At 54.2% G+C, this 62,695-nt stretch overlaps 3 protein-coding genes across 3 annotated transcripts; 2 read left to right on the top strand and 1 right to left on the bottom strand.

Annotated features, from left to right (window-relative positions):
• The first annotated feature begins 2,615 nt into the window (after window positions 1–2,615).
• On the top strand, window positions 2,616–19,195 carry MMD2 (monocyte to macrophage differentiation associated 2). Its single transcript, XM_056503007.1, has 7 exons — window positions 2,616–2,844; window positions 14,208–14,289; window positions 14,939–15,099; window positions 15,185–15,259; window positions 15,495–15,596; window positions 15,863–15,932; window positions 16,347–19,195. The coding sequence occupies exons 1-7, from the start codon at window positions 2,798–2,800 to the stop codon at window positions 16,548–16,550; spliced, it is 741 nt and encodes a 246-aa protein (XP_056358982.1). The 5' UTR covers window positions 2,616–2,797; the 3' UTR covers window positions 16,551–19,195.
• An 8,913-nt stretch (window positions 19,196–28,108) lies between these two features.
• Window positions 28,109–46,591, top strand: RADIL (Rap associating with DIL domain). Its single transcript, XM_056503373.1, has 14 exons — window positions 28,109–28,640; window positions 34,648–34,961; window positions 35,959–36,615; window positions 36,777–36,814; window positions 37,827–37,987; window positions 38,592–38,704; window positions 39,494–39,731; window positions 40,198–40,370; window positions 40,632–40,782; window positions 41,084–41,274; window positions 42,072–42,444; window positions 42,527–42,666; window positions 43,365–43,504; window positions 44,028–46,591. Exons 1-14 carry the CDS (start codon window positions 28,115–28,117, stop codon window positions 44,131–44,133), a joined length of 3,321 nt encoding a protein of 1,106 aa, XP_056359348.1. The 5' UTR covers window positions 28,109–28,114; the 3' UTR covers window positions 44,134–46,591.
• A 93-nt stretch (window positions 46,592–46,684) lies between these two features.
• AP5Z1 (adaptor related protein complex 5 subunit zeta 1) lies at window positions 46,685–56,625 on the bottom strand. The gene is made up of 17 exons (XM_056503374.1): window positions 56,506–56,625; window positions 56,151–56,288; window positions 55,039–55,225; window positions 53,942–54,083; window positions 52,940–53,052; window positions 52,286–52,454; window positions 51,455–51,595; window positions 51,043–51,080; window positions 50,801–50,963; window positions 50,364–50,542; window positions 49,722–49,864; window positions 48,901–49,050; window positions 48,584–48,695; window positions 48,067–48,164; window positions 47,712–47,844; window positions 47,370–47,584; window positions 46,685–47,109 (listed from the first exon to the last, which is right to left on the bottom strand). The coding sequence occupies exons 1-17, from the start codon at window positions 56,544–56,546 to the stop codon at window positions 46,845–46,847; spliced, it is 2,427 nt and encodes an 808-aa protein (XP_056359349.1). The 5' UTR covers window positions 56,547–56,625; the 3' UTR covers window positions 46,685–46,844.
• Window positions 56,626–62,695: the final 6,070 nt, after the last annotated feature.

Genomic DNA, 62,695 nt, shown 5'->3' with positions numbered 1-62,695 from the left:
CTTTCTACCCATCCAAAACTTCTTTTTTCCCGGGGAGCCTTTTCCTGCTGATGGCAGATCTTAATCTCCAATTGTCTCTTTTTATACCTTTCATGCCCAGGAAATCGTCCCTCCCTGGGGAGATGGGATCACAGTGTGTGCTGCCAGGAGAGCCCAACGCTGCCATCACTGCAAGGGTGTGGATGCTCACACTGTTCACTGCTGGGATCCCCCAGAGCCCTTCACAGAGGTGTCCCCAGCTGTGGGAATCCTGCAGAGTCACAGAATATCCACAGAGATGGGGCACACACACAAGGATCAGTCCAACTCCTGGCTGTGCACAGACACCCCAACAATCCCACCCTGTGCCTGGGAGCACTGTCCAAACACTCCCGGAGCTCCCTGGGGCTGTGACCTTTCCATGGGGAGCCTGGGCAGTGCCCCACCACCCTCTGGGGGAAGAATTTTTCCTAGTATCCAAACAAAACTTCCCCAGACAGCTCCAGCTGTTCCATCAGATCCTGTCACCAGTAAGAAGAGATCAGAATGAAGGAAGAAAACATCCCTAGGCTCATGAGCCATTCCTCATCTAAAGGAAAACTCTGCAACCCCCACCTGTTTTGGTGACATTAAAAAAACCTGTCTGTAGTCAGGGTACCTCAGAATATTGGAATTTCTCCTTAACACCCTCAAAATTACTCAGATCATTGCGAGGTGGGGAGTGCACCAGGGATGGGAGAGGAAAGAAAAACAAGCTGGGCTCGTGGGCAGAGTGCATGAGGAGAGCTGCTGTGCAGGGAGGGGCACATCCCAGTGGGATACAGGTGGTGTGAGCGTGGACATCTCCACACCCCACCTTGGAGCAGCCCTGGCTGCCTGTGATTCTCTGTCTGCCAGGTTTGGAGATATTGCTGGGGCTGGAGCCATTCCCCAGCACGATACTCGAGGCTTTGGTTGCCATAACAACTGGATTCAGGCTTCAAAAATAGTAACTTATTTTTCATTCAATTTGCCTTTTGCCCTCTGAGACGTATCTATTTTGGGATGGATGGTTTGCTTCAGGTGTCCCTTGCCAGCACCCTCAGCTCTGGGCTGGGGGCTTGGGGGATGGGGGTTATTTTGTTAAATGTGATTTAATATCCTTTCTTCTTCCTCTCCTCTTCAGCCCCAGGGAACAGGTACAGCAGGGCACGGGAATCTTGACATAGGCTCTGCCAGATCTCATCATCTGGGGAAGGAATTTGAAAAAATATCTTCCCGGCTAAGTGGCAGAGCGTGGGAGAGGTTTTCAAAGATGATCTCACTCCATCTCAGCTTGGACCTGCCACTCTCAGCCAGGGCTTGGCTGTCCCAGATATCCTACTGAAGATGGGGTTTATTTTGTTGCCCCTGCACCTCCTGGACCCTGCTGCCACCAGCCTGGTCCCCACTGTCTTCCATCCACAATGGGAAGGCTGAACCTGCTGCTGGCTCCTGGGGTGCTTCTTGTGTGCCTTGGGGACACCCCACCTGCAGCGTCTCCTGAGGGATTGAGCTGCTTTTGGAAAGGGTTGCAGAGGGTGCCAGGATTAATCCATGCCTTGAATTAAGGGACTCCTTCCTTTTTGTCTGCTTTGACTCTTGGAAGGCCTGTGTGTGCCTGATTTCCCATGGAAATGGCCACAGGAGCACAACCCTTAGGAGCACAACCCTTCTCGTCACGACGTCCTCAGCTTTTCCACCCTCAGCATTACCACGATTTCAGCAAGGAGAGGGGGTGTTGGGGTCACCAAGACTCTGCTCCTCTGTTGTTGCTGACCTCTCCTTTCTTGTCGCTTAGCTGCTGGCCCGGGGTGCCTGCAGTCCCTGGCACAGCGAGGGCAAGGGTGACACCCCGACAAGCCCCATCAGCTTTTGTGTCCCCTCTCTGAGCTGCCCAACCTCAGATGTCCCTCGGGATGTCACCTCCTGTGGGATCCTGCTCCGTGATGAAGAGGAGGGAGGGGTGAAGGCTTTAGGATGGAGATGGGTGGGTTTTGGGGTACTTTACCCTTTTGCTGTTGTGCTGCTTTACCCCCTTCTCCCAAGCAGGGAGGGATAGTGGGGTGCTGGATTTGTGCCCCCACCCCCAGGGGCACCATGCAGCGATGGGGCTGAGGGACAGCCTCCTACCCCAGCTGGGGCCTCTGGAAAATAATGGGAAAAAAAAATTCAAACCAAATAAATAAAAGCAAAGCCAAACAAGCCAGCTCCTTGGGGAGCCCTCGGGGGGACCCGGCCGTGGGCAGCGGGGCCGGGGGGGGCAGGTTTGCTGACACCCGGCACTCTCCCCCTCCCCGATGCTTTAATCACATTTTCAATTCAAATCTGCTGCTATTTGATCCCCCGGGGGTGGCAGCGGGGAGGGTGGGGGATATTTTTAGCTGTGCTTAAAGCTGCCGGGGGGCGGAGGGAGATCGCGCAGGTTGCTGTGGCCGGGAAGAGTTGGAAGGGATTCCCCCCATACTCCCCCTTTCTTTTTTTCCTCCTCCTCCTCCTCCTCTTCCTCCTCCTCCTCGTTGCACATCTGAGGGCGGCAGCGGGGCTGGCTCTCCCCTCCCGGAGGTCGCCTTTGTTTTCCCCGTGTCGCTTCTGCCGAGCAGCCGAGGGGGCGGGAGGGGGCCGGGGCCGGGCTGGGCTGTGCCGGGCTGGGCTGTGCCGAGCTGGGCTGGGCTGGGCTGGGCTGGACCGGCCGCCCCTTCTCGATCTCGCCGAGTTGGTGCTGCTCCCCCGGCGGCACTTTCCCCCAGGCCGGGGCTGAGCCGCCGCCGCCCCCCGGGACCCCCATGGCACCGCCGCGATGTTCGTGTCCCGGCTCCTGGATTTCCAGAAGACGCGCTACGCCAGGTAAATCCCTCGGTGCGGCGACCCCCGACCCCGGACAGCCCCAACCCCTCGCCGGGCTCGGCTCCGCTGGGATGGAGCCCGAAAGGATCTCCGAAAGCTGCCCAGCGCCTCAGAGCACAGGGCAAGTGCGGGCTGGCTTTGGGCTACCTGCTTTTCTGCATCCCTGAAGGATTCTCAGCATCCTTCGCTGCCTTTCGCTGGGTCTAACTTCACCGCGGCTCTCATCCCGCTGCGGGGAAGCAGGATCCTGCCTTCCCGAGGGAACAGACCCTAGCGCCGGCTCCGAGCCCCCCATGGAGGGGCCAGCGTGGTCCAGAGTCCCTCTACACCCAGGTGAAACCCCCTCGGGGTGGCTCTCCCAGCCTGGACCCGCAGGCTCAACAGGGTTCCTGTGGGATGCACCGGCGGTGGATCCTTCTCTCCCTCCATGAAACCCCCAGGGAGGTTTAACAGCAGCGGCCGGGACTTGTTTTAGAAGCTCAGGTGATGCAGGAAACCTCACGGTGTTACCTGTGCAGGGGGAAACCTGAGGATTGCCGAGCGCAGGTCAGGGGGCGCTTGGCCACGCACGCTGCGGGATCAGATGTGGCCTTTAGAAAGGAGCTGGCGGGTGACACGGGGACAGCGCCAGCCCCCTGCCCCCCGGGAGGAGTCGGATGGCACCGGGTGCTGCACAGATGGGGACCGGGGGGCTGCTGGGGGTGCTCAGCTTTGCACCGAGGGCAGGCTTTGCTCCCGGCTCCCTGGGACTGTGGTGCGGGTGTTTTTCTGCCTGTGTGGGGTCCCACGGGCTGGCACAGCTCCTGGGGGCTCTGAGCTCTGTGCTGCCGCTTCCAGACGCCCCGTGCTCCGGTTAGGGGCAGAGATCAGAGAAAAACTTGTGTGAATAGAAGTGGTGATGGTGTTTCTCGCCTGCTCCGGGCAGGATGATCCCTGGGGGATGTTTGTCTGGGCTGGGTAAGGACAGGAGACCACCCTCCGACCCCCTCCAGCCATCAGCTCCTTTCCTTCCAGGTGTCCCATGGGGAAAATCCATACTTGCACCTCCAAAACCTGCCTGAAACGTGGCTGCTTTTTCAAAGACCGTTTTGATGCTGTACTTTCTCCCAATAACCTTTGCTTGGGGGAGAGGCAGGAGGCACCCAGCAGGTCTGCACCATGTGCCTGGCACAAAACCTTGTGGAAATGGAGAGTTCAAGACTTTCCTCCCAGCCCCCCTCAGCTGGCATGCAAAGGACAGAGCTGGGGAAATGGAGCTGAGCAAAGCTCTCTACCCCCCAGAGCAGGAGGCAAGCCAGACCTTTAGCCCATGGCAGGGGTGCAGAGGCTCTTTGGGAGCTGGGCAGCAGATCAGGGGCTGCTCCACTGACAGTCTCCCCCAGCAGAGCCCATCTGCCAACCTGTTGCTTGATTTATCCTGAATCAGCATGCTCCAGCCTTGTCGTGGTCCTTTCTGGAGACAGTTTGCTCAGTGGGATGAGGCATTACAGAGAGCCTTGCAGGGATGGTGCCCAGGGATGGGCAGGGGCTGTGGGGCACGGGAAGGGCCAGATCCACAGGGAATCCTGCAGCTCTCACTGTGTGCCAGGGCTGGTGGGGAGCAGCAGGAGGATAAGGGTGCTCCCTTGGCTTTCACCCCAGAAAGCCACCAGCACGTGATGCTAACCCAGGGCTTCCTGTATCATACCAGAGATCCTCTTAGCCCAGTGCTCAAAAATAACAGTGGGATAATCCCCGTCCTCCCCACACTCCCTGCACACCAGCTCTGCTCTCCATGGAAATGATCTGCTGGGAAATATCCCAAAAGAAACCCTAAAGTGCTTTTTCCTTTGTGGCAGGGATGCTCTCTGAGCTGAGCTCTGAGGTGGGAATTGGGGTGAGCAGAAGAAGCCAGGGGACTCAGGGTGGCACGTGTCCTTCAAGGCAGCAGAAGCATGTCAAATCCTGTTTTCAGTTTTCACTACAGGAAAGATGTTGGGGTGCTGGAGCAGGTCCAGAGAAGGATAGTAGAGCACAAGTCTGATATAGGCAGCTGAGGGGGGCTCAGCCTGGAGAAGAGGAGGCTCAGGAGGAATTTCTCACTGACCACAACTCCCTGACAGGAGGGTGCAGCCAGGTCAGGCTCTGCTCCCAGGGAAAAGGGGCAGGATAAGACAAAATGGGCTCAAGCTGCACCAGGGGAAGTTTAGATTGATATTAGGAAGGATTAAACCAGGCTGCTTAGGGAAGTGGCTGAATCCCTGGAAGTGTTTCAAAACCACACGTGGATGTGGGGTTGTGGTTTAGGGTGAATATGGCAGTGCTGAGCTAATGGTCAGATTCCATCTTAGAGGTCTTGTCCAACCTTAACAATTCTATAATTCCATCTTGCAACATCTTTTCAGAGAATGTGGCCTTGCTTATGGTGTTCCTTGAAGAAACAAAAAATATCAAAGTTTTCCTTGTGGTGGAAAAGCCTGGAACAGGCTTCATTTTTCAAGTCATCTTATCTAACTTTGAGCAAGGACCAAGAAAGGAGGAACTTGGCCATTGATACACCCACCAAAAGGAATAAATAAAACACAGTGTGGTGATGAAAGACCTGTTGTGTGAGAACAAAGAGATGAAAAGCAGTGATCAATGTGGGAACATGCTGTGAACTGCCAGGAGAAAACTCAGGGCTGGAGGGCACTAGGCTGTGTCCAAACGCCTCCTGGCAGGGAAGGGCTGTCGCCGTGGGGGGAGCAGGGTGCAGGGCAGTGCCACTCGAGCACACTGTGGCTATAAACGAGAAACTCGGTGGTTCCTGCTCTGCTGTGGGGCCCAGGAGGCTCTTCCATCACTGACACCGTGGGGAAATGGAGTTTCCCTGTCACTCACAGCCTGCACCCTGACCAGCAATATCCATCTCCTGCCCGACAGGCCAGGTTTAACCACCACGCCAGCACAGCACAAAGTGTGATTCTCCTGCTTTATCCAACCACTGGAGGGTTATTCCACCACTCTCCCTCTACCCTTGCAGCTCACCAAAACAGTTGGGTCCCTCCCAGACCAACAGATCAGACCAAGCTGCATCTTTATCACTGGGCTCATTGGTCAGGTTACACTGACCTGGTAACCAAACCCTCCTTGCACCTCACCACCAGCTTTGACCCCATTTTGGCCCAGTTTTAACTCAAACACAGTCTGGTCCCTCCTGCCCACGTAGCTGCCATGGGGCTGAGTACCTTCCTGTGGGGACACTGAATGCTTCCCAGACTTTGGCCATCCAGAGCTGTAATTGGGAGCAAACATGATCAATCAGGGAGCTGCTGTATCTGGCCAGCCTCAGCATCTGGAGAGGGCTGTGCTGGGATCTGCAGGGCACTGAATCATCCTCACAATCTCACAGCAGCTCCCTTGATTTGTTCATGTAAAAGGCTCTAAATCTTACTGTGTTTGCTTGGCTTGCCCTGCATGGAGTAACACAAAGAGGAGCAGACAGGAAAATCCACATTAATGTCTCAGCCCTGGAGGGGCCTCTGTAGATCATGGTCCAGGTTTGTCCTCACCTCCTGCAATGCAGGCACCTCCATCTCCTCACCAGCACGAGGGGATGGAGGTCTGAACTCTACACTTGCTCAAACCCAGTGAATTTGAGGAAAGGCAGCTGGGAAACCCTTCCTTGTTTCTCCTTGTAATTATTGAGCATGGAGACATTCATCAGCTATTCCAACATCTCTGGCCAAGACAGGAGCAGGAATAAGAGGAATGGGAAATGTTGGGGTGCTCAGACTCCAAATACAAGGGAACCAATGCCAGGCTGACAGCCTGGACAGAGCAACCCCATTGGGAAACCTGTTCCCCATTGCTTTGCCATGAGAACATGAGCAGCCCTCCACTGCTCCCACACACTCCAAGATGCTTTCCAAGAGCTCTGCTTCCCCCACAGCCCACGTGGGATGAAGCAGTGGGAAAGGAAATGCTTTCAGTGTTGATACCACAGCCTGAAGCTCCCTGAGAGGCAGGGGCTGCTCACCTTGCAAGCACCAGCCCCATCAAGACCTACCAGCCTGTCCCCAGCTGAGCAGACAGAGCCCCTGATGCAAAAGCCAAAGCTCCAAGAGATGGAGAGGCCCCCAAAATAGATACCCTCAGATACCCTCTTGAAATGGCACCAGTAGGAATTACCTCATGCAGATCAGGGTGCAAAATTGGAGCCAGCTATTTGGAAGGCATCAAGCTCTCAGAGCAGCATTTCTGATGGGATATCCACTCAAACTGCCCCATTCCTTCCTCTGCTGGGTTTGGGGCACCCAGCAGGACAGGCCCAGGTGGGGATCACCACACTGAAGAAGTGCACAAGTGGGCAAACCTTGTGCTTTTGGGGCAAGGATGGTCTCTTGGATGCCTGGGAAGCACATGATCTTTCCCCTCCTTCAGCTGGTGTTGGATATCAGCCTGATGTGATTCTTTGGCACAGTTTGCTGTGTCCAGCTTCACGAGGTAGCAGCCAACACAACCCATGGGAAATTCAAGCCAGTGCCCAGCAGGGCAGGTCAGTGACTGTGAGAAATGGGGCTCTGCCAGGACTGGTCCTGGGCTCTCCTCTCCTCCTCCTCCTCCTCCCTTCCCACACCCCCAGCTCCACAGTGAGACAAAGCCATGCCAAGTACAACTGCCAAAGAAAGGAAGGGAAAAGAGCACAACTCATTCCAGTCCTTCTCTCCTAGGGGTGCCTGGCTGAGCTGCAGGAGGAGTTCTGTTGAGTCCCCAAGATGCTGCTGCCAGGGGATGGATGCTCAGGGCTGGGTCTGAGAAAGGCACAGGAGACACAAACACACACACCAGGTCCCTCCAGGTGTGACAAACTCAGCATTTTCACGGGGAGTCCAGAGCCTGGTGGGCTCTCTGTGATATCACTGCAACTTCTCATGATAACATGATAGCACAGGTGTCATATTCCTGCTGCATGAGTCAGATACCACTGAGTAGAGCCAAGCTGTGCTGACCTTCAGGAGAATTTGGAGCCAGCTCTGTGCTCCTGTTCGAGTTCACAGCCCAGGTTTGCTGCTGCTGAGGAAAGGATTTTATGCAGAAAGAGATCATCAGGTCAAGGCAAGGCAAAGAGTCTCCTCTCTATGCTGAGCAGCACTGGCTGGCACAGCAGAATCAGACACAGCCCTGCTCTCTGCTGTAAGTAATACTAATGGAAATCTCACTATCTGCATGCTTGGCTGGTGAAATACATGGTTTTCCTTCTGTGCCTTCACTGTCCAGAGGCATTTGCTGAATAATTTACAGATATGATTTGTACCTGAGCAGCATCTGGGAATCCCAAATGAGAGCCTGGCTGTGTCTCTCAGGCCATGCTGTGGGGAGATTTTATGAACCTGGGGCATGGTCACCTGCCCATGTGTTTCACAGTCACAGCCAGGGTTAGAGGCTGGGAGAGCTCCAGCCCTCAAACTGTCCAAATCCTCTGCCAGCAGGCACAGAATCCAGTGGTCACACTCACTCCTGCCCACCTTGGCTGTTGCAGTTCAACAGGATTTATCCCACTAACTCCTTGCTCAAGGCAAGGCAGCAAGGAACATGCACAATGACTTTCCAAACAAGAAATTAATGAATAATAGAGGATTTGCAGTTCTGGAAACAGTCCTTCCAACATTTACAAAACACCTGGGACATCAGAGTCATTTTGTGACTAATCAGCTGTTGTTGGACGTCTCATGAGTACCAAATGAAACAAAAAGTCCCAGCTCAGAAAGTAATTTGGGAAACACTCACCAATCCCATCTGTTGTGAATAAACAAACAGCTCTGCTGTGGTTGCAGGGTCATGAATTGCCGTGGAAGTGTTAGAGATACCATCGACATAGAGGGCTGGGGAGAAAAATAAATATCCCTGCCCTGAGGGGATATGGATAGTTAGCACCCTGTTGGGAATTGCTGCTGAGTTTCCATCACCAGCCAAGCCCTGCTGGGTGTACATGGGCTCCTGTGGGTGCAGAAATGGCCAATGCCTGCAGCCAGCCTGGCTTGGAGCCTCCTGTGCTCATCCCTGCAGGGATGAGGAGCAAGAAAGGGATTGTGTATGCCCTTGGTGTGTTCAGGGGAAGAGCAGCTATTCCCTCCTGCACCTCTGAGGCAGCAGGATGTGTCAGGGGGTTGCCTCCTCTGTCCCTTCAGGGGACATCTGTGCCTGTGGCTCAGAGCCAGCTGCAAGTCTGAGCTGGCTGAGCACAGGGGCCGTGTCTGGGAGCATCCCTAGGTCAGCAGCAGCTCCTGCTCATCATTTCTCAGGGCATGCAGGTTGTGGAGTGCCAGAGGATGCTCCACAGCCAGCCCAGGGTGCTCACACACGTCACAGTGCTGGGGATGAGCAGCACTGGGATGGGAGGAATGAGGTGATGGATGATCCAATCTGCTGCCTGTTTTGACTCACTTTGGGGAAGCAAGGCTTGCACCAGGGAAATCTGGGTGGGTTACTCCAGAAATCTGGTGATCTGCTAATTCACCCATGAGAAAGGTAGGGAAATGCTGGCTTAGATAAAAAACCTTCCCTTTCCTGCTGCCTACCCAAGCTGCCAGCTCCTTGTGCTAGGAAGCATGACAAAAAAAAACCATTGAGTTGTCTCCAGCAACCTTCCTGCTCTCCCCCAGGATGGGCTGGAGTCACAAGAGGACAGACCTGCCCTGTGTCCCCTGGCCCCAGGAGCTGACCCAGGAGCTTCCAGCAGGCACAGCTCATCTCTGCAGAGCAGGAGCACCATGTGTGTGTGTGGGAGCTGCAGGCACTGAGCAGTGGGCATGGAAGGAGGCTCCAGCTCCCAGCAGGTGCCAGGCAGCCATGCACATGCCCGTGTGGGTGGCTCTGCAGATGGCACTGCCAGCCTTGGTGTTTCTGCTTCCCAGTGGCAAACATTCCATGTCAAGGGGTAGGAAGGAAAAGCAGGATTTTTTCCTGCTCCTGGGCTGGATAAAGCAGTAAAGTCTGGGGGATCTCCAGTGCCCAAGGTGGGCCATGGATGTTTCCTCGTGGTCCTGTCCCTTCTGAGCCCTGTGATTGTAACTGCACATAAACAGCAGCCAGGCTCCACGCCAGCACACACAACTCCCCAGGACTGAGCTAATTACAAACCACAGAGGAGCTCAAGGGATTGAAGCCTCTTACCAGGGATGCAGCTGGAGCTTTACCAGACTCTGGATCAGAGGCAGAGCACTTGCCAAGCCCCAGCTTACGGGGATGCCACCACAGCAGCTCCCACGTGAGCCCCAGCACCATCCCTGACATCTGTGCTGGGTGTGCAGCCTCGGGGCTCTACATGCACTGCAGGGTCAGAGGCCAGTCTGCCCTGCAGGGACACATCTGCTCCATCACTGACACCTCAGGCACCACAACACTTGTTCTACCAAGGGACAGCCCCAGCAGGACTTGCCACCACTGCTGATCAACATCCAGCTAATTCTTCCTCAAGCCTTTCTCTCTGACCACCACCAGGATCTCCCCCTGTTACTTTAAAAGCAGCTGTGACATCCAGTCACAAGAGAAAAGTGAAATTATCTCCCTCTGCAGCCAGGTCCCAAGAACTGCCCAGCAGGGAGCACAGCTTGGAAAAGCCCCAGCTCCTTGGGCAGGAGGGTGGATGCACTGCCAATCCATCTCCACAGGCTTTAGGCCAACTCCTGAGCAAGCCCAGCCCTTTTATAAGCCATTTGTAGGTGAAACCTGTAGGGGTGAGCTGCTCTGGGGAGATTTGTATCACCTGGGATAACCTTGCACTTGCTGACTGCTCCTTTGTCCCCGTGGCACCCAGCCCATAGTGCAGACACACAGACACATGCACAGCTGATTTATGGCAGGGCTGGGCAGGGCAGGTGTTGGACCAGCTCTCTCAAGGGCAGAAGCCCAGCTCACACCTCCCCATCCACATCTTAGTGGTGATTTTGCACCCTGCTCACATTATCCACCCACTTGCCTGAAGGATGTCAAAATTGTTATCCTCACTTGGAGAGAGGGGAAAGGGGAGTGAGAGGGACATGAAGAGATGTGGCAGAGGCCAGCCAGGGAGTTGTGTCAGAGGCAGGGCTGAACCCCATCTGTCCCAAACTGCAGCCTGGTTTGGGTCTCTTTTGGGGCTGCTCCCCTCAAGTTTGCAGCTTTCCTCAAGTGTCCATGGCTCTGCTCGTGTGAGCATGTGGTGACCATGGGGTGACTGATTCAGGTTCTCTTGGTGCCCTCAGGAGAGCTCAGGTGGTCCCACATGAGCCCTCCTGAGGAATAATTTAATTATATCCCTTTCTTACCTTCTTCCCACCCTGAAGAGCCAGGCAGATCTGTGTGATTTTTGAGGCTGGGATTTTGTTCTTGGATAAAAGTCTTTTAAAAACTCAGTCAAAACCCCTAAAGCTATGTTAAAAAAAACCAAAACAACCCAACCCAGCAGAGTGGGAGAAAGAGCAGCAGAAAGGAGCAGGCCTGGGAAGGCAGCCCTGCACTTTGCCCAGGCACAAGGGGCTCTTTGTTTCCCTGGCCAGAGCTTGCTGTACTGGCCCTTTTCAGGCTCCCTCCCTGGGAAAGGGGCCAGGGGAAAGCAGGCACAAGGCAAAAGCCCTGGGGCTGCTGTGAATAACCCCTGGTCAGACCCTCAGCAGCCTGCCCTGCTCATAGAGGAGTTGCAGGGACTCTGCCAGGAGCAGCACCAGGAGAAGGTGCCCGGGAACCCTTTGGCTCCCTGCTTCCCACACACCATCCCTGGAACTGAACATGCTCCTGCCCCTGCTGAGCAGGAGTGACCTTCTCTGTGTCTTTTGGACTTTGCCATCCTGGAGCAGCTGCTGAGCTGCACTGGAGCACCCAGTGGTGTGTAAACACCTGCTCGTGGCTCCTGGACCCAAGTGATCTTTCCAAGAGTGTCCATCTGTCTGTCCAGGCTGGGGCTGTGGTTTGAGGCTGATTCTGCACACTGGTATGGCAGCTGTCTGCAGGCTGGGAATGCTGCAGGGCTCCCTGTGCCCTGCCCTACATCCATGCCAGCACAGGGATGGCAGGAGCTGGTCCATAAAATCCCAGGGGAATAGGGGAGGAAATGGTCCCTCCACCCCTGGGAAATAAGGTGCAGCCAGGGACTTATCCTGCCTTGCCTGGAGGTGTGCAAACATCAGCTGCTCACATTTCTACAGGGCATAGGGGACCACAGAAATGTGCAGAATTAGCCCCAAAACACAATGCAGGTCCCAAAATGGGGCTCAGACTGGCCCACACTGTGCAGCCAGGTCCCACATCTGTGATGCTCCATTTCCCACCAGCCACAGCATGATCCTTACTAGAAAGCAGGGCAGGAAAATAAGAGTAATCTATCCCCAGGTCAAAAAAAAACCAGGTTCCTCCTCAAGGCTATTGTCCCTCTGGGAAAAGCAGGAGTTTGTGGTGTCCCACACCAGCATGGCTCTGGGTTTCAGGACCATAAATGCTCTTCAACCTCATTACATGGGGATGGCTTGGCTGGTCCTTCCCAGTTCTCTACCCTGTACCAGAGCTGGGGAGGATAATTGCACCCCAGGGACACCTTCCCAAAGGCTCTGGGTGCTCCCAGCCCTGGGGAGGGGGCTGTGGAATTGGTTCTGTGCTGCTGCTCTGAGCAGCACCAGCCAGAGCGGAGGGGAGATGGAGCAGGCTTTGTTAAAATCAATAAATTCAAGGAAAAGGCCTTGAACGTGTTTCCTCAGCAACTGTGACGTCATGTGGACGTCTGGCCTCCCCTCCTTCCCCCCCTCCTTCTTATTATTAAAAGGGAAAATAAAGGGAAGCAGACAGGGAAGGGGAGCTGGGGACAGTCTCCTGGCAACGCTGGGGACAGTGAAGTCCTGCCAGGGATGTGGCTGCAGCCTTGCCAGCCCTGTGGGCACAGTGCTGGGGTGGGGAGGGCGTCCCTGGTGTCCCTGGGGTGCAGGTGACAGTGCTCTGGGCACAGCCATGTCCCCAGGGATGCCCAGCTTCTCCCCAGCCCTGCTGAGCCCAGATTTACTCTTGGTGAGCAGAGCAGTGGGAGCTTGGCTGCTCCATTCCCCCTCTTAATTCCAGACATTTTTTGAAGATGAGGACCATGAATCTGTTCCCAGGGTCTGGCAGGAGGCAGGGCAGGGCAGGGCTGGGGACAGGGGCAGGGCCCCTCTGTGGGCTGTCACTGTCACCTGCTGGGGTGCCCCGCACCCTGCTGTGGCTGCACAATCCCCCCACACCAAATCCTTGTCATTTGAGCTATTTAATCCATCCTGGCTCAGTTTTAACAGGCAACAGCCTGTGGCTGAGGCAGTGGGGCCAAGCAGGCAGGAGGTGGCAGAGGAGTCCACACAGGCATGGGTGGCTTGGGGACAGGGAGAGGAGACTTTTCCTGCTTTTCCAAGCATCCCAGTCTGAGGCATCACCCTGTGCCCAGCAGCAAGGTCTTGCCAGCCCCTGAGCCCCTTTGCTGGGCACAACTCAGCTGTGAAACACCACAGATGGTGCTGCAGCTGGGGGCAGACGGGGTCACAAAGCAATTAGCCCAGCAGGTCCTGCCCAGCAGCCCTGCTCAGCTCAGCCATCCTGACCTGAGCACAGCAGGAAAAGTCTTAACACCCCTGATTCTCAGGGAAGGAACCCTCTCCATTTCCCTGCTTCCCATGGCCTTTGCTAAGCCTCCACTGCTGTCTCCTGCCAGAAGAGGGTGGTGCAGGAGGCTTTGCTCAGACCTGCTACCCCAGATGCACATTTAATTTGTTGTTACATACCCAGCCATGGAGTGACACTGTTTTATCACTCTGTGTTGGTCCAGCAGGAGAAATCAATACATTCCTGAGAGTGCCAAGAGCAAGCTGGTGCCTCCTAAGAGTAAGAGAAACAGAAATAAAGATGCAGGTTTCCAAGGGAGGGCAGTAGGCTTTACCCACAGCAATCTGTGTTGGGATGTGCAGCCCTGGGTAGATGCAGGTGGTACCCAGAAACCAAAGGCATTGCAGGGATACCTTTTTTGGAGCTGCTGTGACATGAAGGTGTCACCCCTGGATGAGTTGGGGTCCCACAGGTCTGCCCACTACCCTATGTTCCCCCTTTGTTGCTGGGGCTCGTCCCACCTTTGCCTACAGCAATGGGCAGAGCTGCCTCCTGCTCTCCAAGCAGCAGCAGCTCCCAGAGGCTGCTCCAGCCTGAGCCATGGCTGAGCAGGACCTGGGCACCTGGCACCTGGGGACAGCCAGATGGACACACTGTGCTCTGGTGCCACTTCTGCAGGGCAGCTGGGGCAAAGCTGAGCCATGGAGGGGCTGCAGGCTGGGGGTTGCCCTCTGCAGAGCCCCCTCTCAGAAGGGTTCTGCTCCAGCCCTCTCCCCTGAGTGTTCTTTTCTCCCTGTTTCTCACTGCAGGTTCATGAATCACCGTGTCCCATCCAACTGCAGGTACCAGCCCACGGAATATGAGCATGCAGCCAACTGTGCCACCCACGCTGTGAGTCCCTGCCCCTGCCCCTGGGTGAGGGAGGATGGTGCTCATCTCTCTGGGGATCCACGGAGGAACCTCAAGGGACACCTGAAAATGTCTGTGTTCAGCCCTGGAGCAGTCCCTGAGAGTCTGAGGGCAGTGATGAGGCAGATGTGCCCCTTCTGCTCCTGGAGATTGGGATGTTCTCCCTCCTCCTGCCCTGGGCAGTTGATATACTTGCTCTCACCCACTGTGGCCCCATGTGTCTGGGGAAGCTGGCTGTGGGCTTGGTGGGGCAGGAGCAGTTCCAAAGCTCCCTGAAAATGGATTGTTTCACAGCAAGAACTGTGACAGGAGCCCGTGGGGCTGCCTGTGTAGCAGTGGGAGGGACCTCTCCCCCCATCAGGGTTTGTTTTGGGAGCTGACAGTTCCCACTCTGAGTCCTGAGAGATGACTCAGAGACAGCTATCCTCCATGTGCCTTCCTCCTTCTCCTCCTCCCTACCTTCTGGACAAACTATTTTGGAGCTGCACCATGCAGGGAGGGACCCTGCCTGCCCCTTAGGGTGGTAGCTTTGACCAGAAGCTAAAGAAACACCTAGAAGGAAAAGTGGGGGCTCTATTGTAGCTGCTCAGTGGAAATGCAGAGAGTAAACAGGGTTTGCTTCCCCTTCCAGTTCTGGATCCTGCCCAGCATCCTTGGCAGCTCCATCCTCTACATCCTCTCTGATGACCAGTGGGAAACCATCTCAGCCTGGATCTATGGCTTTGGCTTGTCCAGCCTCTTCATTGTCTCCACCATCTTCCACACCATCTCCTGGAAGAAGAGGCATCTCAGGTACCACCCCTGGTTGCTCAGGGCTTGGGAAGGGGGAGAGGGTCCAGGTGTCCCCAGTGCTGTGACCCATCTGCCCATCCTGCAGGACTGTGGAGCACTGCCTGCACATGTTTGACAGGATGGTGATCTACTTCTTCATCGCCGCCTCCTACGCTCCCTGGTGAGTTGCTGGTGGCCTTCACCTGGCCCCACTGAAGGGGAAAACGTCACCCTGGTTCCAATAAATGGAGTTTCCCTCTCTGGCTTTGATTCTTCTAGAGGGCACACCTTACCCCTTTCCACAAAACCTCTTGAAGTTGAAGTTACAAGCTGGGAGGACCCTTTGGTGGGACAGGGGGTGAGCCCAGTGCAGAGTGCTGCCCTAGACCTGCCTCACACGGCCCTGGGTCTTGCAGGCTGAACCTGAGGGAGCTGGGTCCCTGGGCGTCCCACATGCGCTGGATCATCTGGATCATGGCATCCATCGGGACCGTCTACGTCTTCTTCTTCCACGAGCGGTGAGTGCCTGTGCCCGCCCCGAGCCTGGGGGCTGTGGGACCCGGCACGGAGCAGGGACCTGCTGCCATGAGTTGCTTCCTCCACGTGGTGGCACCAAATAAAAAGCCAAAGTGCCCAGAAGTCCCGAGTGATGGGTCCCGAGCCAGTCTGCACATGAGGACACAGGACCCGCTGTGATGGCACTGGAGCGCTGCTGTGGGAATTACAAGTGTAAAACTCAGCCTCCCCCTGTCCCTGCTCCAAGCTGCCTCTCTGTCTGCTGCAGGTACAAGCTGGTGGAGCTGGTGTGCTACGTTATCATGGGCTTCTTCCCCGCCTTGGTCATCCTCTCCATGGTAAGCCCCTGCTGGGAACACTTGGGCTCAGCGTGAGGGACAAACCCCAGGAGGGATCTGAAAACCCAGAACAGTTTGTCTTTGGTGGGTTGGCACAGTCTCCAGGCTGTGTGAGGGATCCCTGATAGATGTGGCTCACCTTGGTTTTGCAGCTGCTTTGGGTGCATCTCTCCCAGCACTCCTTCCTGGGCTCTGTTTGGAAATTGTAGCATCACAGAATCATAGAATGGTGTGGTTTGGAAGGGACCTTAAAGATCATCTAAAGGTTAGATGATGAGGCTGCTGGGTCCCTGCCGTGCTGCTGGAGAGGAGGGGGTAGCAGAGGGCAGAGAAGTCCAGAGCTGCAGCTGGACAGCACATCTGGGGAGGTGGGCAGAGGGCAGCCAGCCCTGGGCTCACTAGCACTGCCTCCAGCCCAACAGGGACGGCCTCCTGGAGCTGGTGCTGGGCGGCTTCTTCTACTGCCTGGGCATGGTGTTCTTCAAAAGCGACGGCCGCATCCCGTTCGCCCACGCCATCTGGCACCTGTTCGTGGCCATCGGGGCTGGCATCCACTACTACGCCATCTGGAGGTACCTGTACCGGCCCGGGGCGCTGGAGACCCGCCCCTCCCGCTAGGAGCCGTGCCGACATCCTGTGCCATCCCTGCGGGGACACAGCCCGCCCAAACCACCCCTGCCCCGGGCAGCGCGGGTGCTGCCCTTCCCGCACAGACAGCAGAGCCTGCAGGGTGATTTTAAGTACTTTTTCTTTTTTAACCTCGGGAACTGTTTATTTTTTTAGGCAAAAGTTTCAGAACATAGTGACTGGCTGGGCTGTGGGTGATAGGGGAGTGACCATCGCTGAGCTTCGTTCACTCGCCGGGTCTCGAGCATCCCACGGGACTGGGAGTCTTGGCCCCACGTGCCCCTGGCTATGACACCCTGGGTTTGGCTACTGGACTCCTTAGCACGTGCCACTGAGGGGACTGGAGGAGCCAGGCTGGGGAGCAGACCCAGTGGTCACACCCCTGCACCACCTGGACTGGCTCCTAAAATCGCCCTAAGTCCTGTCAGCATCAACTCCATCCCAAGTCCTCGAGGGGATGGTCCATACTCAACAAGGCCTTACAAGAGATTGAAACTTGAATCTCTGTCAGGGCATCCCAGCCCCTGAGCACTGGGAAGCCCTTTCTCTAAGCCAATATTAAGTGCACAACTCAGTACATCCTTGGGATCCCCTATGGACATTTTCTCCTGGAGAGCTTGGTTTTCCTCTCCAGCCTCGGTGCCAGTGGCAGCCTGAAGCACAGCCCTGCTCCCAGGCCCTGCTGCTCGAGTGCCTTCAGCAGGGAGCAGAGCTGGGACCCAGCTCCTGGCATCTCCCTGGCTGGGGTCAGCCCATCCACTTCAGGGGATTCCCTTTCTCCTCCAGGAGGGAAGGGAACCTCCTTGGGCTGGGCTCATGGGGCAACCTGCTTTCTCTGCTCCCATTTTGCTGATGAACCTATTGCTCATCAGATTTTGGAAAGATTTCTAGCGTTCCCAGGATTGCTGCAGGGCAGGAATGCACCAACATGAAGCCTGGATGTGAGCTGTGATGGAGAGATCCTGGTGATGCTCGGTTTTTAAATTCCTAATCACGGGCACACAGTGCTAACTCAGGCTAATGAGACATGGAACATCCACCCAGCTGCTGGCAGCAGCAGAATGGGAAAGGAAAAATCACACCTGGTCCTGCTCCCCAAACACCCTGGCAGAGCTGCTGGAGCCAGGAGGGTGTGCTGTGTGCTGGGCTGTGCCTGCACCTTCCCCATCAGCCCCCAAAACAATCAATTGCCCATCCCCTCTTTTTGGCCTTTGGGTAGTCACAGCTGCAGCCTCTGGCACGATGTGGCAACTGAAGGAGATTTATGGCCACCATCCCACATCTCCTGTTTCAGCATTCCAGGGAGCTCAGCAGAGCTTAGGGCCCCCCAGCCTGTGGCACCCTGGGACTGGCTCTATAGGGCTGTGCCATTTTGCAGCAAATTACCAAAGAGGAAGCATCTGGATACTCACCCCTTCCTATTGTGGTGGCTGTGGATGCCAGGCTGGCAAAAATGTCAGGTGAGTTTTCACTCCCATAGGCAGAAGGTTCCTGAGAAGGGCTCTGGGATCTGTACCTGGCACCCCAGCCCCAGTGGGGCTGCTGGGGGTCCGTGCCCAGGACACCCCAAAGCTGGGCAGCTGCCCCTGGGGTGAGGGGTGGTCTTAGGGATGGGGGTGAACGAGCTGGTGTGAGCCCAGACTCTGCTGCTGCCTCTGCCCAGCCCTGCCACTTGCTGCAGATGGAGAGGTGGAGAAGGACGAGCTGGTGGAGCATATCCAGGGCTGGAACAGCAGGATACAGAGCTCCCAGAGTGGGAGATGCCATATTTTCTGTCTGGCAAGTCACTACCCTTCTCTGTGCCTCAGTTTCCCCACCTGGGAAGCGAAGAGCCTGACCTACCTCACAGGGCTCATGTGAGGACCCTGTGAAGGCAGCCAGAGCTTCACAAACACCTCCAATTTTCACTGAGTCTGGGGGAGCAGGTTCCCAGAGCACCGTGGGGCACGGTGACAGGGTCAGCTCAGTGTGCCTGGCTCTCCTGCCCCTCTGTCACCAACTCCCACGGGGAGCCACCCTGGGGTCAGACCATGCAAACAGCAGTCCCAGCCACAGCAAGGGCCCCTGGCAGGGGCTGAGGATGCCCAGGCACCACCACTGTGTTTTGCTTCATCCCGAGGGATTTATCTCAGAAACTGCTTTGCCATTGTGGTCTTTGGCCCTAAATCTGCCCCAAGGGCTCCTGAGCCCAGGGAGGTGCCAGAAGGACCTTTCTGAGGCTGCTGCATCTCAGTTTCCTGCTGAACACCCAGGGCAGGACAGAATCCTGGGCAGGAACATCGCCAGCCTGCCTTCAGCCCGGACTTGCAGGGTGGGCTTCTCTGGAACTGAGAGGCTCCCCCTCTTCTCTTGCTCTAAATCCTCCCCTTGCACAGCCTGGGGGACACAGAGCAAGTTATGGGATTGCCCTCCTATTTTATACTAATTTTCAATGACTCGTAACATTCAGGATGTTTGTGGAGGAGGGCTCGAGGGATCTTTTTAGCATCTCATGGTTTTCACCATCCATCCTTGTTCAATCAGTATTTTATATTTAACACAGTATTGGGTCAAATACAAACAAATGTAAGGAAGATAACGCTAGTGGATATTGTTTCCTGTGGAGTAGGATCGAAATAAAAACTCAAGATACCTCACTCTTGCCTGCTTGTTAAATCAAAATTAGTTCCCCTGCAGCACCTGGAAACAAACTCATTTTCTATCTGACTCATCCCACACGGCTTTGCTCCCTGGTGAGGAGAGGAGCCAACTGCAGGGTGCTGGGATGCTGAGCACTGACTCACCTTGGTGCAGGGATGGCATTGCCTGCTGCTGAACAAACAAACAAACAAATGAATAAATCAATCAGTGAGTTTGCTGACAGTGCCCCTGTGCCCAGAGGTGCTGGCTGAAAGACTCATCATCATCTCAGCACAGCAGCTCCAGCAGAGCCCTCCACGCCTGCTCCAGCCCTGCCATTCCCCCTCCTGGCTGAGTCAGGGGTGGGGAGCCCCAGGGCTGCAGGGGGATGAAGGATGAGGGGTGCCAGAGCCACAGAGGAGGAGAAGCCTGTGGCAGACTGGGCAGAGGGTAAGCACAGCTCACTGAGCCCACAGGGGAAACTCACACCCCCCAGCAGCTCCCACCAGCCTCTGTGGGCACTGGCTCCTCTTGGAGGGGCAGATTTGCCCCATGTGGAGCTGCCTGCCCTGGCTCTGCACGTCCATTGTCTGCCCTCCGTGCCATAATCACACAGGCTGAGTTCCCCCAGGCTGCCACGCTCAGCGGCTTTCCCAGGAATCCAGGGAGGGTTCCCTGCTTCCAGGGGCAGCTGAACTCACCCCGAAACCTGACCCACAACTTCCACCTCGCCCATCATTCCTTTGCTGCTGGCAATTGGGCTGGACTGGGAGCCTCCTGACGTTGCTTTGCTTTGGTGCTGTCATTCCCAGAGGGTGTCTGGGTGGCAGAATCGCTTTCCCACCCAGAGCACCCTGGACAGGGAAACACCCCTTCACTGAAAGGAGGCATTTTCAGCAAGGGAAGCAGAGCATCAGTGACCATCTCAACCTGAATAATGATCCACCCCTTACTCCTTTCAGGCACCAGCCTGTGTGCAGCCTCAGCAGTCTCCAGGTCAGCTCTGGAGCTGGTTTGATAAAACCTGTTTGGCCAAAGCCAGCCTGTGCAGCTGGAGTGTTGATGCATGCAGAGCCCTGCCTGGCTTGCTCCTGGAATTTTCATAGAATCCTAGAAAGACTTGTGTTGGAAGAAACCTTAAAGCTCATCTTGTTCCAACCCCTGCCATGGGCAAGGACACCTTCCTCTAGACCAAGATGATCAAAGCCACATCCAACCTGGCCTGGAACACTTCCAGGGATCCAGGGGCAGCCACAGCTTCTCTGGGCAGCCTGTGCCAGGGCCTCACCACCCTCACAGGCAAGAATTTATTCCCAATATCCCATCTAACCCTGCCCTTTGTCAGTGGGAATCCATTCCCCCTTGTCCTGTCACTCCATGCCCAGAGTCCTCTCCAGCTCTCTTGGAGCCCCTTTAGGCACTGGAAGGGGCTCTGAGGTCTCCCTGGAACCTTCTCCATCCTGATCACCCCCAGCTCTCCCAGCCTGGCTCCAGAATAGAGGGGCTATTCGGAGCATCTTCTCAGCCTCACTCCAGCAGCTCCAGGTCTTTCTGTGCTGAAGGCCCCAGCCCTGCATGCAGTGCCCCGGGTGGGGTCTCAGACTGGGGCAGAGGGGGGCAGAACCCTCTTCTCACATCCTGATCCTTCCCACATCCCGACCTTTCCCAGTACTGACCCTTCCCATATCCTGACCCTTCCTAAATCCTGACCTTTACCACATCCCGACCTTTCCCAGTACTGACCCTTCCTACATCCCGACCCTTCCCCAAATCCCTACCCTTCCTAAATCCTGACCTTTACCACATCCTGACCTGTCCCAGTACCGACCCAGTACCGACCCTTCTCCTCATCCCAAACCCTTCCCCAGTCCAGACCCTTCCCAAAATCCCTTCCCTCCCCAAATCCCATCCCCAGTCCCCTCCCCGCTGCCGCCCCTCGCCGCCGGGCGGTTCCGCGGGTGCCCGCGGGGAGGCGCTGCCGCGGTCGCTCCGCCCCGGCGGGACGGGCCGGGCCCGAGTCCCCGCGCGGCCCCGTCGGCTGCGGGCGCTGCGGCGGAGCGCCCACCCTGCGCTGCACCGTGAGTACCGGCACCGGGGCGGGGGGCAGGGGCGGGCCCGGGCCTGGGACCCTACCCCAGGGACCCTACCCCGGGGACCTCTCTTTCCTGGGGGCGCATCCCCGCTGCCCGGTCCCCGGACAGCCTCGCTGCGCGGGGCGGTTTGATTCTCGTCCCCCGGGAAGCGGGAGGAGCGCGGCGCTCGGGGCTTGTCCGGTTGCCGTGGGAGACCCGCGCTGCCCGCGGCGGGAGGGCTGTGCCCCAGGGTCCCTGTCCTGTCCCATGCCGGGCTCACGGGGAGCCTTCCCCACACTGCCTGTCCCTGGGGTCCCTGTCCCACCGCGCATCCCTCGGGATCCTCCCGTTCCGTACCCCTTGGGCTCCTTCTCCGCGCTGAACTCCCCTCGGAATCCTTGTCCCCATTCCATACTGCTCAGGATCCGTCTCCCCACTGCACGTTCCTTGGGATCCTTCTCCCAGTCTCATGCCCCTTGGGCTGCTTCTGCCCCTTGCACGCTCCCTGGGATCCCTCTCCCTATTCCATGCTCCCTGGGATCCCTCTCCCTATTCCATGCCCCCTGGGATCCCTCTCCCGTTCCATGCCCCCCGGGATCCTTGTCCGCTCGCACAACCCTTGGGCTCCCCCGCTGTCCCACAGCCCCATTTCACCTGTCTCCAGCTGCCTGCCACGCTGGTGGCATCCCCGGCCGTGGCAGGGAGGTGCTGAGATGATCTGTGTCCCCGTGCGGCCAGAGCAGTTTCATGCTGAGTTGTAACTTTAGCAGAGAAAACTCAGGGGAGTTTGCTGCTTGCTTGGAAAGTGCTTATTTTCAGCTCTCTCCAGGACCAGTTAATTATCGCCGGAAAAAAAAAAAAAAAATATTGCTAAGGTCTTATAATTAGGCAGCCTACGGAGACTGTGGAGCTCGGGAGGCAGCAGAAAGCAAATGCTTTTTGTGCAGTGTTTCTGGGGTGTGTGAATAGATGCCCGGGCAGAGGGCTGGCATTTTGCACTGGTGAATTACCGGAGAGCTGGTGCATGTTGGCGGCTAAAAACACCCTGCAAAATAATTACAGGGGGAAAAAAAAACCCGAGAAAAGAAAAGCTGCCGAAAGGACTCCCGTTGTCCTTGTGGAATCAGGTCCCAGACTGTTATAATGTTCGTGGGGCGATAGTTGCCTTTGGGACAAGCTGTTCGTGTTTGCGGGACCGGGGCTGCCTTGAATCCCATTGAACTGTCCGGGGTCCAGGCTGCCTGCTGCTAATAATAACGTGCTAAGGAGTTTACCCGCCCTGATCCGGCTAAAGACGGCAGCGAGGGAGCCATGGACATCAGCAGCCTCCGACCTGCCCCTAGATTAGATGGATAAAACTCGCACAAGGAGAGGCAAGAAGGGAGCGGGGGTCAGAGCAGAGGGTCTGGGTTTCACCCCGGCTGTGGGGATGGGATCTGCAGAGGGGCAGGATTTGGAGCAGAGGGGCAGGATTCGGAGCCGAGGAGCGCACGTCAAAGCCACCAGGGCGTTCTCATTTCCTTTGCTCTCCGAGCTCTAATTTGTTCCACATTGCAGAGGAGCGGCCTCTCCCTCCGCTCGCAGCATCCAGGCTGCGGTCACTGCCGTTAGTCCGGGGCTGCCACTCCAGCGGTTTCCATCCAAAAGGAAAAAAGAAAGGAAGGCGGAAAAAATTAAAAAAAAAAAAAAAAAGAGAAAAATTTCAAGCAAAGATCTGAGGAAACAGCTTTTCTGGTTCCTATTCTGGAGTGGTTATAGCTGAAATCTCACCACCCGTCCGTGTGCTGCGATGAGCCCCGGGGAAATTCCAGATGATTAAAAAGTGTTTTAACAGTGTTGTTGCTCTTCCCAAAAGGGAATAAGATGACCTGGTAGCTACAGGTTGATTGGCTTGATAGCGTCCCCCCAGGGAGAAGAGGGAGAAACCTGGCTCGGGCTTGAATTGATTAAAGACTTCAGCACCAGGAATAAATTCCTGCCATCCAACGTGGCTCTATGGAAGATAACTCCTGGCAAGTAGAAATTATTCCAGTCTCCAACACGAGAGGTGACTCTCTGGCTGTAATACACTTCTCAGAAGCATTTGAGTTATGGGAGGTGATATTCTTGTAAAAATCTGCACTTTCCAGTATTAAAAAAGTCAATCCAGTCCAGTATTTAGAGCTGACATTGCACAGTGTCAAGAAAGCTGGTATTAAATAAACGTGATCCATTTCCAAGGCAGTTATCAGGGAGATTATCACTGCTGGGCACTGCTAGATGGTAACATGGACTTGGTGTTTTTATCACTAATCTGGAAGAAAGGAGATGGAAATGACTTCTGGAAAAACCTGGATCTGACCCAGAGCAGCTGAGTGTTAATGGTTTGCACAAATCCGGGTGGTAAGCTGAGTGAGTGAAAGGCATCCTAACTGGAGCAGAATGGAACATGGAAATACTTTACACCCAAAAATAATAACTGTGGCTGTACATGGTTTCCTGTCCCTAATCTGGATGGTAAATTTTCAGCTGGAGCTGCCTGCAAATGCTGGGAGAGGCAGCACAGGGCGATTTGGGGGGTGGCTGCCTGTCTGTCCCCATTTCTGCACTGGAGAATTGAAAATTTTCAGGATAATGTGAAATTTGTCTCTGGGAAAAAAAAAAAAATCCGGTTATTTGCATTTCTGGTCAGAACCAACTTTGGGCAGCCAAATCCAATCTTTCCTTCTCAGAAGAGGAGATGTGGAGTCTGAGGGGAAGGGACCAAGGGGCTGCAGAAAGGATTTTACAGCTGGAGAGGAGGGGGCCATCCAGTGAGCTCACTCATAAATCAAATCAAAGAGGAAAGAGGAGGGCTTGGCAAAAGCATCTAAATACTCTCGCAGAGGAGAAAATACATGGTAGCCAAAAACTTGTTAATTGAGCAGAGAAAAGATGGCAAGAATCAGTATCTGGCAGCTGAGGGCAGACACATTGGAAATAAGGCATAAATATTTTACCAGGAGGAGCGATTAATCATCAAAAGAATCGTGGAGCAGCAGAGGTGGGGTCAGCACCTCGTTGCCTTTTGCATCACAACCTGCAGAGTTTCTCCCACAGCCCCGAGGCTGGGCCAGCAAGAGGGACTGGATCAAACCACACAGAGGCCCTGATTAGGTGATTTAATTAGAGGATGATGCATTTATCTTTCATCATGGTGGAGCCATGGAGAAGAGTAGTTCTTGTGCCCTGATGGCTTTTCCTGAGGAGCACCCTTGAAATCCCTGGTGGCACTTGGTGTGTTCTTCTTTTAGTTTTATCTCTTGGTCACCAATGATTGTATTCTTGCTGATCTGTGGTGGGAAGGTGAGGGGACAGTGCTTGTGGCTCTTCTTGATGCCCAGAACAGACTGAGATCAGGAAAACAAATCTCAGTGAGCATCCCAGCATGCTGTGGCTGCTGGGGGAAGGAGCTGGTCCAGGGCTTGCTTGTCCACCTGTGGGTCAGAGCATCCCCAGCCTGGCATCCTTGGGGACATGTGCTTAGGAGAAAGAGACAAAGGTCACAGGGCTGTGGCTGGTTCCATCTCCTCCCCTTTCCTTTCCTTTCTTTTCCTCCTGCTTCCTCTCCTTTCCTCTCCTTCCTCCTGCTGTTCTCTCCCTGTCTCCCATGCATTGGGGTCGGTGCTGTTGGTTATAAGGGGAACAGATGTGGTTCAGTAGCCCATGTGCAAACATCAGGACCGTGTTGCAGAACCTCTGAGCCTTCCAAACCCAGCACACTCGAGCAGCTGACATCTGTGAGCAGCCCAGGACCTCTCCTCCTCTTCCTCTCTGACACCTGCCCAGGATGATGCACAACGAAGAGCAAAGATTGTTTTGAGAAGGAGGATAAATGGAAGGGAAAAAGGCACGAGAGAAGGATGGCAAGGTAGGGAGAGGCTTTTCCTGAGGCTGGGTGGGGGCACTGGGAAGGAGCTGCTCACCATAACGGGAGCAGGAACCTCAGGAAAGTCCCCGGCGGATGCAGCGTCAGTTGTGGTGATGGAAGGACATGTGGTGGCCACGTGAATGCCACGGGCATTTGTCACAGCTCTGCAGAGCTCTGACAGAGAGCTGGCTGTGGAAAATAGCTGGTTTTGCTGTGCTCAGGCTGTGAAGAGGTGAAGGATCCCTGACACAGGTCTCGCTGGGAGGCAATCATAGGCTTTTGACTCATTCCTGTGTAGTTAGAGAGACAGACAATGCCATGAATGCTGGAGAAAGGGACTCTGGGGAAAGTCTGGATCATGCTCTGTAGCTGCAGGCTAGCATCCTTCCAGGGAGCTGGCCTGCTGTGGGAAAGGGGCTTGGCTGGGCTGGGGATGTCCAGGAGCATGTGTCCCACTGACCTGCTGGCAGGTGTGACCCTGCTGGCAGGTGTGACCCTGCTGGCAGGTGTGACCCTGCTGGCAGGTGTGACCCTGCTGGCTTGTCCCCACAGCTGGGTGCAGCTGGAGCATCCCCACACCCACAGCAGGGTCAGTGGGTTGCACGTACCAGAGATTTCCTCCTGGTGGGAGATGCCTGAGCACACGGATGTGGGAGGAGCCCATTTCATTATCATCTTATCCTGTCCATTAGAGTCCTCAGGGGGATTAACACCTGGGGTGCTCTGTGATTTCTCAGGTCACCCAGGCTGGTTCCTGGTAAAAATCACACTGGTGCTGCTCCAGATGCTGAAAATTGACCAGGCTGGCACCTCCTCCTGATCCAGGCTTCTGATTTTTTTCCTGGTGAAACATCTTTGCCCCTGAACTCTGTAGGAGCTGCATTTGATAGAAAGAGCAGAAAAATAGCTGAGCTATAAATAACACATTCAAAACCAGGCAGGGACCTGCAAGAAACAAGGATGGTGTGTGTCTCTGTGACGTGGGCTTGGAGAAATGATTTTGCCACCAGCAGATGGTAAATGGTTTCCCTTTTTGCTGGGGGTAGTTCAGGGTGGAGGAGATTAAGTCCATGAAACCAGTGATTTGATGACAAAGTTTTGTCTTTTGCATCCTTGATGACAAGGTCCTGTAGGGACTCTAGGGCAGTTTTCCTTCTGGTCAATGTTAATGAGGGCTGTGCTGGGGGCCTGGGGCAGCTGTTCCTGAACCTGACTGTCTGCCAGTGCCCTGACCTGCTCCCCAGGTTGGGCTGCCGTGGCACTCCCAGGAGATGTCACACAGCAGACATCAAGGGATGTCCCCAGGGATGTCCCCAGCGGGAGCAGCAGCTCTGGGCTCAGCTGGAGAGGGAGGAGCAGCAGTGTGGGGGGAGCCAGAGCCCCAACCCCATCCCTGCCTCAGTTTCCCCATTTGCAAGGTGGGAGCAGGAGCAGCCTTACCTGAACTCCATGAGTTGGGGTGAAGTTCTGGGGCAACATAAAACACAAGGTCCTCAGCCCTGCTGTCCTGTGCCAGGACTCCTGCCCTTCAGCACAGCAGGAGTCAGTTTTGGAACCAGCAGGTTGGGGAGAAGGGCAAACCCCAGAATTTCCACAGTCCTGGTGGGGCTGGGAAAGGCTGCAGCAGCATTGCAGGATCACACAGCTCCCAGCCACATCCTTAGTGCCTGCTGCCTCAGTTTCCCCCTCTGCAGCATTCCATGGGCATCAGGCTGTGGATGGGGTGATGCACATCCTGCAGCAACCTCCACGCACGGCTTGGAGGTGGTTTCTGGGTTAGAAGGTGACCTCTTCCATTAGCAGCAGGGAGACTCTTTTTTCCTGAATTAGATGGTGGTTTGGAGGCTTTCCAGGCCTGCATCATTCTGTCTGATAGTGCTGAGCTTGCTCTGGAGTTGGGGCTGCAGCTGTGGGAATCTGCTGGCACCTCGTGTGTCCCCAGCCAGGAGCAGCTGGATCAGCCCAGCTGCTGAGCCACGTGCTCTGGCAGCTGTGGATGGGACATTTTGGGGTTCCTCTGTGTGTGCATGGAGTCCTTGCAGGTTACAGAGCTGGAGGTGAGGGAGTTCCCAGTTCTGTCCCAATCAGGAATGCTCAGGTTGTCTTTCCAGCCCTCCCCTGCCAGCCCCAGCCTGGCTGAGGGTTATCAGCACCACACAAGCACCAGGTGCTGGTGCAACCAGGATGGGATTTCAAAACCACCTGCAGATGGTGACAGTGACATCAGCAGTGCTACCCACCTACATCCAGAAGTGATTTGTGGTTCCCAGTCCATTCCAGGGGATTGAGGAGCCCTGGGAGCTGCCACAGAGCCTTGGCCACATCTCCTCCAGTCGCTGCCCACTCGGGGCTGCCCTGAGCAGCCCTGCCCTGGGCAAACCTGACAAGGGCAGCCTTGTCAGCGATGCCACCCTGGGCCTGAACGTCCTCCACAAACAAGCAACAGCCAAGAGATTTGCCGGAGTCAGGACATTTTTAGAAAGGCTAATTAAAGCCCATTTTCATCCTGTGCCTCTCACTGAGCAAAAGCATTTAGCAGTGACCTCAGAGTGAGTGAATTTGCACTTGAGCTTTCTGTTTCACCTCTAAAAAATGGGATTGCTCCGTAAACTCGTTAGTGAAAGTAACTCCTGATGCCTTGGCTGCTGACCAGGATGGGCCTGGCCAAGTCCTGCTGGGCTCTGCTCTCCTCTCACTGCATTTTGCCTGGGTAAGAGGGACCTCTTGGTTCACACCATGGAGAAACACAGGGCCTCTCCAGCCGGTGTTTTCGGTGACAAATCCACCCAGGGGTAACTGTGCTGGTGCCAAGCTGCTTGGCAGAGCTTTTCCACTGGTGTTTTGGGTTACACAAGGGAAACGACCCTCCCTTGATCTGCCATTTGGCGGTGACAGCGGACCCTGCACCATCTGCAAAGCCCTCACCCTGCCCTTTCTCTCCCGCCCAGCTGTGCTTCATGAGCAGCTCCCGCACCATGTTCTACGGGCCGGCCGCGGCCGCGGCGCCGCCGTGCAAGGGCCGGCTGAAGCGGCAGAGCCGGCTGCTCTCGCAGGTGCTGTACCGCACGCTCAGCTACAAGGACCGCGGCTCCGCCTGCCCGCCGCGCACCGAGGACGACCCGGCCGAGCTCTCCACGCAGCTCTCGGCCCCCGGCATCCTCAAGATCTTCGGGGGCAACATCTGCGCGGGCACCAACTACAAGAGCGTGCTGGTGACGGGCAGCTCGGGGGCGCGGGAGCTGGTGAAGGAGGCGCTGGAGCGCTACGGGCTGAGCCAGCTCAGCGCCGCGCAGTACGCGCTCTGCGATGTCATCGGCCGCTTCCAGGGCCCCGAGAAGCAGTGGCACACCGAGGGGCTCCGGGTGCTGGGCGACCACGAGAAGCCGCTGCTCATCCAGGACCTCTGGAAGCCCAGGGAGGGATTCTCGCGGCGGCTGGAGCTGCGCAGGAGGGCGGAGGTGGAGGAGATGGCGGCCAGGGATGTGGACACCACCACTGCAGGTCAGACTGGGCGTGGGGCACCCCTGGAGCCTCTCACACTCCCAGCTGTCACACGGGGTTTGGGTGCAGGGCTGCTTGTCTTGGTGGTCTTGGTTTGTCTGCCAATGAAGGCGGAAGCGTCTCTTTGAAATGGAGAATGTAAACCCCCCTTCCTCCAAATTATTATTATAATTTTGAAATTAAGGGGCTCTCAGGCAAAGATATGGGCATGAGGAATAACAGTTCTTCACTAGGAAAATTAAAATAGAAATGCAGTATCACAAAGAACAGTCCCAGCCCTGCCAGAGTCAGAATCCAAGCTGACACCCGTCAGTCAGTCAGGGTGTTGGCACAGTCCCATTCAATGGTGGCTGCATCCTCCTGCAGTGGCAGATGTGGTTCAGCTGCAGCAGTGCTCCTGGAGAAGGTGCAGTTTTCCTCTGAAGATCCAGGGATGATGTGGAAAGGTTTGGCTTTCCTCTGGAATCCAGTGGAAGGAAGTAACTTGCTGTCCAAAATCTCAGTTTTAATCTAGGTAGGAAAGGCTTGGCTCCTCCCCCTGGCTGGAGCATCTCCCAGTGGGATGATGTAATTTTATCAGTCACACAGTGGGACTGAATGGCCCAGCAGCAGATGATATCTTCCTGGAGGGAGGATGGGTTGTGGAAAAGGTAAAGATGATTGCCCCAGCTTGTCTTAAAGATGGCCCATTAGCAGATAATATGTGCCATGGAGATAAGGGTCACTGCCCCACCCAGCTTCAACAGATGGTGATAGAATACACATTTCTGGCCACATCCTAAATTGCAACCCAAGACAGGAGTGCAAGTGGGAGGGTGGCCACATTTTAGCTGCAGGGCTCCTGGGTTGAGGCAGGACTCAGCACTCTCCTGCATCAGTTTGGTATCTGGATATCAAATATTTACCCCAGCCAGTTTAGGGGTTAATAACAAACTCTGCAGAGGCCAGAGCATCAGTGCTTCCTGCTCTTCCCATGGCCAGCACCATGGCACCCCCAGCTTCCTGCCTGCTCCCTGCACCCCCATCTCCCTCTGAGCATCCCCCAGGCCCGACACCCTGGGCAAATCTGCTGGAGCAATTAAGGAAAATGAAAAGCTAATGAAAAGAGAGCAATGTAGGGCAGGAGAGCCCCTGCAGCAGTGCCTGATGGAGGCCAGGGCTGGCAGGAGGAGATAAGTGCATCATTAGGAACCAGCAGGTTCATAAATGACCCCAGCACACACTAATGAAGCTTTTCTCCTCCCACCCTCAGATAAAAGCCTTGTGAGGATGAGGGCAGAAATGTTTAAAATCAGATTTTTACTTGCACAATGTGCTGGCTGGGTCAGACCTGCTGATAGAGGGGTCTGGACCAGGCTCCAGAGGTGTCAGCCACAGAATTTTACTGGGATGGGCCCCAAGTGGGTCCTCACATGAGTAGGAAAGGGCTGTTACTGTCAGAATTAAACTGATGGTGATGCAGGATTGCTCTGTGTTCTTGGCAAAGAAGAGCCAAATTTCTGCCCCACCAGCAGCAGGGGGGGGACACAGCTCCTCTCCCACCCATCCTGACAAAGGCTGGAAGGAACCCAGGCACACAGTGAGGGAATCCAGCCATGGGTGTTCCAGGGCAGAGCAGAGGCAGCTGGAGCCTTTTCAACTGGGATTTCACTGGTTCTTGGGGAGGTAGGGTTACCTCCATCAGTGTATCCAGTCTGTGGCTGCTCAGGGAGGGGATGCCACAGGTGGTCCCAGCTCATTGCACACGAGACAGAGGTGGCTCCTGCCAGAGCCTGGGCCAAGCAGGTGGATGCTCTGCTCTTCTCTTCAGCTCTTTCTCCAGCCAGGATCAGAGAGATGTGAAGCACTTATGGAGGGCAGCAACTCTAAAAACAGCTTCTGTTGAATAGAGGGAAGGGCAAGAGCCAAGTGCAGTGTTTGCAGCACATGGTGGGCATGCTGGCAGCTCCCTGCTGCCCGAGGTCACAGCCACTCAGCCTCAAATCCTCCCCCTCACATGCAGAAAGCAACTTTCCTCTCCATAACCTGGATCCTGGGTGGGCTGGGAGCCGTGGGAGTGCAGGGCTGGCTCCCACACAGGCAGGGGAAGAGCAGGGTCTGGGCTGCCCAGCACAGGAGCAGCCTGGAGCTGGCCTGGGACTGGCACCCTTTGGGCATTTCTGATGGAGGAGCAGTTCCTGATGGCATCCTGTGCTCTGGATCTGGAAATAAGCCCGTTGTGCTTTCGTTATCACTTCATTTGTTTCAGCACTCCTGGGTGGAGCTGTGGAAATTCCCCATTTTTTAATCTTTGGGCATTTTCCATAGCTGACCAAGCTCTTCCAAGACAGAAGCTACACCCACAGGCAGGCTGTTTGCTCTGCAGACTACACAGCCCACAGTTGTCTTACCTGGTAAAATCTCACTCCTGCAGCCCTCTCTTTTGGTGGCACCAGGGGCTGTGTCACCAGTCCCACCCTGTGCTGTAGGGCTGGCACCACCCTTTCCTGCCTCATCTGCAAACTGCCAGGAATGAATGTGAGTGATGCAGCCTGTGACCCAGCACCCCAAAAAGACACAAAACTCCTGGTGTAGGGGGTGTTGGCCATGAGGGCCCTCCAGCAGGGTCACCCTTGTCACCAGGCTCAGGCTGAGCAGCAGCTGCCTGCCCAGGGTGCTGAGGCACTGGCATGGAAAACACAACATCTGTGCAAAAATAAAGGGACTTTAAGCTTGCAGCTCCCTCAGAGAAAAGCAGAGGGATGCTGAAATCATCCCCAGGACAATACCTGCAGGCCCTTCCCCACACAGGGCATTGCTGGAGCAGCAGGACTGGGATGACTGGGAGCACTGGGGTCATGCAGGTGCATCACTGGCTGGAAGAAAGGCTCCACATCCATCCATGACCTGTTAGCAAATAGCTTAAGAGTTTTATCTGCTCAGTTACCCATTATCCTAATTAGTTTATTAGCTACTTCCCCCTGGGGAGGACAGTGCTGGCTCCTCATGCCACTAATTATCAGCACAGGTAGAGCCTCTCTGCAGTAAATGAGGCAGCCCCTCTCTGCCTGCTACCCCCAGCCCTGCTCCTTTTGGGGAGCACAGAGGCAGCAGTTATGGAGATGTAGGGAAAACATCCACAAGCTGGAGGGAGGTGCAGCACTTGGCATCTCAGTGCATTCCCTTTTCCAAAATACCCCCATTTTGTACCAGGTCCTGTCCTAACTGGAGCTTTCCCAAGAGGCTGGAGGCTGAACTGCACACACAGCTCCAGAAACTTGGGATTTAAGCCTATTATTCTAAAAGATGCTCTAGCAAGTGCCTTTGAGGATCTGGCTTTGATATACCTTAGCACAACTGCATCCAGGGAAGATTCCCTGCAGAGTCTGCAGAGCAATTACATTAGGAAGGACTAGCCTGGTCTTAGTCCCTCCTGGGTACATTCAAAGCATTTCTTCTTTCCTGGGGCCCACAGAGTTATTTGTTGATTTATTTCTCAGCCAGGAAAAGTGAACCTCTTTCCTCAGCTGAAAAAGAGGCAGATCCCAGCCAAGATCCCAGGCACCACAACTCACAGTTTTTCCTCTGGATTGCAGGATGGATTTAGAGGCAGCAGCTTGGTGGGATCTGATGGGTGCTGCCCAGTGTTATGATCTGATTAGTGAGAGATGCATCTGCCTGAATTGAGGTGCAAACAAGACAAATGCTGGAGTAAATAATACAGATTTTATTAGCAATGAATGTGAGGTAGAGAGAAAGAAAGAGAAAAGAGTGGGGACAGAGAAGGAGAGAGCACTCTTGTTTTGAGCTGGTGGTTTCTTGGGTTGGTGATTGTGAATCTCCCCCTGCCAAAATTGCCTCTTACCCAGTCAGAGCTGATTCAGCACAGTTGCTGAATTGCTTCTATTAGTTTCTTCCTTATCTTGGGAATTCTGCCAAATGTCCTTGTGGCCTGTAAATTCGGTGTTCTTTGTGTCCACTATCAGTGGTACATCCTTTTTCCCAAGCTTAATTAACCTCCCCCTAGGCCTGAGATCATTGGATTTTGTCCAGCCCTAAACTTTAACAAGGCCTAACACCCCAACTCCTTTCTACAGTCCAAGTCCTGGCTGTCCAGGGAGAAATGTAATATTTGGGGGTGCTCTTTAACTCCTTACACACTGTCCCCAACCCAGTCTCCATGTGGATGCAGCAGCCCTGCCCTGGTCACTCTGCACTGCAGATGTTCAGACTGAGTTTTGGGTGGGATAACCTGCACATGCTTGAGAGGACAAAACAGTACCAAAGGATGAAAAAAAACCTAACCCAGTTTTATGGAGGGACTTTGTTATGCTCAGGAAAAGAGCTGTGTTTATCTTTCCAGCACAGCTCCGGGGTTAGTGGGAGCCTGTGACAGGGGCTCTATCTCCAGTGAAAAATCAGCTTTTTCCTACACAAAATAAATACAGAAGCTTCCTTTCCCCTCGATAAGGGGCTGGTGATGGGCTGTCTCTGCAGGCAGTGGGACCCCAGTCCCACTGAGCTCCAGCAGCAGCTGCTCCCCAGGATCCAGCCCCACTCCTCCCTGCTCCCACAGCCTGGGATCTGCATTGTCCCCGCTGTCCTTCATCCCTCTGGCCCATTTCCACAATGTGGGCTGGGGACAGGGCTCCTGGGGGGGAGCTGAGGCATCCTGCAGACAGGTTTGGGGTGGCTTTGGGCATCCCCAGCAGCGAGGTTTGGGTGGGCTGGTTGTTCTCCCTGGATGTCACATCTGTGCCCGGGATGGGGACGGGAGCAGGGCCAATTGCCTTTTTAAGAAGGACACGGGGCAGGGAACCTTTGGGGTGGCTTGACTGTGCCTTGCCCTAATCCCAAGGCATGTAAACAGCAGGGGCTATTTTCTCCCTGTCCCACCCCCCTCCCCAGACCCATCTCTTTGATTTTCCCAGCGAAGGAGCGCTCCATTTAAAACAAACAAACAAAAAAATGTATTTCAGAACCAGCAGCCCATTCCTCACCAAATAAGGCAGATGATTTTTTCCTTTTTTTTGGGTCTGAGCTTGTGAGTGTCCCTTTAAGCAGCCCTGGGCACAGGCTCTCTGCTTTGCCGTCCCCAAATCCCGCCGGCTGTCCCCAAACCTCGCTGTCCAAAGCCCGGTCAGCCGAGCCGGGAGCGGGGCTCTGCCTCTGGTGCTGCACCGACAACGCTGCACTGCTGCTCCTGCAAGCAAATCCTTTAGGTTTTTCCCTTCTCTTCGTCCTCCCTGAATGCCAGGGAGCTGCTCCCAGGAGGCTGCCAGCTCAGGTACGAGCATCACCCCTCGGACACACAACTTCTATTTCTCCTGCAGAGCTCAAGCCACGCTTGCAGCAGAGGGACCCCCGGCTCTGGGGGTGCCATGTGAGGGGTGCTTTTGCAGCTTGGCCGGGCCTATTTATTCACTCCAGCTCCTGTTTGTCTCACGGACAGACAGCTCTACCCGAACTGATGCTTGGGAGAAGTTAATTACAGCTTGTTCCTGCTGCAGCCGGGCTCCACTGCAGCTCCCGTGCCTGGCTGATGCTCCGGGGAACTGGGGGGGTCCCTGCATTTCCCACTTGCTGCTGCGACCGAGTGCTGAAGGACTGAAAGCCGAATCCGGGCTCTTTTGTTTTGTTTTGTTTTGTTTTTGTTTTTGTTTTTTTTCTTTTTAGCACAGATTGAGTGCAATTCCTTTTTAGCAGGGATTTCCTCTCCCCCCAGCGCAGGGGCAGGTGGGGGATACTATGGACCGGCTGCTCTGCATTCAGTGAGGTTTGGGGGCCAGGGGAGGGCTGGGACACCCCCGTTTTTAGCGGTGGCATTAGGACACTAAACTCTCCGCGCCGGCGTCACCTTTCGGGGAGGGCAGAGGAGCAGGGACATGCCTGGGAGGGTTCCGGCTGCTCCATCCCCGCTCCGAGCCGCAGCATCCCTCCATGCGCGGGGTGCTGCGGCGGGGCTGGGGGGCTCCGGGGGTGCTGCAGGGGCTGAACGCCGCTCTGTCTCCCCCCTCCATCCCCGCAGGCATCAACGCCCAGGCGCGGAAGCTGCAGCGGCACCGGGCGCGGGGGGCCCGGCGGGCGGCGGGCGCGGAGCGGCGCGGGCAAACCCCGGCCCTGCGGCGGAGCCTCAGCGAAACCAGCCTGGGGACCCCGGCACGGCGGGCGGCGAGCGGGGCCGGGGCCGGCGGCGGGGCCGGCGGCGGGGCCCGGCTGCAGCGGCACTGCTCCACCCTGCCCGGCAGCCCGGCGGCGGCGCGGAGCGGCGGCAGCAGCATGCGGTACTCCCTCTACCAGTCCCCGCACCTCCTGCTCCTGCAGGGCTACAGCCAGCAGCATGTAAGCACCGCGCCGCTCCTGCGCACACCCCGCTTCTCTCACACCCCACAAAGCCCCCAGAGGGGAGCGGGGCTGCTTGCATGGCCGGAGCTGCTGGGGTCGGGGGAGGCGGCGGTGGCGGTGCTGCGGATGAGCATCCTTTAGGAAACGGGCTTGGGACTTGCAGCCTTGTCCTCAAGTCTGTCCCCAGCCTGTCCCCGGGTGCGGGGAGCACGGAGGCAGCAGCCGTGATCCCCTGCAATGCCCCAGAGGGATGCGAGGTGATCCCCGAGCAGCATCCCTGCCGCGGCCCAAGGCAGTGCTGGTTCTGCGGTGGTGCCTGAGCTGCCCCGTCCCCTGTGCGGCCGCTTCCTGAGCGGCAGATGGAATCAGGCTGCAAGGAGAGCAGTGCGTTTGCCGGAGGCACTTGGAGAGCTGCGAAGGACAGGGTTGCAGTTAATGGCTGCTTTGTGCCCGTTGAGTATCCAGCTGTCCCGAGTTTTTGGCAGGGTGACACCGGCACTGCAGCCATCCCGTTAGCGCTGCTGGGGAAACTGAGGCTCGGGGTGGTCCCCTGAGCTGCCTGGGGGTGTGCGGGCAGGCTGCAGGGAAAGGCAGGGCCGGGGCTGGATGCTCTGACCGGGGTCCCACTGTTCCCCGGCAGGGGATGGAGGCATCGCTGCAGTCTGGGGGGAGAAGGTGGGAAGGAAAAGCAGCTGCGGAAGGGATGAGGGGCAGAGGTGGGAGCAGGGCTCCTTCTACCCAAAGCAGCCCCTTTTACTGCATGCGCAAAGTCATTGTACCCATTTATTGGCGTGCCCAAGGCAGGGATCGCTGCTGTCCTGCTTGGCCCCGAGGAGAGTAAAAAAAAAGAAATGTTTTTTGCCATGCGATGGTGCATTGGGGACAGCGAGGGGACAGCTGGGGACGGCGGGAGGCTGCAGCACTCACTGCTCGGCAGGGAGCACGGTCCCTTCTCCCTCCTCCCCGGCTCATGCTGCGTCTCCTGGCTTGGCAGGACAGCTTGGTTTACCTGCTGAACCGCGAGCAGCACACGGTGGGCCAGAGGACGCAGGCGAGCAAGCCCAGCATCAGCCTGTCGGCCCCCGACATCCTGCCCCTGCACTGCACCATCAGGAAGCTGCGCCCTGCCCGGCACCGCTCGGAGGAGAAGCTGGTGCTGGAGCCCATCGCCGGCGCCGGCATCTCCGTCAACTTCGCCGAGGTGTCGCGGACGGTGGTGCTGCGGCACGGGGACCTGCTGTCCCTCGGCCTCTACTACCTGCTGCTCTACAAGGACCCCATGAAGGCGCAGCCGCTGCCGGCGCAGACCCTGCTGAGGCTGCGGGCCCTGCACCCCGAGGGGCCGCACGTGTGCGGGGCGTGCGGCAGCCTGCTGAAGGACAAGGACTCCGCCAGCAAAAAGCGCGGCCCCTCGCCCGCCGGCGGCCCCAGGACGCCCCGCAGGAGGCTGCAGCTGGAGTTCGAGCCCGCGGCAGAGGATGTGCTGCTGCGGCGCATCATGACCCTGATCGAGCCCGGCGGGGACGACCACAAGCTGACACCCGCCTTCCTGCTCTGCCTCTGCATCCAGCACTCGGCCACCAACTTTGAGCCAGGAGACTTCGGGCAGCTGCTGCTCAAAGCGGCCAAAATGATCCAGAGGACGGTGTGGGTCAGTCAGCGGTGGGACGGGGTGTGTGGGCTGGGGGTGTTGCTCAGCCCCTCCCTGGGGTTTCTCAGCCTGGTCTCTGGTGGCAGTGATGCTGCTGGGGGTGATGCTCGTGCACCAGGGCACTGGTTTTCACTGTGCTTTCCCCTTCTCTCCCTGCCCAGGAGCGGACACGGGAGCTGGCTGAAAAGCAATCCCAGCAGTAAGTGTGACCCTCCTTGTTTCATCCCAAAACGGGGAGAATTCAGCATGGTTCATCCTTCATGAGTGAGGGAAGTCTGTGGCTGGTAAAACCACACTCCCAGCCTGTCAGCAGTGATGCATGATGAGTTTTCCTGCTAAATCCCACGCATTCTGCTCTCTGGTCCTTTAACCACAATGCCTGCACAGAATGTGTGGGTTTGGAGAAGCTTGGGAGGGAATAGGACCTGCAGCTCTGGGGTTTTCTCTGATCCAAGACCTGGCCAAGGCTTTGCACTTGTGGTTTCAGCCCTGAGTGATGTAGGAGGAATGTCCCTTATGTGTGAGCCTGACCTTCCTCATGCTGGAGACCCCTCAGTGGAGCTGAGATGGAGCTGGCACTGTGTGTGTGAGTCCAGGGGTGGTGGCACAGGGTGTCCCAGTGCTGGGAGCACCTTTCTGGGTCAGTCACAGTGGTGCAAGGAGCTGTCTTCCCTGCCATTTCCAAAATCCCATCTCTAAACCAGTATCTGGAGAAACTGTTGGTGCTTGCTGTGAGCTCTCCTTCAGGATAAACTTCAAGGATGCTTCCCAGGTTCTTCCTATAGCAGGAAAAAGCAGTTTAGCAGTTGAGACATTTCTCAGATGCTTTTTATTTTACTTTTGCGCAGCCCAGGGCGGGTGAGCTGGGTTTAACTGTCCAGAGCTGGCAGGAGCAGCACATACCTCTGGAGAAGGGCTGCTCTTCAGCCACGAGTATTTAGTGCAGTTCATCTGTATTAAGGGAAGTCTTCCCCACAAATGCCAAGGTGGCCTTGGGCAGCCTGGTCCCCACAGGGTCCCCTTTGCTACCCCACAGAGCAGGAACCACTGAATTTTTCCTTATAAAGGGTGTTTCTAAGGGGAGTTCTGGGCTTGGAGGTGAGGGGATGTGAAAGCTCTCTGGCATTGCCCCAGGCTGGCTGTTTTCTCCCCAAAAGCCTGAGTGGGGATGCTGAGGAGCAGCAGGTGTAACAGCTGCTGTGTCCCCCCAGCCAGGACCCTGTCACCCTGTCCCGCTTCACCATCACAGACCTTCTCCCAGACCTGCAGCACATCATCTTCTGGATGGCCAATGCCATCGAGATCCTCTACTTTGTGCAGCAGAAATCGCCCACCTACATCCAGAGCATGGAGGAAGAGCTGGACATCAAAGGTAAGCCTGGATGCAGCATCCTGCCTGTTTTTCCAGCTGGAGCAACTCTGCTCTGCTAATCCCCAGTCACAGGTGGTGGTCAGTGCCCTGGAGATGCTCCATTAACCCTCCATAATCCTCAGCAGCAGGGACATCTCTGTGCTGTGGGCTGGGGAAATCTGTGGGAGGAGCAGCCACACATCCTGCCGTGGTGCTGCCCAGCTCCAGAGCCAGGCTGTGTTGTGTTCACACACAGGTATCCCCTGCCACCACAGCAGCTTGTGGTTAATGCCCTGGGGGGGCTTTCTTCACCCTGGATTTGCAGGTAGACCTGCAGAACTGCTCACTGCTGAGCCTGTGTTAATGCCTGCAAAAGAGAAAAAAAAATATGTTAAACCAGCCTCAGAAACTTTCTGGTCTGTGCAAACAGTTAAAATGTTCTTAGGCCAGGCAGGTGCTGGAAGGAAGGTGCAGCCCTGAGCTGCCAGCAGTGATGGGAGCTGTGGGGGATGGCAGGTGGGAGCATCCGTGGGGATGATACAAACCTGGAAATCCTAATAACCCTGGGAGTTTGGGGGCCTTGCTGCTGCAGGTTTGCTCCCCCATCCTCCTCTCCTCCCTGCAGGCTCCAAGGAGTCTCTGTTCTCCTCGACCATCACGGCCAGCGAGGAGGCGATGACGGTGCTGGAGGAGGTGATCATGTACACCTTCCAGCAGTGTGTCTACTACATCTCCAAGGTACAGCGCCACACGGGGCCAGAACGAGCATCCCCAGGGCTGGGCAGGACGGGTTTTTTTAAAGCTTTCACTCCTTGGCAGTTGCACCACGCTGAGGTGTTTTCCTTCGGGCTGAAGTGCCCCGAGTTTTGGTCGCAGCCCAGGAAAAGTATTGAATTACTGCGGCGTGTTTCCTTGTCTGCAGTGCAGCGGCTCGGGGGAGGTGTGTGGGGAGGGCTTGGCTCGGCATAATGGTGTGATTCAGGGCGTGATGGAAAGGGGCCCCTGGCCCGTCGGGCCGGGCGGCAGCGGGAACAGAGCGGGCAGTGTGCGGCACAGAAAGGCTCCCTGTGCAGAGCTGCTCCGGCCACAGCACTCGGACACGGGGCTGCCCCTGCACTCCAGAGCAACGCCCTCCCCTCTGCCCCGGCAGAAGTGAGTGCAAGGCACTGCTCTCCCATTTAAGCAATAGGGAGAGTCGTCCCCATCCATCCTGATTTTAATTTTGCACTCTTGCCCAACTGATTGGTTGCTGCCCGGTTCACATCAGGTTTTGCAGATTTTAGCTGGCGTCACATGCCATCTCTTCCAACTGCTAAAAGTGGCCAACATGTTAATTTTTATAATTTTTTAAACTTTTGCACAACACTGGAGCCTATGGAGACAGGGGGTGAATAGGAACAGCCCCTTGCTGGAGCAGCACTGGCAGGGCTTGCTTGACTTGAGGAGGTGAAGGAAAGGCTTGGCTCGTGCAAAAATTGAAAAACCCAGCAAGCTGAGTGTGCTGTGAACTTGCTGCTGTCCCTGCAGTGTCTGTACGTGTCGCTCCCTGCCCTGCTGGAGTGCAACCCCTTCCAGAGTGAGTGCCGGGAGGGCTGGCGGGGCGCGCCGCCGCTGCCCGAGGAGCTCCGCAGGGTCGTGCTCATCTACCAGGCTGTGCTGGACCTGCTCCACCAGTACGAAGTGCACCCCGAGATCACCTCCCAGATGTTCGCCTACCTCTTCTTCTTCTCCAACACCCTGCTCTTCAACCAGCTCCTGGATAAGGGTCAGTCCTCCTTGAATTGGGCGGCACACAGGGGACTGAGTTATTGGGACGTCCTCCAGTTCATCCCAGTGCTACATTAAAGGGTACAGGAAAGAGGGGGCTGGAGATGGGCAGGTCTCAGCATTGTTACAGGGAGGCCAAGCACAGACCCAGCTGGTGGCTTCTGGGTCCCCATGCCCAGGAGAGGCTAAACCCCACAAGGATGCCATTCCCATTCCTCTGCCCCTTCCAGCCTGAGCAGAGGAGGCTGAGGGCAGTTAATAGGGGCAGCTCATTAATGAATTACAGCAGCCTGAGGTGCTCATTAGTCCTCATTAACACAGCTGCCCCATTGTAAGTGCCAGGCAAGGCCCAGCCACCACCAGGAATCACAGCCTCAGGATGCTGGGGACATTAACCCGGGTCAGGGGCTGGAGGACAGAGGGGTTGTTCCCGGATATGGCTGATGGTTGCTTTGCCTCCCCAGGCTCCTCTCTGGGCTGCTACCACTGGTCTCAGGGGGTGAAGCTGCGGGCCAGCGTGCGGCTGCTCCTGGACTGGCTGTGCAGCGCTGGCTTCGAGCAGCTCTCCCAGCAGTTCTTCGCCAAACTCGCCAGCGTGGCCAACCTGCTGGCCATGCCCGGCTCCCAGCTGGTGCAGGTGAGGGATGCCCAGCCCAGGGCTCGTGGCATTGGGATGGGCATGGCAGGAGAGCACCTGCTTGGTGTCTGGGGGTCCCTTTTGCAACCTGCCACCAGCTGCCCTTTCCCAGGGTGTGTGAGTGGGCAGTACCAGGAGAGGATGTTCTGGTTCTCTCCATCTTGCCCAGCCCCTCCCTCCTGTGTCCTTTGCAAGCTCCTGCTCCTCAGAGGAAGCAGTTTCTCATCTCTGCCATTGCCTCTGCTGTGTCTCCTCACCCAGATGACCTGGCCATCCCTGCGAGCCGAGTTCCCAGCGCTGAGCCCTGCACAGCTGCACCGGGTGCTGAGCCAGTGCCAGGCAGTGATGGATGTGGGCTGCATCTCAGCATGGCAGCCCAGTGAGGAGGAGAGCCCAGCCACCTTCCAGCCTGGTGAGTCCTGGTCAGCCTGCTCCAGTCACATACAAACCACACAGGTAATTCCCTTCCCCTTCCTGGGTGTCCTGTGATTGGTAATAACCTGTCCTTCAGCAATTGGTAATAACCACAATCCCAAAATTCAGATACTGCAAAGGATGCAAAGTGCACGAGGCTTTTTCTGCTGTTCCAAGTGAGGGATGCTGCTGGCTCAAACTCATTGATCGCAGCTGGGGCACTGCACATGGCTGAGAGCTGGGAGGCAGAAGTGGGGTGTGGCCCAGCCAGTGCTAACCTCCATCCCTCTGCCTTTCAGATGAGATGCTGGAGTCCTTTGACAACCACCCACCCATCATCCTGCCCAGCGGGGGCTTCAAAGTGGACCTGGAGGTGGAGACGTTGGATGACAACATCTACAGACACCTGCTGTACATCCGCCACTTCCTCTGGAGCCTGCAGAGCAGGAGCCCCCACAGCAGCGAGGGGCCGGGCTCAGCCCTCCCAAAGGTACCCTGTATCCCACAGGGGTTGTTCCTCTCCTGGCTGGGCAGGAGGGTCTTGGGTCCCTCTGCAGGCCCCTCCAAGCCCAGTACCAAGGGCTTGCTGCTCTGGCCTGCAGCCTGGAGCTGTGGCAGTGCCCTCTTGGAGAGCTTCTGGAAGGATTAGTGCTGCTAATCCCCCAGCATGGGGGGCACGGGAAGGTGAGCTGGAAGGACAGGCTCTGCCCAGCAATCTCGTTAGCAGGCAGGAAGGGGAGATGTCTGTGGGCAGTGCTCCCCTTCCCCCTGTGTGTTCCCTGTCCTCCCTGCACTGCTCCCTGCCCGTCCAGCAGCCAGGCTTGCAGGGAAGCACTAATTAGCTAATGCCTGTAAAGCCCAGGGAGGGTGATACGTGCTGTGGGTGCTAAGCTCAGCTGCCATGTGGAGGATGTCCCTCCAGCAAGTCCCTTCTCCTGTCCCATCCTGTCCCCATTCCCTGCAGCACTCACAGGCACTGCTGCCAGCTACTGTCACCCCGGGGCCACATTGCCCAGCCCTTGGGGCACAGGTAGCTGTGCTACCCCAGCATCCCCTTCCCATGGGATCCCCCAGCAAGGACATGATCAGGAGTCCCCTCTTGGCTGGCTGGAAACATCCCCAGCACGGCCCTGTCACCAAACTGGGGTGTGGGAGCTGTGCTGGGAAGCCAGGACAGGCCATGGCTTGGGATGGATCTGGCAGCCAGGAAAGCACCGAGGTGGTGGGGTACAGGCAGGGGGTGAACAGCTCATGCAGGGGTCCCACAGCATTTTCCTCCTCCTTAAGAAAGAGGCATGCACGACGCCGGAGGTGCTGGAGGTGAGCGAGGGCCCGGCTATGGGCAGCACCATAGCCCAGGAGGATTACTGCTCCCTGGGCGGCTGTGCCGAGCCAGAGGGCAACCCCCAGCTCTGCCTGGCCGCCAGCGAGCCCCCCGCCGGCGAGCCACAGCTCCAGGAGAAGCTGAAGCAGCTGCAGCTGGGCAGGAGCCCGGTGCCCAAGGCTGGCACGGCGACCACGGACTCGTCCTGCCTGCTCACGCCTCCCACCACCCCGCTGAACTTCGACTCCGGCGGGCCGGAGTCCCCGCAGGGCACGGGCAAGGCGCTGCAGGAGCCGCGCAGGAGCGTGAACGGCACCAAGGGCAGCGCTCCCGAAGGTACCGGGGGCTGGCGGCGCCCGCGGCTCTGGGGCCGGGCTCGGGCGGTGCCAGGGCCGTAAGCCGCTCTCTCCGCCGCCAGGCTGCTCGCCGACCCCCTATGACTACCCCACGCCGGAATCCTCCAGCCGCAGCTCTGCCACCGACGACTTCTGCTACGTGTTCGTGGTGGAGCTGGAGAGGGGACCCATCGGGCTGGGGATGGGGCTGATCGACGGCGTGGTGAGTTCTCAGCTGATCCCCGCACACACCTGGGTTACACCCCAGGAAAAGCCGATGAAGAAGCTGATGGCTTCCCACGGGAGCTAGGCTGCTTCTGCTGGGGACAAGGAGGCACTGAGGGATCTCTCAGTGGATCTCTACTCGTAGGTCACTGTGCTGTGCATGCAAAGTCCACAGCTGTCCTTCAGCTGGGAAGAGCAAACGGGCTCATCTCTCTTGTGGAAGGAAAATGACTCACCCGAGGTTTTTCCTCCACCCTTCAGCGGTGGCAGGAGAAGCAGAGAGGAGCAGGGAGGCTCACAGGGTGTCAAAACAGCTCCTCCTCTGCATAGGGAGGAATTTGGCATCATTTTTTTAAATGGCCTTTCACAGTAGGAAACAGAGCATCACCGAGCCCTGGGACAGTGTGAGCAGAGCTCCCATCCCAACATGGCTGCAGTTTAACAATGTTTTTCTCTTAATTAAACTGAACAGGAGCAGATTGCCTCCATCTCTCCTTTCTGTGTATAAATAGATATAAAACTAAAGGACAGCATTTCCTTCCTGTTACTGTTGCACCATCCCCATCATGTTCCCAAGCATCTCCAAGGTCCCTCTTGCCCTCAGGCTTGGTTGTGAGCCCCGGGGGAGAGTTATGCTGCCTCGGGAGCTCAGCCTTTCAGGACCACAAAGCTCAGTGTCCCTTTTTTCGCCCCCAGCACACCCCGCTGTGCTCCCCGGGGATCTACATCCGCACGCTGATCGAGGACAGCCCCGCGGCTGCCGACGGCCGGCTCTCCATCGGGGACCGCATCCTGGCTGTCAACGGCACCAGCCTCATCGGGGCAGACTACCAGAGGTGAGGCCTGGGGTGCTACCAGCACTGCAGGAGTCACTGTCAGGTCCAGGTTTCTGGCTATTTTGCTCTGAGAATTGCCAGTGCTGCAGTCCTGAGCGAGCTGCAGGGAGAGGAGTGACCTGCACAGGACACCAGAGAGGGGGAAAGGCTGTGGGTTTGGAAGAGGGATTATGGAGCAGCAACTGGGGAACATATATGGGAAATAAATGAGAGCTCCAGAGGTGGGTCTCAGCAATGCAGAGCTGCTCCAGCCCCATCCCACCCCAGGTTTCCTCTTGAAGGTGGTGGGATGGGGCAGCTCAGAGGCAGAGCCCAGGTACCCATAGCACAGAGCAGCTTTGGGCTTGTTTGCCCTTGTCCTGGCACCATGAACCTGGAGGCCAAGCCCTCCACAAAGCTACAAGCAGGAGAGAAACAGCTCCTGCTTGTTTGGCAAAAGGGAGGTGTTTTGTGAATGTCCATGGCTTGGCAGGCTCCTGAGGGAGCCAGAACTCACCTTTGTCCCTGTTGCTGCTCCCTGCAGTGCCGTGGACCTCATCCGCTCCGGAGGGAAAAAGCTGCGGTTTCTGGTTGCCAAGTCGGACATTGAAATAGCCAAAAAAATCAGTTCCAGCTCCTCTTCCTCTTAGTCCTTGTGGTACAAGGATCCTTCTGCAGCAGCTTGTGGCTACAGCTCTGGTTGAGGCTGACCTCAGGGAGCCTGGAGTGCAAGAGGGAGGACCAGAACTCCACAGCAGCCCTCGATGTGCTTTTGGACACTTTGCCCCTGCACTGCAGCAGATGAAAGGACACGCAGGATGGTGCACGCTTCTCCCACTGCACTGGCTGGGAGCATCATTCCTCATCCATTGCCCAGCCTCACCTCATACCCAGTGTCGTCCTTCTCAGGAGGTTTTCTGTTCCTTTGTCCCCTCTGGCAGGGGGAGGGAAGGGAATGCTTCACTATAGGGACTTGTAGGCAGGCTCCTCTGTTCCTCTAGGCTGGCAGCCCTGTGTGATATTTTATGCTGACAGGCAGAAGGCTTGAAATACCTTTGAGTTTTGAAGAGAACACGTGGGGCAGGCCTGGGCTTCACTGTGGCAGTGGCCACCTGAGGTGCTGGCAGTCAGGCTGGAAAAGTGTGTGGGAGTGATGAGGGCAGCACAAGCACCCAGGAGTGGGATTCCACACAGGATGCATCGCCAGGAGTTAATTCCCCTGGTGCCACACACTAGCTCAGGTGCCTTTCTGCTGCTGGGCTGCAGCCCTGCCTCAGGATGGGAAGCAGCTACAGCAAAGGGCTGTCACCACCAGCGGTTCCTGAGTCCTGGGAAGAGCTCCCTGAAGAAGAGGACTCCCTTGCCCTTGATCTGCAGATTTACTGCCCAGCTGTTGGCACCACGATCCCAGCTGAACTGATGTCCCACCAAGACTGGTGGCAGGATGTTCCCACAGAGGATTGATGCCACCAGGAGCCTGAATGAGCCCAGCAGCACTCAGCACTGCCACCAGCCCAGGCAGACAAGTAACAGCTCGGCACCGTGTCCTGCTGCTCCCCCTCCAGACCATTGCGTGGCCACCCTGTTTCGTGCCCTGCTCGGATCATCTCCCAGGTGTGTGCTGCTGAAATGCCGACAGGTGCTGATGGACAGCACAGACTTCCTTTGGGAGGATTTACAAATATCCCAGGAGCCGCTCTACTGCCGCTGCTGAGCCGGCTGTCAGCTCAGCCGAGGGTTCAGCTCCATCGTGTGGCTGCCCTGGGTTCCGCACTCCCGGCCTCCTGCCCGCCGAGTCCTCCTTCTGCTTTTAGCACCATTAACGGGATAAACCCGACCTGATTTCCACATATAGACAGATACTGAGACCTAGTTTAGCTGAACCCTATTAAAACAGCCTACAGCAAAGCCCTCCATCACACCTGCACGGCCCAGGCTCTGGCAGTGGATCAGGTGCTCACATGGCATCTCACAACAACAGTGCTCTGAGGATTGTGATGCTAAAACAGGGTTGGCTTTAATTACGCCTTGCTGCTGCAGTTTTGGCTCCTGTGCTTAGTCTTGCACGTTGCAGGAGGAGAGTGGTGTCAAAACACTCCATGCAAGGGAAATGCTCCACTACTGGATTTCAGTGCAGCCTGGCCTGCTTTTCTAGGCAAGATGGACCAGGCACCTTCTCTGAGACACGAGTGCCTTGCTGCTCTGCTGGGCCATGCTCACAGCCCTGCTGTGGGGTGCTGCCCCAGCAGGGACTGGGAGCAGTGCATCCTCCTGCCACTGACTCAGCTCTACCAGGCAGGTGAGCAAAGGCTCAGGGCTCCTGGTGATTCACTTCACTTCCAGTCAAGTAGGTATGCTGGCCTGTCATCCTCCACAGAACTTGAAATGGCCTGCCTAAAGCCTCTGGGCAAACTGCATGCACTCCTTACTCCCCTCTATCCCGGAGCCAGGGCTTGGGAGGAGGCTTGGTCTGCACTAAACAGTGCTGGAGCTGCATCCTGGCACATTCCAGTAGTACCAGTGCAACTCACTGAGCACCCCTGGAGCTGGAAAACAGCCCCAGGGCTGTGTGTCACTCACAGTGCAGTCAGGTATTGAAACAGACTGTAAATAAACCCTGCTATTTACTAGTGTGCATGAGGGCTGGCTTCTCCCAGGAGGAGCAGGGGGATGGATTGACGTCCCTGTGTGTTAATATGTACAGCTGAGATGTGTATAAAGCTCTGGTGCAGACACTGAGCACAGCATGGCGCCTGTCGGACACGGTGGATGTTAAGAAATGCTCTGTGTCAACAATAAACTGGATCAATAAATCTCCCTAAGCCCTGCTCTGGCAGCTGTCTCTCGGATCTGTGTTCTCTCCAGTGGTGAGACAGAAGAGCAGTGAGGGCTCCCACATGTGATGGACCCACTCCTGCTTCCTCCAACTCACACAGGCTTTTGTCTCATCTGCTGCAAGGAGAGGCAAGAAAAGCAGCACATGCAGGTGTAGTGAGAGCAAAGGGGAGGGGAAACAAGGCAGAGAAAGGGAGGGAAGAAGTACATCTCCAAAGGGACAGGGTGTGCTGGCAGGATATTAATGTACCATTCACTCTCCTGCTATGTTCACATAAATCCACCAGGATTTTCAATGCATACTCACCAGGAAGGGATAAGACAAGCTTAGGAGATAAAAAAGCAACAGGCACTAGGACACAGAAATACAAATAAAAAGCTTCAGACCAGAAGAGCAGCCTCAGCTCTCCTTATTCCTTTTTGCTGTTTCATTCACAATCATTTGTTCCTCTTTTCCAGTTAAGATCAGGGCCTCAGCCTTGAGTGTCAGCAGTGTCCAGTGAGTTACTCCAGAAACATCCCACCCTCACACTGGCATGGAGCCTGGAGCAGGCTCCAGGAACTGGGTGACCATCCTCAGGGCCAAAGGGAGGGAGTCATTCACCTCCCTCTGAAACCGTGTGCTGGCCAGGGGAGGGGTGAACACAAACTGAGCCACGCTGGGCATTTTCAGCAGGTTCATGAGCTCAGTTGCCCGTATAAGGATCTCCTCAAGGTCTTCTTCAGAGTAAACAGAGGTTACAGCAGGGCTCTGCACAAATGTCCTCATCTTGGACAGGAACATGGACACTCTGCAGGAGAGAAGCACATGGATATCAGCTGGCAGGACCTTTTCACCCAGCCAGGTCACTACTTAAGTGTGCAAACTCCAACAGCCTAGTGCAGGTGACAGCATTAGTCAGCACATGAATCCCACTCCTCCAAACTGTGCCCTTCCACAGCTCACCTCTGTCCTTTTCCAGTTGCCAGACTCCATTATTAGTTAACACCAGCAAACCCACGTTTGCACCCATGAGATCTGCAGGCTTCAGCCCTTTGCTCCGGTGCTCACCTGGGGATCAGGTCCTGGCTGCGGGCAGCCAGCTTGGTCAAGGTGGCCATGAGGACACTGATGGCACGGGGGGCACAGCTGGGGGTGCTGGCCTGTGGCCGGAGCTGGGTGATCTCAAAGAGCACGGCCTCCAGGCTCTCGAAGAAGCGCGTGATCTGCTCCACCGTGCAGCGCTTGTCGTAGCACACCGACAGGTACTCGCCCACAGCCCACACCTGGGGCCAGGACACACAGGGAAAGGGAATAGAATGGTTTTTAGGGAACAGAAAACCAGGTTAGCTAATGCCAGGAGAGAGGAGAGGGTAGGTGACAGCAGAGTGCAGCTGGAGCAGCCCTGCTCACCATGTGGGTGAAGATGGCCTCCTTGCTCTGGATGTTGCTGACTGCTCCCGAGAACTCCAGGATCTCCGTGGACAGCTCCACCACGAGAGCAGGGCGCAGCCCGCAGAGCACTGCCAGCTGTGAGCCCAGCACCCTGGAGCACAGAGAAGGCACAGCTCAGACCAGGCAAGGGTGATGCCCAAAGCCAGGAGGGGCTTTGGCACAGGGCTGTATCCTCAGGATGTTCCCAGCTGGGATGAAGGTGCAGCCCCCATTCTGAACCTTCACAGGGCCAAAACTGAAAAGGCTCCTGGGCTGCCCTGGGATAGCAGGAGGAAGGCCTGGGAGCTGGGCTGTGCCTCCAGTCTCATCTCACCTGTACACATCCTCTTTAAACGCTGGGATCTCATAGAGCTGGTCACTCCTCTGCAGCAGCAGCACCACCAGCTGGTTAATCAGAGACCCATCTGCAAACTGAAAGCCAGCCCTTGTTTCAGCAGTACCAGTGACATCCAGCAGCCAAACCTCCAAATAACCAGCCAGGTGAGATGGCTGGCAGAGAGCTAGCTGATCTAGCCAGAGAGCTGGCCTGATCTAGGAGGGGAGTAGTGCACAAAGCAGTTATCAGGCACTCACTGTGCTCTCATCTCTCTCTTTCACAGCTGGCTGAGAGCACAGAGTGAACCTGACACTGCTCCACAGAGCTTTTCTGTTCGTCTGCATCAAGTGGCCAGCTCAGTGCTGGTTCATGCCAGTACCAATCCCACCCTCCCCTCATGCACCCCTCTCTTGGAGCTGCAGCATCTTCACAATTCTGCTTCTACAACTGCTCTTCACATAACAAGAGACCCCTGCAGCATAACTGGGAACCAAACTCCCCTAAAAGGACCTACCTCTGCCACCACCCTGAAAAAGAGCTCCAATAAGACAGGAACAGTCTCAGCACACTGCACCACCCTTGGGCTGCCAGCCAGGGATCCCAGCAGCTGCCGAAGTGGAACCAGACTGTGGGCAAAAGAAGAGTTACTGTTGAAGGTTTGTTCCCAGTTGCCTTTCCCTATTCCCCACAAGGCCTTTGAGCACTGGCAAAGCTGAGAGAGGGAAGAGAAATCCACCTCACAGCAGCTCAGAGCAGCTGTGCCTTTCCCAGCAATCCCAGTGCTGCCTCCCAGAGCTGGATGGCTGAAGCACACTGCAGGCAGGCTCCTACCTCTCCGGGGCATCCAGGGGAGCAGCCTTGGTGCGGAGGAGATACTGGAACGTGCCCTTGTAGAGGGGATGGCGAAAGGCCTCCAGACACGTGGCTGGTTTCCCAGCTGGGTCACCCCCAGCCTTCTCGGAGGCAGGAAGAGCAGCTGCCCTAGCAGGGAACACACAGAATGTGCTGCACTGTGAGAATGGGCCAGGGCAGAGCTGGGGTCCTGAACACTGAACAGCAAGTGGTCTAATCCAGGCTCTGTGGAAGCCAGAGACAACCTGATGATGCCTATATTCAGGCAATAGTTCCAGAGGTGCTTCTGTGTCACACCTGGGAAACTCTGTATCCCCCAGTCATCCACGCCCACCAATACCTGCCTCTGCCTCTAGGATGACTCTTTTCTAAGCACTCCAGAAAGAGCTGTAATGTCAGGAGGACAAGGAAGACCAAAGAAACAGTCAGTTCTAGTCCTACCCCATTTTCATGGAAACTCACAGTTCCTAAGATGTCAGGAAGAAAATTCTGTGTGCCCCCAGGAGAACAAAGCCAAAAATAGGGCTTAGAGCCGGAAAGGAAGAATAAGTATTTCACCTCTGTATTGAGGTGGTAGCTCATGGAAACCTCAAACATGTGGCAGTCATTTGGAATTGGATAGGGAGAGGGGAATGGCAACAGATCCCTGAGCCCCAAAGACAGACCAGTACTGACAGCTGTGCTAACCTGACTGCAGTGATGCCTCTTGCTCTGTGACAGCTGAGGCTCAGAAGTGTGCACTGGGCTTTGGCCAGTGTTAAGATGCTGATTAACAAGTGAAAGGAAGGAAAGTGCATTACTTCAGCTGGATGTCCAGAGCTGCTGTCAAACAGGGCAGGTCAAGCAGCAAATGGAAGGTCTCAATGGCTGTGCCTGGATCCAGCAGAAATGGGAGAAGGTCCACAAACTCAGAGATCAGAGGTGGGCTGTTCCACGCCAGGAACTGCAAGGAACAAGCACAGACTGCTGCACCATCCCTGCTGCTCCATCACACACCCAGACAACTCCACACTGTGACCAGATGGGATGGGGAAGGGAAAGTCACTTCTGAAAAGCAAAACCAGAGAAGTCTGAGGGTTTGGCCAAAACCCAGGAGCCTGTTAAAAGTTCAACACAGGCCTCTGGCAGCTGGTTCAGTGGTGGGCAAGCTGCAACTTACTAAACTTTTCTAGAAACAAAGTGCTGTGTCCTGTGTTCACTGTGCTCCCCAGCCCTCAACAGCTCTGCCAACCCAGACTCTTCTGCCCTGGCAGTGCTATACACACCCAGAACCCTCCTCCCCTTCAAACTCACACTTGTTTTGTAACAATCCTTCTTCCCTGTGCTCTCCCTAGCACTGCCATGGAGGCACATGGAGGGCTCTGGGGTGCAAAAATGAAGTTCTAGGGCACAGAAGATGATGTGAAGCAGGCTCTCCCCTCTGCAGCTCCAACACATTGTACCTTGAAGAGATTTGGGAAGCTCTGCCTGAATATGCTGGAGGAGTCTGTGAAGAGCTGGCTGTTGTCTTTGCAGAACTGGACAAATTCGAAGGCCAATGACAGGTTGTGGAAGAGCTGAGCTGGGATATCAGTGAAGAGGTGTTTGTAGATGGCATCCGAGTCCACAGCTGCCAGTTTGCCTGGGAGAACACAGCCCCCTGCTGAGCACAGCCCACCCAGCAGCCCTGCCAGGGCTCCAGGGGCTAAGAGAGATCTGGTTTATGTTTCTCTAAAGAGCAGGGGACACCCCAGCTCCTGATTCTCCTGGGGTGGGAACATTCATACCAGAGCAAGGTGGAATTACCAACTCTGGCAGACAGCAAACTGCCAGGACAAAAGGCTGTGCTGGAATAGGCAAGACTGGATTGTGGAGGAGGAGGTGGGAGCTGAAGACTTACTGTGGTTCAGGAAGAACTGGGCAATAGGCAGCAGTGCCCTGGCATAAGTGGCATCCCCACAGATCCTGCTGTGCAGGATTTTCAGGAAGGAGACAGCACGGCACACGTAGGAGGAGTCCTGTTTGCAGATGATGTCCATGATTTTCACTGCCTCAATGAGACACTGCAGGAGAGCAGAGAGTATGATTGGAATGGGGGAAGCCACAACTCCCAGAGCTTGAGCCTCATCTCTGTGTACTTACAGCTTTTTGCAGGTCTCCATCCTCTTTCTTCAAGGGCCCTGCCGGAGAAATGAGTCCAAGTTAAGCTTTGAGCCCACACAAGAATATGAGGCTGTCAGTCTAAGCACTAACCCCAGCTTCAGGGCAGGCAGGAACACACACTGATCCTAAATTCAGGCCCATGAGAACCAAGTTTGACAGCCTCCCCTGCAAATCAAGGAGGCAGAACATGAGTGTTGCCTCCAAATCCTTCCCAACACTCCAGCTCAGGGCTGATCAATGACTTGCCCCAGCAGCAGCAGCAGGCCCTATCCCAAGGAGCCTAACTGTGGATTCCAGGGAGTGAGATCCCAGCCCAAACATGCAGCAAACCAGAAATATTCAGGAGAACACTACCAAGAGGACTGCCAGGAGGGCTCATGGCAAGACTCACGGCGGTTGCTCTGCTCGGCGAGGCGCTGGCAGTACTCGAAGGCTTTGTCCCGCAGACGCTCCCTGGGGGGAAGCAGCTGCCCAGCCCTGGCTGTGGTGGGGACCAAGGATGTCACAGACCTGTCCACTCCTGCTTTGTCATCTGCACAATAAACAGCACAAGTGTCAGCCTGTCACAGGCAGTGTCACCCACGCAGCAGACCAGCAACTGAAAGGCAGCTGAGTGTCCCCAAGTGCAGAGTGAAGGACGGGAGGCTGAGGGAGAGGGAATGTTACAAGAATGCTAAGGAGATGCTGTCTCCCATCACACAGGCCTTCTTTCCTAGGAATCCATGGGGCTTTGTCTGAAAACAGGAGACTCACCCAACAGGTAATTCCCCAAGGAAGGGTCAGTAAGTATCAGTCAGGAGGTTTAGTGACATTCCTTCCCGAACTTTCCCTGCTCCTAGTCCATGATCTCTGAACTCTTGCTCATATTCCTGTCACTTAGAATCACAGAATGAGAGGATGGTTTGGGCTGGAAAGGGCTTAAAGCTCATCTACTTCCATAGCGCCTGCTGTGAGCAGGGACACCTTCCACTATCCCACATTGTTCCAAACCTTGTTCAGTCCAGCCTTGATCACCTCTAGGGATGGGGCAGCCACAGCTTCTCTGGGCAACCTGTGCCAGGGCCTCCCCACCCTCACAAGGAAGAATTTCTTCCTAATATCTAATCAATTTGAAAGAGAGGAGATTGGTGGGCTGCTGGTGCAGCCACCTCATATGACATCTGAGAGCACACAGCCCTCTTGGGGCTGCAGACCACAGTGGCCTGCAGACCTTCACTCCTACCTGGATTAAGGGTGTTCAGCTCCTTGCCCCCATAGCACAGCAGCCAGTTTCTCAGCATGGAGAAGGTCTGCACATTGAGCCACTGGTCCTGTGTGTAGTGCTGAGCCACTGAGAGCACTGTGAAGAAATCTGTGGCAACAGCACCATCCACCTCTGTGACAGGAGCAGGCTGAGAGAAAAGATGCAGCAGGTCAGAGCCCAGGGAAAGGCTGAGTGAGAGGGCAGGGAAAACCCCACTGAGCCCATGTAGACAAGGAGCCCTTGTTTGGGGTCCTGCAGGAGGGCAGGTATCCAGAGAGAGAAAAGCCAGCTGTGCTGGATCCTTCTTCCCAGCTGAAACACTCAACTTTGCTGCTTGGACACCAGTCTCATTTGCAATCACCTTTAACTCTGAATTACATGGTCACTAAAAGACTCTTCTTTAAAAAGTACTTCAAGGATCAAAACTCTGGATCAAAGCTGAACTCCCAAATCTCAGAGCTGTAAATCCCCCTACTTTGCTTTCCCATGTGTCTCAACCATGTATCCCACAAAAATGCTGAAGAACATTCTAGGCCACTGTTTTCCAAAAGAAGGTGATTCTGGGAACCCAAAACAGCAGGTGACAGACTAACAAATGTCCTTGTGAGGTCACCATGGCAACTCAGCACTCACCTGTTTGGTTCTGGGACTGGAGAAGAAGCCTCCAGAGGGTTGAGCCATTCCTTGCTGAATGCTTGCATACCTCAGCCAGTCAGCCAGCTTTTTACTGACAACATTGGTTTGTTCTGTACAAGGGAAGTGACAGGGTTATTGCTAGACTGGGGAGAGAAGCAGCTTCTGCAATATGCTCCTGTTAGCCCTCAATTGCTGTGATTTTTCTCCAGCCTGGATCACTCTCTGATCCAGCAATCCATAAAGAAATTGGTACCCCAAGGTGGATGTTCTATACTCCTCATACTACCTCAGCCAGGGAGTGAGTGCTGGAACCAAGAACTCTGCTACCAGATCACTCAAGAGATACTTGTTCCTTTGTTTCCACCCACAGCTCCTATTAGGAGGAATGTGTAAAAACACTGTCACTTTGTTCAGGCAGTGTCTGGCTTCAGCTCTGGAATCAAGGGCACAAATCCCTCATTGGGAACTCACAAAAGCTGGGGCAGGTGATCCTTCCTAATCTGTCAGCCCATGCACGCAGCCCAACATCCTCCCAAAGGTTCTCCAGCACACAAACCTCACAGGAAACTCAGAAACTCATTCTTGCTCACAACTCCCCAGCATTTTAAGCCTGGAATGCTCTCCTAGGTTAACTCACCACTACCCATCCAGTGCTGCCTCTCTGATGAAGAGCACCTCTAGCTGTTTCTGCTGCTCTCTTGACCAGATGCACAGGCACATCTCTGTCTCTCTCTCAGCTTGATTCTCTTCAGGATAGCTAGTTTCACACTCCTGCTGCATCTGGAGATCTCAGCTAGAGTACATGAACCTGTTATACAAATCCATGGCCAGGATTTGACTGCAAGTCCCAGCTCTTTATGGTGGAATACATCTCACCCACTAAGTTCCCTTTCCTTGGAGCAGAGATGTTACTTCTAACAGCAGTTTCCAACTGAGAGCCTTCTGACCACTACCCAGATCACAGCCAGGTGGCAATCTTAGCCCTTCCTATAGGTTTACCTTCTGTTAGAGATTCTGGTGAAAGGCTGATGACATTTGCCAGGACAGGAAGGAGGAACCGAGCACTCTGACCCTCGGGCAGTCTTCTTTCAAGGACTTTCACAACACGCTGCCCCACAGCTGCCACTTCACCTTTATTTTCCTGAAAAATACAGCAGAAATAAAGATAAACAATCTACCATTACTAGAGACCAATCTCCTCCATCAGGCACCAATACCAAAGTCAAACACAAAAAAGAACTCACAGCACAGGGGATTTTACCACCATTTACAGAGATATTCTGCAATTTGAATTCACAGACCTCAAACTGTGGGACTGCTTATGTGTGTTTTTATACTGTGGAACTGCAGGACAGTCTCAAGGCTGGATATGGGAGAGAGGAGTTTTGTGAGGCAGCATATAAGTAATAGATTGCTGGTTTCTGTTTCATTTCCTTAGTTAAGTAGACTCAGATGAATGTCAGAAACATTGGAGACATTTTAAGCACACAGTGAAACTCAGAACGAGAAGTTTCACAAAAATATTTTGCCTTTAACAACAAAAGAAGGAGAGCAAAAAGAAGAAGTTTTCAGCTTGTTCCCCAGACAGCACTCAAAGCAGGAAGGTCCTCATGTTTGCTTCTCTCCATGGAGAATATGGACCTCTGAAATGTTATATGCATATACAGCCTTACATATTTTATAGATTCTATGTATATTTTTTATATGTGAACATGGAAGCCAATATCATAAAAAGAAGTAGTAAATTCACTCTAAAATCTTTTGCTTTCAAGGTTCAGCAGCCCTGATTTGAAATCTATTCCAGCAGCCAGCACTAAAGGGTTCTTTTTGCTTCCAGGACCTTAGTGTCTAAACATTACAATTTTAAGCATTCTTTGTTGTGAAGGGCTATACACAAAAATTTGCCATTTTTTTCTCCACACAAAGCAGAATAATAAGATCCCTTAAATGAACAGTGAAATGCTGCTGCTTTTTCCTGCATACTTCCAACTGATTTTCACTCTCCTTGAGCTCATGGAGGCGCTCAGGAGCAGAGAGCAATGAAAAAGCAAATCCATATTGACAAGGGAAGATCTGTGACTTGACAGGTCATTTACCTGAGCCAGAAGGATGGAGGATACCAGGCTCAAGAGCTTTGTATCCTGAATCTCATCACAGGAGAGGATAAGATCATTGCAAGGTGACATCTCTCTCAGGATGGCAGCACATAACAGCTGAATCTGCTCAGGACTTTTGGGTGAGCACAGCACTGTCTGCAACAGCTCCACAAACTTGCCATCGAGCCTGCAAGAGTCACAGTAAACATCACTGCAAGGCAAGAAAAGATCCAGATGTTTATTCCCTGCATATTCTTGGTTTTGGCATGATCCCCCTCAGCAGTGACTAATGCCACTCATCATCTTCATTTCTGAATGCTGCTCCTCAGTGCACTTTGACAGAGATCTCAGTAACAGCAATCCTTGTTATTCTTGCTGCAAAAGGAGATGGGCACCTTCTGCTCAGCAAAGGGGTGAAAGACAAAAAGGGGCTTTGTGTTTAAATTAATCTTAGTGTTATAAATGAGAAAAGCCTCGATATTTAGCAAAATTTAGATTACTTTATTTTATACAAACAGAGCAAGCAGCACTGGGGAGCAGAGGGGTCACAGCCCACTCCATGCTCCACCCAACTTTGGTTTGCAGCTCCCTTTTATAGCATGGTTTCCTTGTAGTCATCAATAATTGTTATTTTTTGTTGTCATAATTTTGTCAGGTAAGCAGTGGTGGTCTCTAGATAATTTGTCAAGTCCCATAGATAAGGAAATGGCAGAAGTCAGAAGTCTGGTCTCAGGGATAGGCTGCAATGAATTACACAAAGGCAGGAAACCTGATTTTGCAGAATGTTGGGCTGTGTGAAAGCCTTGTTTTGCAAGCTGCCAGTAGATACAACTTATTTAGAAACATAATATTCATAACAGGAGGATTTAAACCAAGATGATTTAATAATATATTTTCCTTTCTTTAGTGTCATGCTTAATTTCAGAGCTAAGTATTCTGGTTTATACAAACCCCAATACTTTTACGATTAACACGAATCTTTTATCAATTATCACATTAGGGTTTTCAAGGCAGCGGGTTATTTTAAAGCCCTGACCCAGGCCCTTCCTTTCTTTTCGGTGAGGAAGGTAGCGCTGTGTTCCCTCGAAGCCCCGAGACACACGGGCACTCACTTGCGGGGGTACTTGGTGGCGGCCACGGTGAGGTGCAGCCTCTGCAGCCCGTCCACGGCCTCGGGGCCCGGCTCGGGGCCCTGCAGCAGGGCGGACACGCGGGCGGTGTATCTCTGCAGCTCCTCCTCCTGGATCTCCCTGCCGGGGAGTCGGGGCTGTCACGAACCGGGGCTCTCAGGAACCGGGGCTCTCACGAACCCCGGCCCTCAGCCGGGCCCTCTCGGGAAGCTCCGGCCTGAAGGGTTCGTACGCACCGCCCTCCCCTCCGCCCGGCTCCCCGCTCAGCCCCGGGCGCCCCCGCCAGCATCCCCGCCATCCCCTGGCGCTGTCCCCTATCCCCCTGTCCCTGTCCCACCTCGCCTGCCTGAGGAAGCTCTCGGCAGCCGCCGTGAACATCCCGGCCCCGCCGCCGCCCGGGCCCGCGCCTCGGTACGCGGCCAAAGCCGCCCCCCACGGGCGGGCGGTACGCCGCGCCGGCTCCGGGGGGACGCGGCGGCTGCTGCACGAAGGTTCCGCCCCGGCGGGAAGGGCCCGCAGAAGTGAACGGTGACAGAAATCCTCGCTAGTGGCTGCTCACGGACTGTTCGGGTGCTGCTGTTGTTATTCCCCACCTCAGGAGCCTGAGGACAAGCTTGGCTCTGAGGCCACCCCGCCCTAGGCACTCAGACCTACGGAGAACATTATTACACGGCAGAGATGAGTTGGGGCTCCTGCGGGTGCGATGGTAAAAGACGATGTATCAGCAATTCCTGCAACCTGTTCATAAAACGGGGCTTTCCAAAACAGCTACGAGATGTTAAAACCAGCTGCTCAGGTCTTCAGCACTCCCAGGAGTTAAAACTCCACCAGGACCGTCTCTCCCCACTGCTCACACAGCTGAAGCTCCCAGCACCAGGCTGAGCATCGCCCTGCAAGGAGATGCCAGGGGATGGAACTTGGCACTTTGCCCTTTGGTAATTCCCTGCCCTGTGCTCTCCTGGCATTAATGTTCATTAACACCATGCCTGGGCAGTCAGCCAGCAGAGCAGCAGCACGTAGGTAACCAAAGATAGGATAATTTTAAAAGATCCCCTCAGAAAGGGGTTTGTATTAATATATTTGTTCTCTGTGTACTGTGTTATTAAATGTTTAATTAGATAGTCAATTAAAAAAAAAATCCTATTAAAAAACAGTAGTACCAGAAGAGAGACTACACGAAAGATGGAGAGAAACTTTTTAGAAGGGCATGGAGTGACAAGACAAGGGTGAATGGCTTCAAACTGAGAGGGCAGGATTAGATGGGTTTTTGGGAAGAAATTCTTCCCTGTGAGGGTGGAGAGGCCATGGCACAGATCCCCAGAGAAGCTGTGGCTGTCCCTGGATTCCTGGAAGTGTCCAAGGCCAGGTTGGACAGGGCTTGGAGCACCCTGGGATAGTGGAAGATGTCCCTGCTCATGGCAAGGATTGGAATGAGGTGATTCCTAATATTCTTTCCAACCCAAACCATGCTGTGGTTCTAAAATTCTATGAATTACAGCTACTTTATGTCAATTGAGGCCTTAAAAGATATTCCTATTTAATTCTGGAGCTAAGAATGTTTAGTCAAAATAAACCCAGAACTTAAATTAGGAGGACAAAGCAGCATTAAGAGTACAAAGGAGGAAATGTCTAACTACAAGACAGATAAAGTACTGTTTTCTGATCTCACAGGCTTAAATGAAAACAATTATTATAAATTACAGGGGAACGCACTGGAATAGTTTAACTTTCAAAATAACAATGTTTCACTTCATGACAAAACAAAAGCTGGAGCTGGAGGAAGAGTTTATAAGCCCCAGGGGAAGCATCACAGATCTCAAACACACAAGTCCATATGTTCATTCTGCTGTGAGTCAACAGCTGCCCAAATAACTGACAAGGGATCAGAAGTGGGGTGTCTGAACTCTAAACACTGCAAGGTGTGCAGATACACACTTCCTTCCTACATGAAAAAAAAAAAAAGGAAAAAATTTTAAACCCACTGTCCTTTCACTGCTGCAGGAAACTCAACCCCCCTATGATGATACCCTGGAAGGATTCAAGTCTGTCACCCAAAAACAGCAAAGCAATTTCAGGGCATTTTCTCTTTCATATATAATTTTATTTCTGGTTATAGAAACAAATGCTAAGAGGAGAAGCAACATTCCCCAACCACATACATCAAATTAAGGTAACAGAACAGTTAAAATAAATGAAAAAAAAAAAAAAAAAAAAAGTAGAAATTTAAACCTTTGTTATAGCTTTAAAATATTAACGTTCTCGATACATTAGAAATCACATTCAGATCTCAAATTACTTAAAAAAATGTATGGCTCTATATTAAAAAAAACAAACAAACAAAACCACTGTATCCCATTTGATGTGGAAACACAGGTCCTGCTCCTTGGATGCAGGATCCCACACCCTGGTGGGAGTCAGGCTGCCTTGAGCATCTCACAGGAGCAGTGCTGCAACATGGCCAGAGAAAGAACATGAACTTCACATCCACTGCCCCACATGGAGCTTCCCCCTTGGGATACACACCTGCTTTTTAAAAAGCACTGATAACGAAAACAAGTCACTTAAAAAAACCCAAAAAACAACTTTTGATATCAGCTGTAAAAAAAAAAAAACAAACCCACAAACCCCAAAACATCTGGCTGGAGGTGTTTTGCACAGGCAACACCAGGAACTGAAATGCAAGCATGGCTTTAGTTTCCCCTTTCCATCACCTTCTTATTTTATAAAATAAGTGCCAAACCGAGGTGAAAGGGGTAAGGCTGGCCCAGATCTCTGTAGCAAACCCTTCTGTGAAGCCATTGAGGTATTTCAGGTTCTCCTCCCAGCCTTCCCCAGGGACTCGGTGGGAATGAGCATCTGCAGAACAGGGGGAGAGTTGGATTTTTTCTGAATTTGTTTTTCATGAGGGCAATTATTCAGAGTTGGATCTGAATTTCCAGCTTTACCATCCGTTGCTCACACACAGCTTTTGATTTATCCCTAAAGAGCTTTTAACAGTCCTTTGGATAACAGTCCTTTGGATAGCTACAGATTCTTCAAATGCTCTTTTTGGCTACGTGGAGGTTGGCTGGCAGGCTGGGCAAGGCCAGCCTCCTCAGCACAAACAGCATGTCCAGAACCCAACATAACATATGGTCTTGTAAGATTTTCATATTTTAAAGCCATTTTCTGTGTCACTCACTATATATGAATGAGTTTGGTTTTGCTTTTGTTGGTGTCTTCTTTTTTACATTCTGTTTTCTATTAAAGCAAAAAGAACTTATAAACAATACTCTGGTTCCCTCTACTTCAAGCCCATTTGAGGGAGAAAAAAGGGGAGATTAAGCAAGTTTAGGTTTACAGTAATTCAATTGCTACAGAGCCAACTTAGCAGCCTGCCCACCTCCCAAGAGCAGCATATAAATCAGCAGAACATCAGGATGTTCTGCACCAGACTTTTAGCAGCAAGACAGTGAAACAGAAGGAATTCTCACTTTTTCTGCTCCATTTAAATCTCATTTTTCTTCAGCTACCAGACATTTCTCCTCACCATTGCCTTTAGCTTTAAGGAAGGCTCTGTCTCAGACTACTTTAAGTGAAAATGAGGTGGGGTAGAAGCAGGACAGAGAGGTCCAGATCACAGCATAACTTGGCAGCAGACACGAGGCAACAACCAAATATTAGGGGAAATCTGGGCTTCACAGGGGCAGTTTTCTGCTGGATGAAGAGGAAAGCTGCTTCATTTCACTGTTCCTGTTCTGGTCACTCTTCCTACCACCAAGCCTGTCCTCCCTGAAGTACTGAAGCCCCATCACCAGCCAGTGATTGCTGAGGTGAAGCTTTCACTCAGATCCTCATGGAGAATTTCTGCTTCTGGAAGAGCAATTAGGATTAGGAAGTCAAATATATCCTTTTATTCTCAAAAGATCCAAGTGGTTCAAAATACACCCTTCTGTGAATTTAGTGATCCTTGTGGAATTAAACCACACTTGAACTTTGGCCAGTTCAGTAAAATTTACTCTCTGTGAATGGAAACATTAGAAAAACTCTTCAGTGCTCGTTTTTAAGGGGATATAGACACACCTCACCCCACAAAGAGACAGAAGCATGATAAACGGAAAGTAATCTCACCACAGAGGAAAAGAAACTATTTCCTAGTGCCCCAGTCTTAGCTTAGCCACCTAACAGGAAAGAATTCCTCAGCCTTACAGCATCCTCATGGGCCCCCAATTAATCTCCTCTGTTAGAAATAAGGTCCCATTATGCACAGAGCAGAATCTCTAAAGAACTCCCTGATACTGCATCTAGAGAGAACTGCAGACAAGAAAGGATTCCAGCTTTCATTAGTGCCATTTGGGTTTTTTTTTTTTGCCAGAAAAGCAGCATGAATTGGGGTTGCTGAAAGCAGGACAAAGCCAGAAGCTTTTTCAGGGATCCTACACAAGGAAGATGCAAGTACCAAGTTGCCTCTTCTGCTCTGCAAGAGGAATGAAAGCAATCACTGAAATAAAGCTGCTTCCACTGGCTGCTCACATTTGTTACAAAAATAGGTTCATCGTTCTTTCAGAGTCAGTGCCTGGTGCAGGAATTTACCAACACACTGTATAAAAGTCTGTGTAAGTACCATTCAAGAGAAAGAAATAGTCATGGACCATTTATATATCTATATTGACACACACGCTTACACACTCACACATTAATAAATATAAATTTTATGTTTACACAGATCTAATTTAATATTCTCTGAAAAAAAATATTTAAAGGGTTTCTTCCTTAGCTGCCACCCATGAATTGTCAATGTTTTTTTTCTGTCTTGAGAGCAAAGGGGTAGATTTAGCACAACTACCCTCATGCTCTGAAACTTAAAGTGACACATAAGGAGAGGACCAACAATACATTCTGAAAGGTTTTAATTCAGTGTTGGTAAATTGAAAAGGTATCAAAAGAATTTTCTGAACATATAAATACAAACGTCAAAAATTGATTCAGAATTTGGAATTTAAATATAGTGCTCCAAGAAAACCAAGTATTTTTCAAAATGTCTTGCTCAGGCCAAACTAAAATGCTCCCTGGTGTATTATTGCCCCATGAAAGACACCCTAACAGAGAAATTCCACCCTCACAGCTACAAAATTCCCCCTGCTGATTATGGCATGGGAATAAATCCACACCTGTATGCACAAACACGTGCACTGACCTGCAAACAACCCACCCAGCAGAGAGAGATGCTGACAGAACAAATCACAGCCTGACAGCTGCCAGGCAGCCCAGAGAGAGAATCCCCAGCCACGTTTTGACCAGGTGCAGATCAACATGCAAGAAAGCATTGCCTCCCAATCCCATCAGCTCCAGCAATCCAGATGACCTTGTAGTGTAACTGTGTTCTGCAGCACAGCTGGCTCCATTGGAAGCTACACTTTCCAGTAGTGTATGCTATAGTAGCAGCAGCTTGGGCATAATTTTTCACCCAGAAGGACACAAAAAGTTCTACAACAGATTGTTTACTCGTGTAACTGCAACCTAATACAAGAATCCTCGCCAGATGCAGACCTTCAAGCAATGGAATTAAATTAGGAGTTGGATTAAAGGACTCTGGAGTTGACAGAAATAACTACAAACAGAGGGGGAAAACTGATGAAGAGCAGAAACAGGAGCTGCCCAAGAGACTGGCTGGCAAGAGAAGACAGATCATTTGCTGCAGGATGGCATTTGCAAACTCAAAAGCTCAGTGTGCAGCAAGGGCAAAATTATGAAGCAAGTCCTGTTCCTTTAAAGGTTCATTCTTAATGCCCTAGTCCAACTTATTAGCAGCAAGACTTAAAAAACCTCAAAGATTTTGCAGTAGGTAGAAGCTCAAGGCAAGTTCTGCATTGGATTGAAGCTATCACTTGATAAGATAAAGCACAGATATCTTTTAAAGTGATCAGGATCCTTCAGTGCTGCTTCCTGCTCAAAAAGACCCAAGCTATGACTGTCCCTTGGGAGAGAGGGACAACATGGTTGCATCTGCACAAATGCAGTCCAGTTCACTCTGTGATTTGTTCCTTAGACTTTACACTTGTCTTGCAGAGAGAGACCAAACAGGTACTGGGCTGTACTGGCAAAAGTGTAGCTACCTGGCCAAGGAAAAGGATTCCTCTTCCAACCCATGCAGCATTCCCCAGATCATGTCTGCAGCAGCATCTCTGCCTTTGGGCTCCTCAGTACAAGCCTCACAGTGAGCTCCTGCAGCAATTCCACCTGATGGACAAGAAGAGACCAAGACAACCAGACTGGTTCAGCCATAAAAAAAGAAAAAAAATTGGAAAAAATTTACTGGGATCTTCAAGTACCTATTTGCAATATGCAGAGGAGGAAGAGCTGGGTTCTCCTAAGAGGCAAGAAACAAATGTAGCTCCATGGAAAATTCTTCTTATGTTGCTGAGAAGCTTTCAATATGTGTGGTGAGAGTGGATTCTCTAAGGAAAGGTACAGAACTACTGCTAGGTGAAATCCTTGTCATCCAAGATCCCCAAACCCAGATGGAGCAGGGAAACGCTTCTCCTTTC

Source organism: Oenanthe melanoleuca, chromosome 14 (genome assembly GCF_029582105.1).
Source record: "Oenanthe melanoleuca isolate GR-GAL-2019-014 chromosome 14, OMel1.0, whole genome shotgun sequence".
Taxonomy (NCBI): domain Eukaryota; kingdom Metazoa; phylum Chordata; class Aves; order Passeriformes; family Muscicapidae; genus Oenanthe; species Oenanthe melanoleuca.
Note: the sequence above shows the minus strand (reverse complement) of the source record. Positions and strands in the feature narration are given on the sequence as shown.

Coding starts and splice junctions, on each gene's coding strand:
- MMD2 (XM_056503007.1), top strand. CDS start 2,798: ATGTTCGTGTCCCGGCTCCTGGATTTCCAGAAGACGCGCTACGCCAG. Junction 2,845..14,207: donor CAGAAGACGCGCTACGCCAG/GTAAATCCCTCG, acceptor TTCTCACTGCAG/GTTCATGAATCACCGTGTCC. Junction 15,597..15,862: donor GTCTTCTTCTTCCACGAGCG/GTGAGTGCCTGT, acceptor TGTCTGCTGCAG/GTACAAGCTGGTGGAGCTGG.
- RADIL (XM_056503373.1), top strand. CDS start 28,115: ATGTTCTACGGGCCGGCCGCGGCCGCGGCGCCGCCGTGCAAGGGCCGG. Junction 28,641..34,647: donor TGTGGACACCACCACTGCAG/GTCAGACTGGGC, acceptor CCATCCCCGCAG/GCATCAACGCCCAGGCGCGG. Junction 42,667..43,364: donor TGGGGCTGATCGACGGCGTG/GTGAGTTCTCAG, acceptor TTTCGCCCCCAG/CACACCCCGCTGTGCTCCCC.
- AP5Z1 (XM_056503374.1), bottom strand. CDS start 56,546: ATGTTCACGGCGGCTGCCGAGAGCTTCCTCAGGCAGGCGAG. Junction 47,845..48,066: donor TTTAAAGAGGATGTGTACAG/GTGAGATGAGAC, acceptor TCTGTGCTCCAG/GGTGCTGGGCTCACAGCTGG. Junction 47,110..47,369: donor AGCCAGGACCTGATCCCCAG/GTGAGCACCGGA, acceptor TCTCTCCTGCAG/AGTGTCCATGTTCCTGTCCA.